The sequence below is a fragment of the Panthera onca genome, chromosome B1, assembly GCF_046562875.1.
Source record: "Panthera onca isolate mPanOnc1 chromosome B1, mPanOnc1 haplotype 2, whole genome shotgun sequence".
NCBI classification, from domain to species: domain Eukaryota; kingdom Metazoa; phylum Chordata; class Mammalia; order Carnivora; family Felidae; genus Panthera; species Panthera onca.
Genome location: NC_138342.1, coordinates 54102589 through 54174677, shown reverse-complemented (window position 1 = coordinate 54174677; position 72089 = coordinate 54102589). Strand labels below are relative to the sequence as shown.

Below are 72089 nucleotides of genomic sequence, written 5' to 3'. Positions count from 1 at the left end.
TCAAGTGTGAAGTGCTGTATACTTTATTTTATAGAACATGCTATTGTCAGGAGGTTTGTGTCCCTCCACAACTCATATGTTCAAAGCTTAACACCAAGGTGATGGTATTGGTAGAAAGGGCCTTGTAGAAGTGCTTAAATCATGAAGATGCAACACTCATTAATGGGTTTAGTGCCTTTAAAAGAGAGATCCCTAGACCTTTGTACTGTGTGAGGACACAGTGAAAAAGCTCTGCCTGTAAACCAGCAAGAAGGCCTCACCAAAATGTGACCATCCTAGCACCCTGATCCTGGGCTTCTTAGCCTCCAGAAATGTGATAAATAAATTAGTTGTTGTTTGTAAGCTACCTCTTCTGTAGCATTTTGTTGTAGTGTCCCAGACAGACTGACAAAACAGCAATAAACATTATATTCAAGTCTTGTGGAAAATCTATGAAAGATCAGAACTTTATTATTTCATACAATAACATGAAATTAAGCAATTTTGTTTTGTTATCAATGATAAAGTGGTGACATAAATTGTTAAGTGTCTTCAATTCAATGCCTGATGGCATTTGTCATTCATTTATACCAGGACTCCCTTTTTCACATGACAGATAGCTCACTCATTATTCTAGACCTCATTAAAAGGGAATGTTTGATTAACATAGCTGTTGCTGCTTTCACAACAATTAAATGTTGACAGTGATTTTTTTACTTATAGATATTTGACAATTGGCATGATCCTTAAAAGTTCTCAGAATTTGCTGTCTTGGAAAGGTATGAAAAAGGTAAAAACCTATTTCAGGATATCATGCTCATCATAGTAGACTGAATTTATGCAAGCTTCAAAAAGAGGACTTTTTGAAAGCATTTCCCTCCATCCCTCAGTGTATCATTTTTTTTAATAAAAAAGACTATTGATGCTAGTAATAACACTCCTTTAAACAATGTACTTCTTGAGTTGACAATGCTGGTATAGAAAATTCATTGTAAAGCAGATTGCATGTCAGACTTTTCTAGCAGGGGCCTTAAGACTAAAGCAGGAAACAAAATCTTTTTTTTTTTTAAATGTTTAATTTTGAGACAGAGACAGAGATGGAGACAGTTTGTTTATTTTTGAGACAGAGAGAGACAGAGACAGAGACAGTGTGAGCTGGGGAGGGGTGGAGAGAAGAGGTAGACACAGAATTCAAAGCAGGCTTCAGGCTCTGAGCTGTTAGCACAGAACCTTACACGGGGCTCAAAGTCATGAACTGTGAAATCATGACCTGAACCGAATCGACGTTTAACCTACTGAGCCGCTCAGGCCCCCCAAGAAACAAAATCTTAAAAACAGGTGATTCCATGCACATTTCCTTCTTAGAGTTCTCTTAATTCCTTCTAGGGTCTCTGCTTTGCACTTGTCATTTCCTCCTGGTAAACCTACTGGAGTTGGGAATTGAGGGAATTGTTCTATAAACCAATAAACACAGAAACTGATTCAAAATTATTTAGAAGCTAAATGTTTCAGCCTTTTTTCTTAGCAAAGTCTTCTCTAGCAACCAATTCTGAAAATTGAATATACCTCACTTTATAGATTTTCACATATTCATTTTCAAATAAGCTGGAGATCCTTTTATAAATACCCATATTGGGCTATAGGTTTTCTTCCTCAGCTAGCAAACATAGGGCTTTGTATTTATCCTTTCATTTCCCCAATCATGTAGACTGAATGTTATCCTACCTCAGACTATTATTGGTACATTTATATTTGCACTGTAAAGTCAAAGTCAAAACAGTTAATTTAAAAGGTCAGTTCATGAAGAATTATCTAAGGCATATAGTGAATAAGAGTCAGAGACCACGCAACGTCCCTGCTGGACCCTCCATCAAACCATACTTACTGTCACCATGAGGTTGTGCTCAAAGCAATGGCATTAAGAGACTGGGCTTGAGTCAGGAGAATTGCCAGCACGGATCTGACGTACCTGTTGTGTACACACAGTAAACCAACAAGCCTATTTAATGCCACAATTTAACTATAACGCTGGCTTTTACTGTGCATAGAGTTTAAAAGTCTCTGTTTTTAGCAAAGTGCTTTTCCACTAAATAAGCATATTTTTTGGATATTCTTTAACTTATGGTATCCTTATGAGGAAGGCAAATGAGAAAACTCATAATGTTTACCTTATAAATGGGGGAGGTGTCAAAAGGTGAGAAAGGACTCCTTCTATTTCATCCACTGTCAAACTAAAAATAGGATTCATGTGAATATTTACTTATGATCAATGTTTTTTTCTCTACAATTGTCTTTCAATTTGGAAGGACATAAAGATCATAATCTATACATGATGTTCGATGTTTGTATTTGCTTGTATCCATTTTTTTTGTCTTCAGAATTATCTCTATATCTGATCTTATTAATGCAATGAACACATACTAGTTTTTCACATAAAAGCTGTTAAAGGTCAGCTAATGAACAAATGCTTTGTCAAGAATTTCAAGAACAATGTGTATGGAATATTTACAATTATTTATAGAGATGGGACTACTTAAACACTAGTTTTTAAATTACATATTATGAAGCATAAAACCAAAGCCTTCTAGAGCTGGCTGATTTTGGTTCACAGAGCAGGTTATTAAATTTTCAGGAATTCTATAAATACAAACTGGTAGTTAGTAATAATACATGTAAGAGATCATGCATATTAAAATACATTTTATTAAAGTTAAGGGTAGTAAGTACTCAAAATTTGTTTCCTAATTAAGTTACTATACTTTTCTCCATACCTTTTGCATCTGCATGTTTGAAATACTAGAAGACCTTCTACTGAGTATCTCTTCGCAACTCCTCTTCCAGTGGTCACTTTGATAGCTTAAATCAGCCGTGGTGGGAATCTGCCACTAGAATCAGCAAACTCTACAAATCAGGACTTGATTTGTTGTTTCATTCATTTTCTAAGCCAGGGGTCAGTAAACTACCACCTGTGGGTCAGCAGCCTGCTTTTATAGCTAAAGTGTTTTTGGAACCTAGTCACGGCTGGCTGCTTTTGTACTTTAATGGTAGAGTTGGGTAGTTGAAACAAATACTGTCTGGCCAGCAAGCTTGCATTGTATACCATCTGCCCTTTGAGAAGAAGTTTGCAAAACCCTGGACTTCAGAAAGCAAAGGAAAAAAAAATGTTAATTATGCAGTTGGAATTTAAAAGTGTGTTGTGACTTTGGTTATCACATTGTGAACAATACAAAAAAAAAAATAAACTATTCTATTATTCAAAAAATTATTCAATTCAGCAAAAAAGTCCCTAATGTTAAGAGTGAAGTTCCAATGCATGCCATCTTTTACTTCATCTGGCTTATTAAAGTAAATAAAAATATCCACCAACATTGGTCAGAATGATATTAAACACTGGCAATCATAGTGCCTATGAAGTTAGCAAAAATCAACAAAAAACATACTAGGAGAATCAGTTGGCTATATGAAATTTAGAATACAGAGTACTGTAAATTTTATTATTTGTATATTGTATGCTGTACAACATTTTATCTGAAAAATTTATAATAAACAAATGCATTTGCATATATGTATATATTTTGGGGAGGATCAGGGCTATCATTTACCAGAACACCACTGCTTAAAGTTATGTGCCTTTACCTCTGTTAAAACTACTTCAGAGATACCTAATTGTATTCATTATTATGCACGAATACAATAATATACATACAGGGGAGCTTGGGTGGCTTAGGCTGTTGAGTCTCTGACTCTCGATTTCGGCTCAGGTCATGATACTAGGGTCTTGGGATTGAGCCTTGTGTCGGGGTTGGTGCTTAATATAGAGCCTGCTTGAGATATACATTTATTTATTCATTCATTCATTCATTCTCTCTCTCTCTTTCTCTCTCTCTCTCCCCCTCCCTGCCTCCCTCCATCCCTCTCCCTGTCTCTCTCTCTGTCCCTCTCCCTGTCCCTCTCCCCCACCTGTGCTTTTTCTCTCTAAAAAAAAAAAATAATAATAAAATAAGTACTATACAAATACCTAATATGTAGTTGTATTATGTATCATTTTTGTGCTACTCACAAAATAATTTACAAAATTGGCTTTATAGGAGTTTAATTCCTTTTCAATTGAAGTTACTTGAAGAAGTAAAGAATTTGGAACTAAAATATTAGCAAAATTTATACACAGAAAGAACTTGATCATTACACTGTTAATAAGCTATTACACCCATTGTAATTTATGGAAAAATCATATTATTAATTTTGATATAACTTTCAATATATTTGTCAATTGTGTATAGAAAGGGAGCCCTTTTAGTTAGACTTCTTCTTTTTTAGAATTATCAAATACCATTTGTCCTTTTCCATGTTACTCATTAATGATTAAATAAAGATATAAATAGCCTATAAGTCAACTTTTTAGTATATGATCCTCTGTAAAAACAGAAATGGAAAAACCCAACTTTTTTACAATCAAGAAACAAGGTTTTAGTCTTCATTTTTCACAAAACAGCAGAAATCACCTCAGTAATAGTTTTTCACTATAAAAACTGAATTACTTCCTCAATTTGTTAGAATTCTAGGTGGAGTCAATTTTACATTCATTGAAAGAAATTGAAGGAGACAGACTATAATCTAGAGCTGTATAATTTAGCATTTTGAAGAATTTAATATTCAGCATGAACTTACAAAGCTTGTGTGATGAGTATTTCAGTTTTTGAACAATGCCTTTGCAGTTGGATTGTGAATATGCTATTCCATAGTATATTTCGGAAATTAGGTTTCAAAGGTTTAATGAAAGTAAATTTCAGTATTGTCAACCACAGCAACAGAATGTAACAGGAGAAAAAGTCAAAAACAAAAACTAAAACAATGTAGTAATAAGTACAATTCAAAACACGTTATTCTAAACAGTTGGTGAAATGTATATCTGTGCATAGAAGTAACAGAATGTCAACTATAAGTTCTGGGATGATCAGAGAAAATCAAGGAAGAGTAGAAGGAAACACCTGGAGAGATTGGACAACACAAGAGCAAATTAAAAGTAAATTTTTTTCCAAGGGGCAGTGGAGGCTATAGAACTTGGAAGTGAAGGATTGCATCTACAGGGATGTATGGGTATATAATTCAAATTTTGCTGAAGAATTAATGGAAGACATCGGTTCAGGAGTTCATATCACTTGAGGGATTCTTGGGGAACTGAGTTGACACAGGAGTTCTCCAGCCCATTCCACGACTGTCACACGGAGTTTTCAGGACTGAGAACCAGACTTTATTTTGTCCTTTTGTGTTTGGTGGGAACCGGTAGAATCTGATTGGAGTACTCTATGTAGCCATCGGGGAGGCAAGGATGACATGAATGGGTGCCTCATATTAAGTGAGAAGGACAGGATATTTCCTAAGATTTCAAGTGGAAAACATGAATCACATTTGAGAGATGCCAAAATGAAAATGTGAAGAGAACGCAGAGAGCATGAGGTGATGTCCAAAAGGGATTGAGTATCAAGGTTCAGATGCAGTAGCAACAGTGGATTGAAAACATTGGCTCACAACTGGACCAAGAAGAACATAAAGACTGCTAGAATTTTCTGGTGACTCATGCAAGTAATCGTTTCAGTCAATGGAATCATTTAGGGAAATTAAAAAACCATGACACTCTGGCCATGGCTCAGAACAATTAAATTAGAATGGCTGGACATAGGACCCAAACATCCTTATTTTTTTTTTTTTAAGTCTCCAGATCCTTGCAAAGGGCAACAAGGCTGAGGACCTTGCTTTAAAGGAATTTAAAGAACTATATGCTCATTAGAATCACCTGGGAGCTTCTGCATACCAATGTGATTCTCTCCCCAAACTCATCTATTCAGAATCTGTGGGGATACAGCCCCAGAATGGGGATTAGTTGAGATCCAGGATTTTGTAATTTAAACAGCAAATTACCATGTCTCATTCTTTTTCACTGGAGTGGTTCCATGCTGGGACAATATGAAAATTAGCCTCAGTAAATTGAGCAAACTATGAGGACTCAAGAAAACAAAAAACAAAAAACAAACAAAATAAACCACTGTGTACTTTATAAAAACTATCATACTCTTCTTCATATTTTAACTTTACAGTTAAGTTTTAAAAGTTTTAATTTGATTGCTCTGTGTGTAAAAATGTGTTACATACAGATTTTTGTTATTTTGTATTATAATTCTCATGCAAAAAACACATTTGATTAAAAATTTTTAATGCTGAAAGCATGACTATTTTTTAGTACCATGTAGTTAAAAGAGCTAAAATAGAAACTCCTTAAAACCAATTCAACCAAGTGGATTCAATCCCTTCATTCCCCATTTTGTAAATATTCATCATCATGAAAGTCAAAGCATGTGAGTAATACTGTACTTGAATACTCAGAAAGGAAATTGTTGCGTAAATAATTAATGTTCCAAAAGGTTAAATTTAATTTGAAAGTAGGTGATTTTCTCTTGCCAGGGTTACTGACACTGAAGGGGAATAGTTCCTGACAGACTTCCTTATCAAAGGAAAATTAATGCTATTACGACCTTTTTTGTGTCATGTAGATTTACCAATATAATTTCTAATAATTAATCAACTGTGAAGAAAGAAACCCTTTTTTTCACCTTAACGTTGGACGAGAGAATTTAGAGTATTTAGAGAATTTAGAATGGATTTTTTGAATTGACAAAAGACACTGTAACAGTACAGGCATCCTGAATGTTTTACTTGAAATTTTAGGAATAAATAAATAATAGAAATCAATATAGTAAGATTTTCCTTTCTGGGATAAATGTACTCCTGACGTCATTTTAAGATTTTTTTAAATCGTTGTTTTAATTCACAAAGTTTATTTACAGATAAATGATTTACATCACTAAATTCAAAGAAAAATGCCACGAAATTGTAAGATAAGCCTCTAGTTAAAAAAAATTACCGGGAGAAAAGGAATGCAAATGAATATTTAGCTCACTAATAATATCTGATTTACTGGTCCAATTATATAGCAACACTGATTGTATCAAAGTGTATCAAAACTTAATAGTGAAAACCACTTCATCCAAATGTTAAAAATACATTTTATGTATACACTGAACTTCTGGCACATTTTATTACGTTAATAGAATTTTGACAGAAAATAATCAAAAACATTTGTCAGGTGTTAGGAATTTGATTAATGTAACATTAAAGAGTATGTCTTTTACCTTTCTCACTTAAAAATGACAGTTTCCTTATCCTTGGTAATTTTAAGTGTAAACAATGGTACACACAAAAATAATCATTAACCACTAGGGCTCATACCCATGGCCAGTCATTCTGGAGTGAGTTTCAGGGTGTAAAGGAAATGTATCAATTCCTTCATAATAAAAAATATTTCAAACAGAAGCTTATCTTCAAACAGGAGCGGTTGGTCTATAATTTTTTTGTTGACCTTAATTAAGTCCCTTCCTAATGAAAATAGTCAATCAAAATTGATTTAACCACCAATGAAAGTCTTTTCTGATTTTACAAAGTAACCCCTGAATATTTCTCATTTTAGTTGCACATTAGGATAAAGATGTACCAGGCTGAGCAGAAAGCTTTCATGATTTATTTTATATAAACCAATATTTTAAGTCTAGGACATTTTATGCCATGGAGGTGTATTAGGAATTTTGACCTGTACATGAGAATAGGAAATTAAGAGCACCATGTGAATGTGTCACAATACTCACTTGCAGAGATGAGAAGGTGCTATTTTGGACCTAGCACCCTTTCTTTGCCAAAACTAACTTCATGACGCATCTCACACTAAAAGAAATACGTGTGTGATCTGTCCTATCCTGTGTTAGTGGAATACTATCAATTTCACCTGGTAACTCTTTGCTGAAAGAAATAATAAATGAGTCTTGTCATTAAGACTGTTTCAATTTCCATATAAACAATATTTTTAAAAAAATTCCCTTGTTCTATTTCACTCACATTTGAACCAGTGAAACTACAGAAGTTTTCAGTAGCTTCCAATTTCTAAAACCTCTCTAAGGTCATTTTCAAATGGATGAGTTAGCAAACATCTCTGATATGTTATGTCCCCTTAGACTATCTATTCACTAGTAACAGCTTGAGAGCTATGAAAATTGAGCAATTACCTGAGGAAATGCTTTGTGGAGCCATGACCTTTGTCCCTTGTTGTCTCCATGGAGACTAACAAAAATGAATCATGTGTACTAGCTAAATAAACATTGATAAATATTGTGGACAGAAAAGGGCAACCATGATAAAATATATCAAAAAAATTTTTTTCTAACCTTTTACTTATACGATTGGTAATTATCTACTTTATAGTTAGAAAAATTGAGGCCCGCATCAGGTCTTTTGGATATATGTAGAATCAGATAGCAAACTAAGAAAATAAATATTTTGAATCTCCTATAGTGACCTGTCTATTGGTTTTACAACTCTGAGTACTAGGAATAAATGTATCAATTATGTTTGTAAAGTGTTTTAACAAAATTATTTTCCACCAGATGTGTTTTTTTCTACTGTAATAATCTCCATCACATATGTGTATATAGCATCCCTTCTTTGATCGCAAAAGTTTATCACCATTACAATGTGAAGACCCCAGCTTTATCAGGAATCCATTTGAAGGGAGAAAGAAGTCCACCTACTCACTAAAGCAGGTGGCAATCCATAAATGTCAGATACTCAGCCTGATTTTTCTGTTATTCCTGTTCTCAGGATTACTAAAGCAGGAAAATATGAGCAGGTGCCCTCAAAAAAATAAGGAGTTTCTACTAGAGGGAATAGAAACGAAAGGTGGTTTATTAAATTTTTATTAAATCCACTCTCTCATTGTCATTTGACCAATTAGCTTTCAAAAGCTGAGAAACAGAAAACACTTTGCAAGTGTTTAAAGTGTTTGTCACTTAACACTTCTTCAGCTAAGCCACCTCAATTTGTATATGTATATGCATCAGGATTAAGGATTTCTGCAGTTTTCTAATTTTACGTGCTATTTTGTTTTCTCAGACCCTGCAAAGATGAACAATAACTATATAATTAGGCAAACTATAGAATACATTTGTTCTCTCTTTTCTTAAAAGGATCATGTAACAAGTGTCAAATATTGACTGTGTCCATTCATTTTTCTTCTTCACTCAGCTCGTCTTCCTCATCCCACACTGAGCTGAGCAAAGCAATGCAACTTACTTTCTCTTCTTTTAGCAGGAGTTGTGAATGTATAAATTAAGGAGTCAGTCTTCCATTATCCTGGCAGTCATGGTATTCAACATTCAGAGATGCAATCCAGGTCAAAAAATAAGAAAAGTAAACTATCATGAACATTTTCTCTAAAAAATCTGCTTAGTATAGCAAGATATAAATGATAAAACTTTCAAGGACCATTACTGCAATTGTGTTCTAAAAAATTACAGTAAAAACAATCAAAAGATGAATTATTAGGTCAAATTTGTCTCCTGTCATACATCTCTATTTCATTAGAAAATCCTCTTTAAAATAAGTGGTTCATTCTGAATAGGGAAAAAATAACACTTGGAATAATTACACTTCAATGTAATTATTACTAGTTTTAAGATATTCTAAAAGGCACTTTGAGCACAGAGATTAAGGACAAAAATCATTCTAACCACCTACTCGATGATTCTGTACTAAAGTTCTTTGAGTGTTCCTAAGTCTGTGAAAGAGAGCCCTATCAGGAGTATAAGCCAAAATTTCCATTTCAATATTTTGCTTAAGACATTAGAATTAAAATTTACATCGTTAAATAAAACCCACCACCTTTAACAGTTATCAAAATGCTGTTGAAGCATATTCCTCTGGTCAGTTTTGGTTTTTTTTGTGAAGAAACATTGTTTTTGTTTGTTTTGCTTTTGTATTTGGAAGAGAGAGCGTAAGTGGGGGAGGGACTGCACCCACAGCAGCAAGCCCAGTGCAGGGCTCAAACTCAGGAACCGAACCACAAGATCATGACCTGAGCAGAAGTCAGACAGATGCTCAACCAACTGAGCTACCTAGGCACACCCACATTGTTTTTATTTACATACACAATTAGCATTCTTACATGTTTTATACTAGTGACTTCACAAAGTGCATTAAAAGCCATGTATGTGGAAAACACATTCTTTCACTAAAATAACATTTACTGGGAAGTAGTGAATTTTTGTTATGGTTACAAACATTTTTTAACATCAGCATTACATAGTATATTTCCTTGTCCCACAGTGAGGTATAAATATTTTTTTTCCATTGGAGTTGACACACAATGTTACATTAGCTTCAAGTGTACAACATAGTTGTTCAATAAGCTTATACATTTATAACATAGTGATTGAACAAATTTATATTTTATGCTATGCTTACTTGTAACAATACCATTGACTACATTCCCTTTGCTGTACTTTTCTATCCTCATGACTTACTCATTCCATAACTGGAAGCTTGTATCTCCCAATCCCCATCACCCATTCATTATGTCCATCCCCCCATTCCTCTCTCCTCTGGCATCCATAACATTCTCTGTGTTTATGGGTTTCTGCTTTTATGGATTCCATGTATAAATGAAATCATATGATATTTGTTTTTCCCTCTCTGATTTCACTTAATGTAATACCTTCTAGGTCCATCCATGTTGTCTCAAATGGCAAGATCTCATTCTTCCTTATGGCTGAGTAATATTTCATTGTACACATGCACACACACCTTCTTTATCCATTCATCTATAGATGGACATTTGGGTTGCTTCCATATCTTGGTTATTATAAATAGTGCTGCAATAAACATAGGGGTGCATATATCTTTTAGAATTAATTTTCATTTTGTTTTTTGGCTAAATATCCAGTAGTGGAATTATTGGATCTTATGGTATTTCTATTTTTATTTTTTCAGGAATCTCCATACTGTTTTCTATAGCAGCTGTACCAAATTACATTCCCATCAATAGTGTGTAGGGTTCCTTTAGTTCTCTACATCCTCACTGACACTTGTTATTTCTTGTGTTTTATTTATTTATTTTTTTTATTTTTGCTATTCTTAGAGGTCTAAGGTATGTCTTTGGGGGTTTGATTTACATTGCCCTGATGATTAATGATGTTGAGCATCTTTTCATGTATGTTGGCCATTTGTATGTCTTCTTTGGAAAAATAACTATTCATGTGCTCTGCCCATTTAAAGTTATATAAGTTCTTTATATATTTTGGATGTTAACCCATTATCAGATACACAATAGGCAAATATATATTTCCATTCAGTACGTTGCCTTTCCATTTTGTTGTTGGTTTGCTTTGCTGTGCAAAACTTTTTATTTTGGTGTAGTCCTGATAGTTTATTTTTGTTTTTGTTGTCTTTTCCAAGGAGACATATCAAGAAAACTATTGTTATGGTTGATGTCAATGAGATTACTGCCTGTATTCTAGGAGTTTAATGGTTTCAGGTTTCACTTTTAGGTCTTTAATCTGTTTTGAGTTTATTTTTGTGTATGGTATAAGAAAATGGTTCGGTTTCATTCTTTTGCATATAACTGTCCAGTTTTCTTAACACCATTTATTAAAGAGACCATCTTTTTTTACTATTGTATATTCTTACCTTTTTTGGCTTATATTAATTGACTATCTAAGTGTGGGTCTATTTCTGGACTCTCTATTCTGTTCATTGATCTATGTATCTATTTTGTGCTAATACCATACTGTTTTGATTACTATAGCTTTGCAGTATATCTTGAAATCTGGTATTGTGATACCTCTAGCTTTATTCCTCTTTCTCAAGATTGCTTTGGCTATTCAGGGTCTTTGGTAGTTCCACAGGAATTTTAGTATTATTTGTTCTAGTTCTGTGGAGAATGCTTTGTGATTGCTTTAATCTATAGATTGCTTCGGGTAGTATGGACTTTTTAACAGTATACTTCTTTTTTTTTTTTTTTTTTTTTTCAACGTTTTTTTATTTTTTTTTATTTTTGGGACAGAGAGAGACAGAGCATGAACAGGGGAGGGGCAGAGAGAGAGGGAGACACAGAATCTGAAACAGGCTCCAGGCTCCGAGCCATCAGCCCAGAGCCTGACGCGGGGCTCGAACTCACGGACCGCGAGATCGTGACCTGGCTGAAGTCGGACGCTTAACCGACTGCGCCATCCAGGCGCCCCAACAGTATACTTCTTTCAACCCATTAGCATGAAATATCTTTCCATTCATGACATCTTCAATTTCTTTCATTAATAGTTTATAGTTTTCAGAGTTAGTTCTTTTACCCCTGGGTTAAGTTTATTCCTAGATATTTTATTCTTTCTGGTGCAATTGTAAATAGGACTGCTTTCTTAATTTCTCTTTCTGCTAACTGTTATTAGTGTATAGAAATACAATCAATTTCCATGTATTAATTTTTTACCCTGAAACTTTATTCATTTATTACTTCTAATAGATTTTTGGTAGAGTCTTTAGGGTTTTCTATGTATAGTAGGTCATCTGCAAATAGTGACAGTTTTATGTCTTCCTTACCAGTATTTGGTTACTTTTATATCTTTTCCTTCCTTGTTTGATAACTGTGGTTAGGACATGCAGTACCATGCTGAATAAAGTGGCAAGAATAGACATCTTTGTCTTATCCCTGATCTCAGAGGAAACATTTTCACTATTTCACCATTGACTATAATGTTAGCTGTGGGTTTTTCATTTATGGTCTTTATTATGTTATGTTCCCTTTAAACCCACTTTGTTGAGAATTTTTGTGGTGAATGGATGTTCAATTATGTCATGTGTTTTCTTCAACTATTTAAATTGTCATATGATTTTTTAAGTATTATTTATTTATTTTGAGAGAGAGAGTGTGTGAGTGGGGGGTGGGACAGAGACAGAAAAGGAAATGGACAGAATTTCAAGTAGGCTCTATGCTGTCAGTGCAGAGCCCAACACGGGGCTCAAACTCACAAACTATGAGATCATGACCTGAGCTGAAATCAAGACTTGGATGCTTAACCAACTGAGCCTCCCAGGCACCCTGATCATATGATTTTTATTTTTTATTTTGTTGATGTGGTCTATCATATTGATTGATTTACAAATATTAAGCCATCCTTCCATCTTGGGAATTAATCCTGAATGATAGTGGTAATGTTATTTTTAGTGTATTGTTAAATATAGTGTACTAATATTTTGTTGTGGATTTGCATCTACATTCATCAGGAATCTTGGCCTGTAGTTTTCCTTTTTTATATGTCTTTATCTGGTTTTGGTATCAGGGTAATGATAAGTGGTAGAATTCACATATGAATCCATCTGGTTCTGGACTTTTGTTTGTTGGGAGGTTTTTGATTACCAATTCACTTTTGTTACTAATAATTGGTCTGTTGAGATTTTCTATTTCTTTCTAATTCAGTTTGGGAAGGTTGTATGTTTCTAGACATTTATCCATTTATTCTAGGTTGTTCAGTTTGCTGGCATATGGTTTTTTATAGTATACTCTTAACAATCCTTTGTATTTCTGTGGTGTCAGTTGTTACTTCTCTTTGGGGTCCTTTCTGTTTTTATCTCATAGGTCTAGCTAAAGTTGTATCAATTTTATTTATCTTTGCAAAGAACAAGATTTTGGGGTGCTTGGCTGGCTCAGTTAGTAGAGCATGCAATTCTTGATCTTGAGGTTTTGAGTTTGAGCCCCACATTGGATGTAGAATTTAGTTTAAAAAATCCCTTGGTTTCATTGATCAAATTATACATGAACAGTTTAATACATTTCCCATTCTTTGAAACTAAAAAAAAAAACCAAAATGTCAGGATGAGGAGCTATACAAACATTTGGAGCTGTGGACTCGGGGAGCTGAGTACCTCTAAGCCTTGTACATGCAGTGGTCTCTCCCAAACCAGATAAAAACTTCACTGTTGAAAAGTGACAGTGGCTTGGTAGGTACATTAGGAAGAGTGGTGAGGTCGTGCAATATGTGGGGAATAGACTTTAGGATTCCAGAGGTAGGACAACTCTGGAAGATTGGGCTCAGGGTAGTACGGTGACATGGTTTGCTCAAATAAATATATATAAATAGTAATGATATGAAGGAAGTAAAATAATATTTAAGTTGGTGGAACTAAACTGCATAAAGTAGTTATCAAAGTTGTCTTCGCTAATGAAAGAATAGCTTATAAAAAGGTCTTTGCATAACTTGTAGGTAGAGTCCCTATAAGCCATTAATATTTTTATTTTGTTTTGTGGCTACATAATTTAAGAAAAAAATTTTTTTCAAATAATTATAGTTTAAACCTGGGAAATAATTATTCATTTAAAAAGTATAATAGCATATATTTTCTTATTTGCATATAGCACCATGTTTCTGTCCCTAAATCTAACAGAACCCTTTAATATTTTAATAGGCACAATATCACTTATTTAGCAATTACTAAGTACCAAACACTGCATTAAACATCTGGCAAATAATTCTCACGTAATATATCAATAAATCCTCATGTAAAACTTACGATGTTAATAATTATTATCCTCATTGAAAATTAAATATTTGAATTTGGAGAGCTTAAGAAATTTACCCATTTCATTTAGATGCTGATTGTTGGAGGCATGACCCAAACTCAGACCTATCGCTCCAGAATGTAAATGCTATACCATTTGATATTCTGGTTAGAAAAGTTTTGCTAAGAATAGATCCTCAGGATGCTTCTTTAGAAAGAATTTCATGGGAAGAGCAAGATGCATATTCTTTAGAGAATATTGCCAAGATTAATTACCTCAAGAAATTTGTAGACCTTTTTTACGCACTTGAGTTCTGCAAAGGAATTTGACGATAGAACTTTTTATTTTTAAAAAGTTTAAATGAATATTTAGTAGAAAACTTTATCATTTTGAAATGATATAAAGTAATGATAGAAAGGAAAATGTAGAATGCAGTAAGTAGTCTCATGTAATATTCACAGTATAACATTGCCTGCAGTCAGAATCTTCTATGATGGATACTATTCCAGTTCACTAATTCCTGGAGAAAAACAGAATATCTTGGAAGCTGTAAAAGAAAGGAGGAAAAGGGGACTATCTGAGGCTGTCATATTGACAGTGATTATAAAAGTTAAATGTAATTTGAGTACTGCCGAAGACATGATGGTGTTTTTTTAATAATTTTTCCATTAATTTTACATTTGATGATATTATTGCCTTAACTGTTTGATTTCATCATTTTGAGATATTATAATCTTGAAGAAAAAACTAAATACTTTGTTTAAATTTCAGGAATTTATGTCAGCATAACTATATGGTATATTATTCTGTTACAGTAGGTATACCAAACCTTGGCCCAACAGATCTTAAAATATTTTTCCTCCATTTTAAACCTTTTTACATCCAAAGTGTGGAGGATATAGCAGAGGAATATGTACAAATCCCCATTCCACCTATTGTGGGTGTTTACAGTGACAGACTCTGTCAGTCACAAGACATAAATAACAGAATCCAGAAATGCTCTTGAACTCCCTTTGCGAGGAGTAAAACTTGCTATTAAATGAAATTAGATTCTCTCTAAATCTTAGCCAAGTCTTTATTTCACCTCTGAGAAATAAACTAGCTAAAAAAGAAACATTTATGTTCACAAAACTGGGTTACAGTGTCAGCCCATTGACATTCAGTCTTCCTCATAGTCATGGTTGTTGCCATATAGTCGTGCCCTGGTAATTAATTTTCTTGTTAGGTCATAAGGGAGCACTTAAGGAAGAGCTGTAGTAGTTTGCTCCCTTGTACACTGGACAGATAAATCAGTGATCATGGATTATTTTTAAGCCTTTTAATGTTCATTTTAGAAGTAATGCCACACTCAAGAAAGATTTTACGTTTCTCTCTTTGTTTGAATTTTTCATCAGTAATAAGCCAAAACTCAAAATTACATTTAACACACTCTTGCAAAAACAACAAAACAAAAACTTGCCATACTTTGGTTTTGTCTTGGTCTGGTCTTTGGCCTAAAAAGGATTCTAAAGAAACTACAATTCTCTTCTTGCCTAGAGATGAAGGCAGATGGTATTGAGTACATTTAGTTCTTCAACAACAGTTTTCTATAGCATTAGCAGTAAATCTACCATTTGCAATCTATTGTCTATTTAAATCTATTTAATTTACATTTAACAAGACACCTCTTATTCTTGTGAGTTAATTAAAGAGTTAGTAACTATTAAAAGGATACTAATTGAAATGCAATAAATAACTGAGTTGGTGTGTAATTAACCAAATTTACATAAGTAATAAACACAGTATTGCAGGCTTCCAGAATCAAGTTGAACTAATGCTGATAGTCTAATCTCATACAAGAGCAAATATCTAGGCTTTAATTAGCATAAAACAAAGTAGCTGTGGCAAATTAATTGTATATAATTTTTTTTAAGTAACTGCCAAAGAATAATGCAACTATGCCTTATGTGGTCTTTTAACATCATGGTGATCCCTATTAAACTTTCAATGTCTCTTTTCAGGAAGAGAACATGTTCAGATAGGGGGCAAAGGATTACTCCCACCTTCATAGGATTTGTCATTCTCTCTAGCCACAACAATTGGTTACTTTTTGCATCCCTAGTTTACCCTTCATATGCCCTTCAGTACTCCATCTCCTACATATCATCATCCTCAATTTAAGAAATGTTTCTGTAGGACTTTCACAGCACATTCTAACTTAGGAGATCTATGCCCCTTGCAACTCCCTAACTTATTATGGTCTTGTGCATTTATGATATGATTTCATAGAAAATATATAGCTAATAGGTCTTAACAGACTTTTGAAAATAATCTCTTTTTTCTCCAGTGTGTGTGAATCTGCCTATAAAACACATTAATGCATCATAAAATGAATCCTAAAACTCCATCTGTGTGTTATTTTGGTGATGTAGCATGTCTTATTCAAGTAAATGGCCATGATATATTCTAAAATGAGGATAAGTGGAAGAAAGATAGAAGCCAATAGTAAACCAAAGTACTTTAGTATTTAGTGTGTGGTTATAGAAGAATATTTGCTGCTGTGAGACTTGTTAAGTATATTCATGGTTTCCTTCTTTTTGCTAAATTATAAGTCTCCAATATGCAGGCTAAACAGAGTCTCTGTTTATCTCTGAAAATGTGGTATTTAGAGTGATTTTTTAGTAGTTTGTGACTCATGTGCAAATATTCTCCACTTAAATTCTTCTTGAATGTTTTCAGTTGCTTGGAAGAAAAATTAAGAATTTTTCTTTTAAGAAAAGTTTGTGTTATAATCCTTATACTGATATAAGACCATGTTATAATTAATAGATCATAATGTTAAAATTCACAAAGATTTCTCTGATTTAATTTTAAGGTTATTGCTTTTGTGGTCTAGGTAATCAGTCTTCACTCTCATTGATATTAAAAACAAAAACATTGGGTTAAAAAAATAAGATAAAAAATAACCTCTAAGAGTAACATGGATTTGGATAAAAATAAAATAGAAATAAATATGATTATATTCTTATTAAGAAGTAAATAATAGTAGCACATCCACCAAATATATTGGTGGTTTCAATAGTAAAAATAATTCATTAGAAGGGGCCAACTAACATGTTTATTTCCAAAGAATCTGTAGTCTTTAAAAGAAATATTTAAGGAATAACAGCATTATATACTGAAAACACTTTTTTTAACTTTGAGAGTGAGAGAGAGGGAGAGCGTGCATGCAAGTGTAAGTGGGGGAGGGGCAGAGAGAGAGAGAAAGACAGAGAGAGAGAGAGAGAGAGTGAGAGAGAGAGAGAATATCCTAAGCAGGCTCACAGAGTCCCACGAGGGACTGGGCTCCATCTCATGAACCATGAGATCATGACCTAAGATCATGAATGACCTGAGAAGAAACCAAGAGTTAGCCACTTAACCAACTGAGCCACCCAAGAGCCCTTGAAAACCCTTTTTTAAAAGTCTGGTTTAAGCCTTGCAAAAGGTTTCTGCTACTACCATTAAAATTACAAACTTTAAATTGCCATTGTATTCACCTGATATGTAATAATGTAATGCAGGGAAGCATTATCTTCATTCTAAATATATTTAAGTCTTTATAAAATAATAAAGACAAAACATATTTAATGGCAACAATAGGTTTTAGGGCTCTGTTAAACGTGAGAATAATTTGATCATTTTTCTGAATTATGTTCCCTTCTTGTTTGGTTTCTCAACAGCATTTTATATGGAGACATTTCTTGCTATGGCTAATAACTCGTTTTGCAAATAGCCCTTTTTTCAAATTATAAAGATTGATTATACAATTGAACAGTACAAATATTCATATATTTAGGTGTCTGTGAAATTGTTTTTCACAATGTTGAGTAATCAAGTTGACAGATTTGAGTGTGTGTGTGTGTGTGTGTGTGTGTGTGTGTGTGTGTGGCAAGCGCGTGTGTGTGTATGGGTATATAGCTGTGTCATGCACCCTGTCAGTTACTGGTATGGACTCCATGAAGGTGAAGGCTCTTTGCTCACAATCCATAAACCATATATCCAAGCTATTCTAATTCTTCTCATTTCTTTCCGTTGTCTGGAAGCTTGCATACACTAAGCTAGGGACTCTAAAGCTATACTTCTGCTGCATATAGATGTTCTGTTATTAAAATTTACACAAGGAGTATTTTCCAAATTCATGGAGAAGAAAATAAGAAATACCATTTTCTAAATTAAGTGTTATTTCTTAACCCTTTGTCATCTGCTATAAGAGCTTGAAGCTACATAGTGAAGGTTAGGGTAATGAATGCTAACAGAAAAACTGAAGGCATGTTTAGAACTGTAAAGCATTTTGTTAGACCAAGTGTGATTTCCATTTGCCTTTATGTAATATTGGCCCTTTCTGCTGGTAAAAAACGATTTATATTTTGAATCCTAAAATCCAATGTCAATATTTCCTAGTGTTCACCAAAGAATGCTTTGACTTCCAGACGCTCAGCCACATGAACACTGAGAATATCTGCACTGAGCTTTTAATTTGACACTTCCTCAGTCTCTTCATTTTCTCCTGTTTTCCTCTCTCCAGAATGCTGGCTTACATTCTTGCTGTTGGGGATTGAAGTGAAGTAATTCTACCTATTGTCTCTATGGCCAGCTCTAACTTAACTGTTCTGCCCAAGGACAAAATGTAAGCATTCGCCCTCATACCCAATTCTCCAGTAAGGAAAACTGTCTGAAAATCACTGCCTGCCCCTCCCCCAATGTCTGCTGCTATTTTCCTCTTCCAACACAGAAGGTATCTTAGATTTTCTGGGAACAGACTCTGAACAGAGATTTGCATGCACAAAGCTTATGAGGAATACTCTCAGGAATAACATCTGTTGGGAAGGAAGCAGGAATGTAGGGAAAGAAGAAAATTACAGTGTGGTTGGAATAATGCTATTGGAATAATGGCCTTAGCATTATTCCTGCATGGAACTCTGGAGTTAGGGTGACCATCAGAAATGTCTCAAATTGAGGCATGAGCCTGGGGTGATTTACTGTCCCTTCTGATGGCTCATTGGATGACTGCCAGTCCAAGGGAAGCATATAACCTTGGGTGAGGTCACTTTCACCTTCCAAGGTATTCTAGCAGTGCAGGCAAGAATGCCTTCTTCCCAAAGGCAGGTTGTATGGGTGATGAACCAAAGCATTCAACTGACTACTGACTAGAGTCAGTCACGAAAATTTGCTGGCCTTTCATTTTCCTAATTGCTATGACATAGCTTTCTGTGTAAAGAAGTGCCATTTTGTTTTTAACCATTAAAGTCTTTTAAGACAAATAGTTTAAGGTATTCAAATAATTAGTTTCAATCATTTGTATGTAAGTATACAGATAAGGATAGATAAATATGTGGAGATAATCTTATGAAATAAATACTGGCATTTTGAAAGTGATTCCCAAATTCAGGTTATAGCCAATAACCAAATAATGCTGCATCGTGTGCAGAATAGGTGAATTTTTTTTTAATTATAAATGTTTTATCCTCACAGATTATCTAGATCAACTAAGTGTTATAAATGCATTTTCTTATTCTTCTCTGGCCTGAAACAAAGGAATATAAGAAAATATCAAATATTACTTATATCTCAATACTAATTATATTGAGCTATAATATGTGTAGGTAACAGGAATCATTGTTTTCTATCTGAGAAATGTTTACTTGGAATCAAAATTGGGGAAAACTACTTAGTATTATAACAGGATACATGGGGTGCCTGCATGTCTTAGTGCTTGAGCATCTGACTCTTGATTTTGGCTCAGGTCATGATCCCAGGGTCTTGGGATTCAGCTCCATGTTGGGCTCTGCACTGAGTGGGAAGCCTGCTTGAGATTCTCTCTCTCTCTCCTCCTGCTCCTCTCCCCTGCCCGCATGCTCTCTAATATGTTTTGTTAAAAAAAAAACCACAGAAAAACAAAATCAGGATAAGTAAACCATAAATTTATTCTTAGAACTTTTATAAACCTTATTGTGAGAATTAAAATTTCGTTATAGCTTTCAATCAAAATTGTTGTTTTGATTGCACTCTGTTTAGATAAAATCTATCGCCACTTGTGTCTATTTTGAGATCTATTGTTATTGAGGAAATCTTATTATATGACCACATTTTGAGGCATAACTTTGATTTGTACCATATTACTTTCTCTTCCTGTACTCCTATAGCCAATTGAGAATTCTATCTCAATATAATAAAGCAGATTCCATCATTTGTAATGAAATAAACCTGCTATGGGTTTTATTGAAGTGAGGATAAATCCTGAATATCCACTTATGATTCTTACATTTATTCACTCAAAAATATTTATTATTCACCTATTATGCATGTCACATTTGGCCTTAATCTGTTGGAATATTTGGAAGTCTACTGAAAAATTATATATCTCAGAAAGGTCAGTGGAACTGATGATTAATAGATTCACTTTATAGAATATCCAAATTAGCTATTTCTAATGTCCAGAAAATATAGAAATTTAATAAATTGAATTACATATACTTAAGTATTTAGTGTCAAATAATTTCTATTGTTTAGCCACCTATTGTATCATGTATTTGGTTTGTAAAAATTATCTACACTGGAAACACTGGTGAGCAAAGCATTGGATTAATTTGTGGTGGCATCTCATTCATACTGTTTTAGGCAAAAGGTATTCTAAAAAGGTGAACAATTCCAGAAAAACGGTAGTACATTTGCAGTTTAAAGTTTTGCCACAAGTCAAAACTATTGAAGCCTCAGACTGTTCACTCTAGTGTTAAGGTGAAGTTCGAACAGTTACATAGTTTTTCAGGCATTTTGGAGCAATATTCTAGTAGTTCACTGCTTGAATATTGAAGTGTCACTTCTGGGAGTAACAGTCCTACTGAGTCACATCTTATAATTGGAAAAGCCCGACTCCTAAGTCAGAAACACATTTATGTTACATTTTCAATGTGTTTGCACTGGCAGCTATAGAACTTAGGAAATTTTATGTTCTTGTACAATTTATACAGGTAATGGATTTATTCATCCTCTTTTTTTTTCTTTTTATATGTAATGTTGACTTAGGTGATAACATACATTTAGGCGTATTTTTAATTCTATAGCAGTCATTACTCTAGCTTTAAGAAAGAAAGAGCAGACAATTTATGTTCAAAAACTCAGATCATAATAGGTTATCTTTTACATTTTGAAAGACTTTGTGAGTTTTCACCTGCCACAAATATCTACAAATGCTCTGTTTAACACAAGTGTATTCTGCAGTGGGCAAATTTGCACATTCATGGGTTATGCACAAATCTCCTATGAAATACGGAGACTACCTGTCTCTTTCTGAAAAGGCTGCAACCAGTTTTCTCTCCTTGTCATCCCTGGGTCTGAAATAGCAAATGGAAATTAATTATTTTCAATGGATTATTACCTTAGAATAATTGATAGAAATTTCAATGTGTGGAAAGAACCCTTGGCTGAGAAACTATCGTGGCTAGGGGCACCTGAGTGGCTCAGTGTGTTAAGCATCCGACTTTGGTTCATATCATGATCTCACAGTTGGTGAGTTTGGGTCCCATGTCAGGCTCTGTGCTGACAGTTCAGAGCCTAGAGCCTGGTTTGGATTCTGTGTCTCCCTCTCTCTCTGCCCCTCCCCTGCTCATGCTCTGTCTCTCTGTCTCCCTCTGTCAAAAATAAATAAACATTAAAAAATTAAAAAGAAAATATTGTGGCTAGGGAAATATTAATTATTCTAAATATTATGCTTTATCAAAAGCACATCCATAAACAAGTAGACAAATTTAGAGAGGTTAATAAAAATTACTAAAGATATGCTTTGCAAATTTACTTTAGTTAAAAGGGTCCTATCTGAGTTAAGTACCACATCACGTAGAGGACCCTGAATCCGACCTTAATTTAGGATCCTATACTCATGAGCAACTCCTGAAATAGACTACTTATTTTAACTGGTAATTATACACACACACACACACACACACACACACACACACACATACACACACACACACACACACACACACACAATAGTGATATTCTAGTGAAATAGAATTCTTGTGTACAGGACCTACCTTGCGTTATATAATTAAAGTATGCTGTGTCATCATTCTGACTGTTGTGTTGTAGTTGGGGCTCATTAACGCAAAACATTGCTCAAGGTATTTAACTTCTGAGTTTTGAAACTAACTGAAAAGAATAATTACAAATGCAATGTGTAAATGAGGTAGAATCACGTTCTTCTGAGTTTGCTTTGCTTAATCTATTTAAAATTTCTGTGAGTTGGACTTGCCCAAACGTTAACCATAAAAAGGACAAAACACTCTCACAAGCCGAAAAACATTGTAATTTATAAAAAATAGTACGATGCCCATAGGGGACTAACCTTAAATCAATGCCAGGTTGGGTTTCGAAATATTTTTAGCGTGTTTAAGTTGTACAAGATTTAGATGCTTTGCAGAGACATAATAAAAGATGACAGGTTAATTAAATATTGGAGATGCGCCAAAACACAGATCCCTCCTCATCACAGGGTTCAGCAGGTGCTTCCTTCTCAAGTGTTATATCTCAGTTGTAGGGAAGTTCACAAACTAATTAGGATCATGATGGATGACTGGTTATTACTTGAATAACTTGGTATTCAGGGTTTAGGAATATTAACATGATATAACACTGGAGGAGCATGCAAACATTTACTAATAAAGTTTGTATTAACCCACACAAGTGCTATGCTTGTTTCTTTGTGTGTTTTTTGTTTTTTGTGCTTTTTTAGAAATTTCACTTAAAATGAGCAGAAATAGCACATGGGGAAACAAAGATACAAAAATCTGTCTCACAAAAAGCAACCAAAAGTAAATCTAAGAGATCATTATTTCCTAAACTTGTGATGACGTGGTTAAGGGGTTGTTATATTGCAGGGTTAGCTTTGTCTGAATATTATCAGTTCCTTGATGATTTTTTTTTGATAGACCAAATAATCTAAATTATAATCTTGCTTACACTAGAGTATCAGAATTCCAGGAACTTCTTAGAATTTTCTAATCAGATTATCTCCGTTTATATTTTCTTTTTTATCTGTTTATACACTCCCACCTTCCACAGATGAAGATCTCTTTGAGGAACTTCATCTTTCATGTTTGCCAAGAAAATCTAGTATCAGAATAATTATAAGAGAAACTCATTAAGTATTTAAGGTAAATTAATAACAGATTACAATGTTAATTATAGATCACTTACTTCAATGTATAATTTTTATATTATTGCAATTTATAATTAGTAACAGATTATATAAATTGAATTTTTAGTAGGTTAACTTTCTATGTTTTGAACTCAATTGCCTGAGGGTATCCAAACACATCTTTATTCCTCATACAGAATCTCTTGTAAATCCTGTATCTGTGGATTTTCAGTGAATCACACATACAAACACATACTATAAACACTGATTACATTTTTATAACCTTTTTCTTTTCATTCTGAAGTGCAATCAAGTCTCATTTCTGTGCACCCAACCCATGCCATATAAATAAATCTATATTAATGGGACACTTTAAAATAGAGTCATAACAAGAAAGAGTAAATCACACAAAAAGTCAGTCATTTATATTTACCATTTAGAATCTCTTCACTCAAAGGCATGCATATTTTATAAGGAAACCATAACTGTACCAGATATTGGAGAGAAAATTATGACTCTGCTTGACCATGTGGTACCAGACAAATGTACCAGTTTTGGGTCCCAAAATGGTGAAATGCCTTCAAGCCAATCTGAAAGAAATAATAACAATTTGAAATAATGTGTGCTTAGTTTTAATTTGTACACCTCTGAGTACACTATTAATTTTGTGGTTAAAGGCTATTACAGAAAAGAACAGAATGAAGTAATATTCAGCAGGTGCTAGACAATATGTGCACACGATAAGCATCAGGGAGCCACCTGGGTTTGTCTAACTCCAGCCAAATCAATCTTTTATCCAATAATGAAAGATGATTCAGACATAGAGGGAAAGAGAGCACAGCATTGTATATTATTCCTAATGCAGTGATATACTTTTAGTGCAGATTAACTATTTGAAATCTCTCTTCCTCTCGCTCTCCATATACATATATTTATATACACAGATACATACATATGAAAATATCAATCTGTATAAATATAGATAACTGTATTTCTACAGGCCTTCTTTGAAAGTTGAAATGTCCTAAAAGGAACTGGCTAGGCTGGATACAGCCTTTCTTTTCTCTAGTATTGAATTAAGAAGGAAAATATGTGTCATTCCCCAAGCAATAGCAATCAATAAGCATTTATAGCATGCTTATTAATATTTTTGAGCATTATTAATGGTGGCTAGATCTGTGTAATTAGTGTCAGGTTTTAGAATTAATTTATTTGTTCACCAAAGATTTAGGGAGTTTAAGCTGTGTCTAAGAGAGTTGCTACTGTGTGGTACATGGGATTCAGTTAATTGTGTCTTAGTTTCTTTCCTTTCATTTACAAAATAGAGACAATAATAGCTCTATTTATTGAGGTTGTTTAGGAAGATGTAATAAGCTGATACAAAGAAAATTCTTGGAAGAATGTCTATTAGCACTTAGTAAGCACTGAATATATGGTAGAATACAGATAACATGTTATTTTTTTGTTTTGATTAAAGAGATAAGCTCTAATTTTTTTTATGTTTATTCATTTTTGAAAGACAGAGACAGAGCACAAGCAGGGGTGGGGCAGAGAGAGAGGGGGACACAGAATCTGAAGCAGGCTCCAGACTCTGAGCTGTCAGCACAGAGCCCGACGTGGGGCTCGAACTCACAAACCGCAAGATCATGACCTGAACTGAAGTCAGATGCTCAACCGACTGAGCCACCCAGGCACTCCAAGAGATAAGCCCTAATTAAATCTTATACCAAATGCTGAGGGTCTGTCCAGACTTCTTCGTTTATTAGATACTATTTAAGTGGGAAAGACAGGTATTTACCAGGGGTTAGAATATTTTTTCCCTGAAATAATATTACTTTGATAAACATGGACTTTTAACTCTGTGAAGGCATTCTTTGCAGTGGGAAAGAAGAGCATGATGATTTTTAAGATTATGGCTTTGCCAATTTTTTTTTTTTTTTTTGGTCTTTTCTATGGTCAGCAGCTTTTTTATCCCTCAGGTTATAGAAGAGGTAGCACACATCTCTGATACTACTTCACAGGTGATAATGCTGTTTATAAACCATCGGTGAGAAATGGTTGAATACCAATGTATAGTTTGCCTTACTTGTAGGAGGTATGAGAAAAGGTTAATACAGGGGATAAAAATGCTGTTTCCAGTATCCCAGTGGGTATTAGAGCCGAGCAGCTGAATGCTCTCATCCTTGGTAAGAAGCATGAGACTTGAGATGTAATAAAGTTTTATGATTTTGGTAAAATCATTAAATTCTCTGGGCCATTGTGTTATTATCTTAATGATGAAGACGCTAGTTTAGTAAGGTACCATTGAGTACTAAAATGTTAGTATCTGTTCTGGTACACTTTTTGTAAGCTAAAAGAATGTCTCCTTTTACAGTTTACTGAAGTAGACGTGGAGTGACAATCATTCCTATCATTTTCAGTCTTTGAGTAGACAACCCTTATATAGAATTTTAAAAGAAAACGTGAAATATTCTCCATATTTCCTAGTCATGTCAACTATAAAATACTTTAAACTACTTCAAGGAAGTGGCAGGTGCAAAAGTTTCTGTTACTGTTCAGCTGTAGGACAGAAATGTTTAACTCTTTGGAATATCAGTCTAGTTTTCTGAGTTCATCATAAACAAACTAAATATTTTTATGAAAAGTGTCAATAAAAATCCCAGAAATGGTTGTGTTACCAAACAGTATGGAGCAGATGATATATCAGTATTTAATTTCCTACTGCATTAGATCTCTGCCTCCAAAGAAAATTATAAATTACTATAGATATTTTCTGAATATGTGCAGCTCCATTCTTCATTGAACAAACTAAGTTGAAGAATGTAGCTTGAAGTGTATTGAAAAATTAAAAAAAAATTATTAGGGGAAGAAGAGAATATTTTTTCCTGGTCTAAAAAATGTATTTAGAGAATATGCATCAATTTAATCTTTAAACCAAATTTATTACAAAATGTGCTAAGGCAGTGAACATGTTTTAAACGGTGTTCGTCTTTTTAAGGCGGGAAATAAGTTGCCTTTACAATTTAATTCTAATCCATTTGGTTAGACAAGTTAAATGTGAGAATGTAAATAGAGAACCTGAAGAGAAGAGGAAAAAATCTCTTTGGAAACAGGCTATTTTTTTGTACCACTCTTAATTTGTCAAGACAAGGGTGTGAGCAAATTCAGGGTCAGAATGATTTATGGTGATTCATTCATTTTAATTATCTTTCTAAAGTTTTGAATAAACACTACTCAAACTCTTTTGGTCTTCTCTTTTTGGTTAATGGGCCTTTTATAAGAACATTGCATTGTAATTAAGTGATCAAATTCAGGCTGCTACAATAGAAAAAGCCATAAACTGCTTTCAGATTTCAGGAAGTGCAAAATCATCTCATTTCCTCTGACACCATAACTTTTATTGTTTGATTCATGCTTCTTCAACCTTTCTACCTCGTTTCTAAAACAGACCTTAGGTAACACTGAAAAAAAAAAAAACTAGAATATATAGAAAACTAGAAACAAAGAGAAGATTATTTCTGGGAGCATAATGAGAATCAACTGAGATTCCAAAAGAAAGACACTTGGTCATGGAGAAGAGGACAATAAAGAAAAGCTCAAAAATATTGCTCATTTATTTCAACACTATAGAAGTTTTCAAATCCAGTTTTATTGCTTAGGAATGAGCACTTGAACCATAAATAATGGTCCTTTATTTTTAGAAGGTATCCAGGATTAGATATAACAATGCCTTCATGTGCTTCAAAGTAACTTATTCCCCCAAGCAATCATGATAAATAGAAAAGTCCACTGTCATCTGAAACATTTAACTCTTCTATTGAGTTTCCCAAGTGTGTGCTCATTTTCCCCAAAGTAAGATTAAAAACAATTGTATGCAAACATTTCTGTGTCTTACACTATTCTAGTTTCTCTGAGGTATAAACAATAAATTTCCCCAGTGCCTCACTCATTTCCACATCTTATTCCAAAAGAGTGCACAAACTAATTAAGAAAAATGCATTTATTAAAAAATCCTGGGAATTTTTTGTTATCTCAGATGAGCACAGTACTTTGCAACAATTAAAAGCCTGCTTCGACCTGCATTAAAAGCTTTGCTAAGGGGCGCCTGGATGGCTCAGTCTGCTAAGAGTCCAACTTTGGCTCAGATCATGATCTCACAGTTCATGAATTTGAGCCCCGGGTCAGGTTCTGTGCTGACAGCTCAGAGCCTGGATCCTGGAGCCTGCTTTCGATTCTGTGTCTCCCTGTCTCTCTGCCCCTCCCCTGCTTGTGCAAGCTTTCTATCTCTTTCTCTCTCTCTCTCTCTCAATAATAGATAAACATTTAAAAAAAATTAAAAAAAAACTTTGCCTATAGTAGCATCATATACTTTGTTACTTCCAACTGCTTTGATTTGAGCATATATATTTTAAAAATTGATTCCTGCAAAGTTTGAAAGTCTAGAAGAGGGGAAAACCCATTATTAGCCTTAGAAATTCTATTTCTATCATTTTAAGGGTTAAATGTAAGACCTTTTGCAAAGATAGACTCAAAGTCTAGGAAGTTAACACTGATTCAACTACCAGTAATCCAAAGTGGGGAAGAGCAGAGAAATGCCTTCAAAGACACAGACTAAAATCCCTTAGGGAAAAATAAAACCATTGAGATTTAGCAGTTTAGAAGAACTGCATACCATGACAACTGAAGATACTTGTGGTTCTTCGAAATGAAAAACATTTCTTAGTTTTCTTACTAGACCAATAAGCAGTAGTCTAAACAGAAGTAGCTGAAGCTAACTCATTTGCATTTCCTTACGGACATGTGTGTGTAAGTCTGTTCTTAAGAAAAAAAATCAGAAGATGAAAGAAAAATTAAAATCTCATCTTAACCATGTATCTTCAGATATTGTGCACCGAAAGGTACAAACCTCATGAAATGTTTCTGCGGGATATGTTATGACAAAGAGGTTTTAAACTCCTCAATGTAACTGACAACGAGGCAGGTGATTAAAAGGAAGGAAAGACTATAAGTTACAAGCATGATGAGAGAGATACTCAGATTTCATTAATTTACACATCTTTCTTTCCATGTTTCTCCTTGCCCATGCTGGCTCTAACATGCTGTGCCCAGACAAGGACTAATTTTCTCACCACTCCTTACATATAGGTGAGACCATTTGAATATTTCTCTCTTAATGACATTTGAAGCGAAGGAATATATGACACTTTGAAGCCAATGATTTTATTTTCAAGCCTCTTCTTCTCATTTTAAACTCACCTATGTTGGTGTTGGGAATCCCAGGTGGATACCCTACACTAAAATTATGACGAGTTGCTTATATTGTACATGAGCATTATGTCACTGGGAAAATTATTTCTTGAGTCACTTCAATGAAGTGGCTACTGATGATGACTTCCATGTAGCAAAGCTACAGCCTGAAGATCTGCTGCTTGATCTGACATAAGTTCTGAATTTGGGGGCTTGTGACAACTTTATTTCTCACTGTAATTAATAAAATTGCAATCTGTTTTTTTTTTCCTTCAGTCTCCACTCTTTAGTTAGCATAAGACAGTCCCTGAGGGACTGATTATCCCTGAAAATAGAAAGAAGGGCATCCCTGAGCTTCTAAGGCAGAGAGCCAGATGCAGCCAGCCTTCTCTTTGATCATTTTATTATAATTTACATCTTCATTCATCCTAATCATTTTTAAGATGGGATATAAATGTGCTTGTTTCCAAGTAATCCATCTTTAGAACCCTAGTTTAACAATCTCTGCCTTTCTTATAAAATGTTAATGTTTTATTTTAAATCAAATACTAAGTTATATTGAGTACATTTGACCAGAAAGAAATTTGTCATACTGGTACATAGAAATTTTTGAGGTTATTAATAAATACATAAGTTGAATGTGATTCACTTTTTCTTGGAGGTATGTGTGGAATTCTGCATCTGCTTTTTTTTTTTAATTTTTTTTTTTAACGTTTATTTATTTTTGAGACAGAGACAGAGCATGAACGGGAGAGGGTCAGAGAGAGAGGGAGACACAGAATCTGAAACAGGCTCCAGGCTCTGAGCTGTCAGCACAGAGCCCGACGCAGGGCTTGAACTCACGAACCCGCAAGATCATGACCTGAGCTGAAGTCGGAGGCTTAACTGACTGAGCCACCCAGGCACCCCTGCATCTGCTTTTATATTGAAATCTTACACAGTACATCCCCATATTTGGAAGATGTCATGGTGAAAGTGGTGGGCAGAATAATAAACCCTTAAAAATATGCTAAACACAATCCCTGGAATGTGTATATTGTTACTTTACATGGCAAAGAGTCAAAGGGCCTTTGCAGAAGTGAATAGGGATATGTATTCTGAGATGGGAAATTATCCTGGATTATCCAATTGACCAAATCTAATCACATGAGTCCTTAAAAGCACGAAACTTTCTTGGCAGAGCTTAGAGACAGATGTGATCATGAAGAAGGGTCCAAGAACTGAAATAGTGTTGCCTTTGCAGATTAGGGAAGGAGAGCCCAAGCTAAGGGATGTATAGATCTCTGGAAGCTAGAAAAGGCATGGAAACAGGTTTCCCCTAGAGCATTCTTGGGAGGGGGGAAACACAGCCATCTTGACATCCTGAAATCTGTGGGGGACTTTTGACCTTCAGAAATGTAAAATAACAAATTTGTGTTGTTTTAGCTGCTAAATTTCTGGTAATGTGTTAGTATGGCAGTAGAAAACCAACATAGTAAATAATTTACATAGATTATAAGGAGATACTTGTGAAGGCACCATGTCATCTTGAAGATGAAGGACAAGAATAAAACAGAAGAAGAACTCTCAGAGAACCAACTTCACAAACAGCATATCATGGAGTCTCTTAGGGGAGTCTACATCTCACTAATGACTTTTAAAGGAGCAGTATCATTTGTACACAAAGGACACTCTTAACGGGACAAAGATGGTATGATCTCAAATTTGGGAAAAGCATGAAGTTGAAAGATTTTGGGTGATAATAGAAGATGCACCAAGTATGAAAATATTTAAAATAGGATGCCAGCCTGTTTTTTTTTTTTTTTTTCCTCACTGATATTCTTACCAACAGGACAGTAGACTAAGTATCCATGATCCAATTAAAAGAAACCTGGAAGTCTCACTCACTGTAGCCAGCCTGGATTCTGCCTTCTCCCACTGCCTGGTCTCTGCATCCACTGCCGCCACCTCCACCTCCACTAACGGCAATAGTAGAGGAGATTGCTGGGCTCGTCATTGACAATGGCTCTGACAAGCTCAAGGCAGGCTTTGCTGGGGATGATATCCCCTGGCCATTTTCCCGCCCATGGTTGAGTGCCCCGGCAACAGGGCATTATCATGAGCAGGGACCAGAAGGACTCCTACATAGGTGATGAGGCCCAAATCAAACCAGGCATCCTGACCCTCAAGTACCCCACTGAACATGGCATTGTTACCAACTGGGATGACATGGAGAAGATGGCACCATACCTTGTACAATGAGCTGTGTGTGGCTCCTGAGGAGCACCTCGTGCTGCTGACCAAGGCCCCATTGAACCCAAAGGCTAGCCATGAAAAGATGACTCAGATCATGTTCCAGACCTTCAATACCCTAGCCATGTACATGCCCATCCAGGCTGTTCCCTCTTCGTATGCTTCTGGCCATGCCACTGGTATTGTCATGGGCTCTGGGGATGGGGTCACCCACACCATGCCCATCTATGATGGGTACACCCTGCCCCAAGCCATCCTGCATCTGGACCTGGATGGCTGCTACCTGATGGAACCACCTCATGAAGACTCTTGGGTAGCTTGACTACAGCTTCACCACCACCACCGCAGAATGGGAAATTGTGAGTGACATCAGGGAGAAGCTCTGTTATGTTGCCCTGGATTTCGAGCAGGAGATGGCCACTGCCACCCCTTCATCCTTCCTGGAGAAGATCTATGAGCTGCCTATGTGCAGGTGATTACCATTGGCAGTGAGTGGTTCTGCTGTCCTGAGTGCTCCTCCAGCTCTTCTTTCTGTGTATGGAGTCCTGTGGTATCCACAAGACCACCTTCAACTCTATCTTGAAGTGTGATGTTGATATCTGAAAGGACTGCTATGCTAACATGGTGCTGTCTGGTGGGACCATCATATACCCGGGCATTGCCAACAGGATGCAGAAGGAGATGACAGCCCAGCCTGATGAAAATCAAGATAATGTCTGGTGCTGTCTGGTGGGACCATCATATACCCGGGCATTGCCAACAGGATGCAGAAGGAGATCACAGCCCAGCCTGATGAAAATCAAGATAATCTCTTCTCCTGTACTTAAGTACTCTGTGTGGATTGGGGGCTACATTCTGCTGTCTATCTTCCAGCAGATGCAGATCAGCAAGCAGGATTGTGATGGGTCTGGCCTCTCCATCATCCATCACAAATGCTTCTAAACGGAGGACATGTGTAACATTTGCTACATGAGTGAATTCTGAGGTATACATTTGCCCAAATGTATACACCTCATGCTAGCCCCATGAAACTGGAATAAGCCTTTGAAAATAAACTTGTCTTTGAAGCTTGTATCTGATATCTGCACTGGATTGTAGGACTTACTTACTTATTTATTTATTTATTTATTTATTTATTTATTTATTTATTTTGCATGTGAAATTCCAGTTTTCCTAATACCATTTAATGAAGATACTATCCTTTCCCCACTGAGTATTCTTGGCTCCCCTGTCCACTATTAATTGCCCATAATTACTCTTGGGCTTTTCATTCTGTTCCATAAAGTCTATGTCTGTTTTTATTCCTATACCATACTGTTTTGATTACTATAGTAATTATTGTAGAAAATTTGAAACCAAGAAGTGTGATGTCTACAACTTTATTCTTAATATTGCTTAACATTTCAAGATCTTTGCTGGTACCATTTGAATTTCTGTGAAAAATTCATTGGGATTTTGATAGAGATTGCATTAAATCTATAGACTGGGGTAGTATTTTTTTAAAAAATAATATTAACACTTCTGATCCATGAACACAAAATATCTATTTGTGTTTTCTTCTATTTCTTTCATCATCTTATATTTTTCAGAGTTGAGATCTTTCTCCTCATAGGGTAAATGTATTCCTAAATATTTCATTATTTTTTGATGCTCTGGTAAATGGAATTTGATAGATAACAGATAGATAGCAGATATTTTTTTCAGACGTTGTTGTATAGATACGTAAGTGTTTTTTGTCTGTTGATTTTGTATCCTAAACCTATACTGAGTTTATTATTCTATCAGTTTTTCTGGTGACATTTTTAGTATTATCTACATTAAAGATCATGTCATCAACAAACATACAAGGTAACTTTTTTCTTTCTAATTTGGATGTCTTTTATTTCTTTTTCTTGCCTAATCATTCTGGTTAGGACTTATGATACTATGTTGAATAAAAGTGGCAAGAGTGGGCATCCTTGTCTTGTTCCTAATCTCAGACGGAAAGCCTACAACCTACCGTCATTGAGTATATTAGTTGTGGACTTGTCATGTGTGGTTTTCAATATGTTGAGATATGTTTATTCTATACCCAATTTTTTTGAGAGTTTTTATCAAGACAGGATATTGAATGTTATCTTTTAGCGTATCTACCTAGATGATCTTATGATTTTTGTCTTTCATTCTATTAATGTGGTATATCATACTTATTGATTTGCGTATGTGAAACTGTTCTTGCATCACAGGGATAAGTCCCCTTTGATCATGACATGACCTTTTTCATGTGCTGTTGAATTTGGTTTGCTACTATTTTGTTGAGAATTTTACATCTATATTTATCAGGGATATTGGTCCATAGCTTTATTTTCTTGTAGTGCCCTTACCTGGCTTTGGTATTAGGGTAATGCTAACCTCATAAATGATTTTGAAAGTGTTCCCTCTTTAAATTTTTGGAAGATTTTGAGAAGGATTAGCGTTAATTCCTTAAATGTTTAGAATTGACCAGTGAAGCCACTTGGTTCTGAGCTTTTCTTTGTTGGGAAATTTTTGATTGCTGATTCAATTTCTTTACTTGTTTATTGATATGTTCAAATTTATATTTTTTTTCATTATGCAGATGTGGTAAGTTGCATGATTCAAATGTGGAAAGTTGTTTCTAGAAATTTATCAATTTATTCTAATACCATTTGTTGTCATAATTATTCATAGTAGGTTGTTAGGATTTTTTGCATTTCTTTTATCAGTTGTAGCATCTTTCATTTCTGATTTTACATATGAAAGTACTCCTTTTATTTTTTCTTGGCAAGTCCAACTGAAGGTTTGTCAATTTTTGTTTATCTTTTCAAAAAAACACCTCTTATCATCTTTTATATATTTTTTCTCTAATTATTCTCTGATCTTCTTCCTTTTGCTAACTTTGGGTTTATTTATTTATTTATTTTTTTAGTTGCTTGAGGTTTAAACCTAGGTTATTTGAGATCTTTCTCTTTTTTTAATGTAGTCATTTATTGGTGTGAAAGTCCCTGTTAACACTGTGTCTGGTGCATCTCATAACTTTTGTTATGTTTTGCTTTCATTTTTTTGTTGCAAGCTATTTTTTGGTTTCCCTTTTGATTTCTTCTTTGACCCATTGGTTGTTTAGGAGTGTGTGTAATTTTCACATATTGTAGATTTTCCAGAGCTCTTTTTGTTATTAATTTCCAGTTTCACACCATTTTGGTCAGAAAAGAGAACTTTGTATGATTTGTTAAATTTGTTAAGATTTGTTTTGTTACCTAACATATAATCTCTCTTTGAAAATGTTTTATGTGCACTTAAGAAGAGTATATATTCTGCTTCTGTTAGATGCAAACTTTTGTATATATCTGTTAGGTCTATTTGGTCTAAAATATGGTTCAATTAAAACATTTCCTTTGTTGATTTACCCATTGTCGGGAGTGGGGAATTGAAGTGTCTTACTGTTATTGTATTGCTATCTACTACTCCCTTCACATCTGTTAGTACTTGCTTACTCTATTTAGGTGCTTCTGTGTTGGGTGTGTGTGTGTGTGTGTGTGTGTGTGTGTGTCCTCACAGCTGAAGTGAGTCTTTTATAGTTAGGTCTTGTGTTTTTGTTGTTGTTGTTATTTGTTGGTTGGTTTGTTTGTGTTTTTTGTTTGTTTTAATCCATTCAGCATACTATGCCTTTTGTAAGAACTTTCTCTCTCTTGCCATCTTGTTCATTGTTTTCTAGCTCATATGTGGTTCCTTTGTTTCTTGCCTCTTGCTGTCTTCCTTTGTAAATTGATGATTTTCTTTAGTGTGGTATACTTTGATTCCTATGTCTTCTTTTGGTTATCCCAGGGCTTACTTGAAACCTGATAGAGATATAAAGGTTTACTTTCAGCTGATGACAACTTAAGTTTGATCACACATAAAAACTCTACCCTTTTACTCCCCCCTACATTTGTTGTCAAAAATTACATCTTTTATATCGTGTATTTATTAATATTTTGTAGTTATTGCTCTTTTAATTTTTAATGTTTATTTTTTGAAAGAGGGAGCATGATCGTGGGTGGGGCAGAGAGAGAGGGGGGGACAGAAGATCTGAAGCAGACTCGATGCTGATAGCAGAGTGCCTGACGTAGGGCTTGAACTCACAAATCTTGAGATCATTACCTGAGCTGAAATCAGATGCTTAACCAACTGGGCCACCCAGGTGTCCTTATAGTTATTGTTCTTTTAAATACCTTTGTTTTTTAATTTTTATACTCGAGGTATGTGGCTAACACACCACCATATTTCACAATTAAAGTATTCTGAATCTAACTATATACTTGGCTTTACCAGTGTGTTGTATATTTTACACGTTTTTATGGTACTAATTACTGTCCTTTCGTTTCAGCTTGAAGAACTCTCTTCAGCATTTCTTGTAAGGAAAGTCTAGTGGTGTGAAATCCTTTAACTGTTGTGTGTTTAGGGATGTCTTTATATTGCCTTCATTTCTGAAAAACAACTTTGCTGAATATTCTTGGTTGGCAATTTTTTTTCTTTCTTTCTTTTTTTTTTTTTTTTTTTGTCTTTTAGCACTTTGAATATATCATTGTACTCACCTGGCCTGCAAAGTCTTTGCTGAGAAACTGATAGCTTTATAAAGGTTCATGCAGGTGTAAAGATGGAATGGCTAACATGTGTGAATCCAGTGGTGCAGGCCACTAACTGGAGATAGGGCCGAATTCAGGCCCACAAACAGTTGTGAGGGTTTTTCTGTCTATGTCCACTTCTAAGGCTGCAGGATGTAACCATGAATGTGTATACAAGTGGTGGAGGCCAGTGACAGAATTCAGGCCAGTGGTATACTGAACTATGGCTGGAGGACTAGTGCAAAAAGTGTGCACATGATGGTAGGGGTCCACCCTTGGGGTCTAGACTGGCGTTTAGCACTTGTGCAGTGGCAGAAGCCTGGGCTATCTGCCTGCCTGTTTGGATCCCAGGTTTTGGGAGGGGTTGGGGGAGGGACTGGGAAAGATTTAGATGGTAGTGTCTGCAAACATGTATACCTGTGAGCCTAAAACTGGTGGAATCTGTAGGGGCTCTGTAGAGGCTGTGCTGGCTATTGGTTTCTTCAGTGGCAAAAGACCCTGGGGTCCTCTGAAGAGCAAGTCACTGGAAATTGTGGTTACTTCCACTGCATGGTTGTTACTTGTAGCCCCTGTTCTTCCTTATTTCCAGCTATCTCTGTATATCTGATAGTTGCTGGTCTCTGGGTGGGGTGAAAACTAAATGGGTTTTTCCTATAGTGCCCTGAATGGCTACAGAAGCTAGTCATTCACCCTGCATTCACTTTTCCAGTGGTGGGAGGGAAATCTTTCTAGCTGGCTTGTTCCTTCTTGGTGCTAAGCAGTGTGAGTCTGGGTGATGTGATGATGCAAGCAAAATGAATCTGTTCTGCCTTTTTTTGTGTAATTATTATCAGGTTTTTTGTTCTATCATTCCTTTTTTTAAAATTTTTTTAATGTTTATTTTTGAGAGAGAAGCAGAATGTGAGTGGGGGAAGGGGAGAGAGAGAGAGAGAGAGAGAGAGAGAGAGAGAGAGAGAAAGACACAATCCAAAGCAGGCTCTAGGCTCCAAGCTGTCAGTATAAGGCCCCAAATTCCAACATGGGACTCGTACCCACAAACCATGAGATCATGACCTGATCTGGAGTTGGATGCTTAACCAACTGAGCCACCCAGGTGCCCCTGTTTTTTATTCTTAAGTGGACACCTTTGCTCTCCCAGAGCTGTTTTTTTTTTATAGAAAGCTATCTTAAATTTTTATCTTTGGGTGGGAGTAACAGAGGCTGGGGTTTCCTAATTCACCATCTGGTGATGTCATACTTCTTGATTATGTTTTTTTTCTTTCATGCAGTTTTTACCTACCCATGTGCCAGTGCAAGTTGCTCAAATATAGTAGCTTTATCACGTACTTTAATATTTACTAACAGAAATGACCCTGATCATCATTCCAAAAGATTACTACCTGTCTTTTCTTTTAGGAGGTTTATGGCTTCAGGTCTTTAATCCATTTTGAGTTTATTTTTGTGTATGGTATAGGAAAGTGGTCCAGTTTCATCCTTTTGCATGTAGATGTCCAGTTTTTCCCAACACCATTTATTAAAAATACTATATTTTCCCTGTTGGATATTTTTGCCTCCTTCATTATAGATGAATTGACCATATAGGTGTGGGTTTATTTCTGGGCTCTCTATCCTGTTTTATTGATCTGTGTGTCTATTTTTATGGCAGTACCATACCATTTTTGTGGTTAATTGGAGCCTTTTGTGATTCCACAGAAATTTTAGTATTATTTGTTCTAATTCTGTGAAGAATGCTGTTTGTTTTTTTTGAGAATGATTGCATTGAATCTGTAGATTGTTTTGGGAAGCATAGATTTTTTAATATTACTTGTTCCAATCCATGAACATGGAATATCCATTTGTTTGTGTTGGCTTCAGTTTCTCTCATCAGGGTTTTACAGTTTTCAGAGTTAGTTCTTTTACTTCTTTAAGTTTATTTCCTAGATATTTTATACTTTTTGGTGCAATTATAAATGGATTATTCTCTTAATATCTTTCTGCTAATTGTTGTTAGTGTATAGAAACACAACCAATTTCCATGTGTTAATTTTGTATCCTGAAACTTTATCTAATTTATTTATTGTAGTAGATTTTTGGTAGAGTCTTTAGGGTTTCCTATGTATAGTAAGTCATCTGCAAATAGTGACAGTTTTACATCTTCTTTACCAATTTAGATGCCTTTTATATCTTTTCCTTTTCTGATTACTATGGCTAGGACATGCAGTACCATGTTGAATAAAAATGGCAAGAATAGGCATCTTTGTCTTGTTTCTGATCTTAGAGGAAAATACTTTCTGTATTTCACCACAGGGTATGATGTTGGCCCTAGGTTTACATGTATGGCCTTTATTATGTTGAAGTATGTTCCCTTTAAAACCATTTTGTTGAAAGTTTTTATCATGAAGGGATGTTTTATTTTGTCGGGGCTTTTTCTGTATCTATGAGATGAACATATGGTTTTTATCCTTTCTCTTGTTAACATGATGTATCATATTGATTTGCAAATGTTGAACCACCCTTGCATCCTTGGAATGAATCCCATTAGATCATGGTGAATTATTTTTTTTAATGCATTATTGAAGTGGTCTACTAAGATTTTGTTGAGGATTTTTGCATCTATGTTCATCAGAGATATCAGCCTATAGTTTTGGGTTTTTTTTTCTGTTTTTTCCTTTCTTGTCTTTCTTTTTAGTGTCTTTGATTTTGGAATCTGGCTAATTCTGGCCTTGTAGAATGAATTTGAAAGTTTTCCTCCCTCTTCTGTTTTCTGGAATAGTTTAAGAAGAATAAGTATGATCTCTTCAAATGTTTGGAATAATTCACCTTCAAAGCTATCTATTCCTGGACTTTTGTTTGTTGGGAGTTTTTGATTACCAATTCGATTTCATTACTTGTAATTGCTCTGCTCAAATTTTCTATTTATGATTCAGTTATGGAAGATTACATGTTTCCAGGAATTTATCAATTTCTTCTAGGTTGTCTAATCTGTTAGCATATAATTCTTGTTAATATTCTTTTATAGTTCCTTGTATTTCTGTGGTGTCAGTTGTTATTTCTCCTTGATTTCTGATTTTGTGTCCTCTCCTTTTTTTCTCTTTTCTTCTTGATGAGGCAGCTAAAGATTTATCAAGTTTATCTCTTCAAAGAACCAGCTCTTTGCTTCATTGATTTTTTTTTGTTGTCTTTTTGAGTCTTTGTTTCATTTATTTCTGCTCTAATCTTTACCATTTCCTTCCCTCTACTTCCTTTGGGCTTTGTTGTTTTTCTAGCTCCTTTAGGTGTAGGGTTAGGTTGTTTATTTGGAGATCTTTCTTGTTTTTTGACACTGGTGTGTATTACTATAAACTTCCCTCTTAGAACTGCTTTGGCTATTTCTCACAGATTTTAGACCATTGTGTTTTCATTTTCCTTCATGTATTTTTATATTTCCTTTTTATTTCTTCAAATGTGTTTAGTAGTATGTTGTTTAGCTTTTACATGTTTGTGGGATTTTTTCAGTTTTTTTTCCTTGTATCTAGCTATTCTTATGTGTTATTCTGCATAAGACATTTTAGAATAATTTTGACATCTTCAAATAATTTTGAAAATTATAATTACTCTTGGGGTTTTGATATTCTTCAAAATACAAATGTGCATCCTATGTGTATGAAGGAGGATTAATTCTAATTGTATACTGTGACATTAGAATTAGCTATCATACATTCATTTATTCATTTAACTATTGTTAAGTGCCTACCACATACCATTTCCTGTGTTATGCATTGGGAATACAAAATAATGTAAACCTGTGTTTATGGAAGAAACAGAGAGGAAGAGAGATAGGAAATAAAACAGATAAATATATTCCACATATATTTGTCAGCTATTCCCACAATAAATAATTTATGAGTTGCCATAAGACCTGGTGGCTTATAACAATAAATAATTGTTTTTCTTGATGTTTGGTCTGTCAGTGGATTCAGATGATTTTTCTTCAGGGTTCATGTAGCCTGGGCTTGACTTGAGGCTGCAGATTGGTTTCTGTCCCACAGGTTTCCTCATTCTCTTTTGACCAGCAACTGCTCAGACATGTCCTCCTCCCAGAATTTGGGAGTCCTAGGGACAAATCGAACCTCAGACTTGTGCAAAGCTTCTGTTTACATCACATCTATTTACATCCCACTGGCCATGTTAGGTCAGATGGTCAGAGAAGGATATTTTGCCTTAAGATACTTGACAAGAAAGTAATCCATTGAAATGTGTTAGAAGATGATAAACTGTATGGTTAAAAAAAACTGAGCAGGGGAAATGATATTGAAGGCTTTGAGGGATTAAGTTGCAATTTAAATCATGCTGTCTGAATAGTCCTCACTAAGATGGCATTTAAACATAGATCTGAGGAAGGTGAGGGAGTTCTCTATGTGGATACCTCAAAGAATAGCAATCTAGACACAGGGATCACCCTACGCATAGTCCTAAGGTGTGTATTTGTATACTATTTCAAAAAACAAAAAGTACATAGAATGATTGGAGTAAAGAAAGGGAGGTAGAATGAAGTAGGATAGGAATTAGAGATTTAAGTGGAAGCCACATCTTTAGAGCTATGTAGGTTGTTGTGAGGGCTTTGGCTTCTACTGAGTTGAGGAACCATGGCAGGATTTGATCAGAGGAGTTACATGATCTGATTCATTCTGACTTAAGTGCCAAGATGAGACTGTAGGGGAGTACGGGTAGAAGTAGGAAGACCAATTAGGACACTATTGCTGGAGTCTAAGTGAGAGATGATGGTGGCTTGGACCAAGGTTGTAGCAGTGGAGATGAAACTATATTTTGACAATTTTTATGTTTAAAGGTATGCTCAAAAGTTGCAATGATTGAAATATGTAAGAAAATGGTTTGGAAACACTAAAGAGTATTACTGAAACTACCTACAGTATGATAGACTGTATGGAATACATTTTGGCTTTCTCTGCAATTGATCTCTTATTGGGTTCTCACCAATTCACAACTGCCAACCCTCTATATTTTAGTATCAAACTACTTACAGCTAATTGAAAATCTTTTATGCAACACATTTCCTTATGCCAATCCCTATGATATTACATGCCTCAGTGAATGTAATACACATGGTTTCCACATTCTGTAAATTTATCCTCTAATCTGGGAAAGAAACAATACACAAATATACAAACTTTTATGTAAACGTGAGTTTAGAGGAATTCTCTGAAAGAAATTAATGGAGTGATAGTCAAATGTGTGCAAAGTATGTGCAAAGGGACATCAAGAGAGCCAATATCTATGCCAGGGCCTAAAATTTGAAAAAAACGGCCAACTTTGCAAGGAACAGGAGGAATAGATTCACCATTTACACAGAGCCAACAGCTCTGGCCCTGATAAATGTGCTAAAGTATATGCCTGATTTTTTATAAATGATAATGCATAAGTGTATTTTATTACTGGTTTAAACTTGTACTTCATACACTAACCAATTTGGTACCTATTAAGAGAAGAATAAAGAATCACTAGACCATTTTTTTGCACATTAAAAATAATCACTATAGTCACATTTGTCTCAGAATTTAACAAAGCTATGTTCTCTTCATGAAATATTATATCCAGGATATATCTTTAAAATTGGGAAAAATTAACTATTGAAACTCACAATTACTTCATATGATATTGCCATAAATAAAGCCAGTTTTATATGGTATTTATGAGCATAGGCTTGGAAGCTAACCAGACTGAGTGGAAAGCAGGCTCTGCTCCTTATTAGTGGGGTGACCTGGAACATGTTACTTAATCTCTAGGTGTCTCAGTTTCCTCATCAACAAAATGAGGGTTGTTGTGAGCATTATATTTATACATCTCAAATCTGTCATCATGCCTGGCATATGGAAAATAATTCATGAGTTATTTTTATAGCTCGTATTATTATTACGTAGCCCCATATCTAATTAATTTTAATAATGTAAACTTTATAGCATGTGAGAGAACCCAATGGGAAATTATTTTAGAATATTAACACATTGTGAATGATAGCATAAAAAGTATTCTCTAGAGAGTTATCTAGGGAGTGCTATAGCAATAACCATAGTTTGCTTGAACTATTCAAGTTTCTCTTCGATTTTGGGGTAATCCTAGATATTTAATAGTAATTATTTTTTTATTTTTTATTTTTTATTATTTTTTTATTTATCATAGTAATTATTGAAGTTAACTAATAGAAAATAATTCTTGCATATAACCCATTAAATATTAAATGAATGTATCAAATATTTCTGGGTCAATTAACACATAAGTCTCTATTTCAACTATAGGCAGAGGTAAAGTTACTTCTAAAAAAAATACGATGCAATCATAAAATGTCTCATCCAGGGTGAAAGAGAATTTTAAAAATGTCATTCTATATCTTACTCCACTTTCAAATTATGAGCTGTATTTGGCAAGTCAAAGAGAGTCTTTTTTTAAGTTTATTGATTTATTTTGAGAGAGAGCATGCACACACCTGTGAACAGGTAGGGACAGAGAGAGAGGGAAAGAGAGAATCCCAAGCAGGCTCCTTACTCTCAGTATGGAGCCCGATGTGATACTCAAACTCACAAACCGTGAGATCATAACCTTAGCCAAAATCAGGTCAGGCACTTAACTCACCAAGCCACCCAGGTGCCCCAAATCAAGAAGAATCTTGAGCAAAAGTCCTAGTGGACAAAACTACAGTAAAGAAGGTCTATATATAACACTGCTTTATTAATTGTATTTAAAGAAAGGAGAGATATAATTATTAACTCCAGTAGCGGGCAAACTCATCTAGATGCTAGAACTTTTTTGGATAGTAATCCTTCAATGTACCTTGCCATTTAAATGTGGTATTTCTTAAAATAAATAAATAAATAAATAAATAAATAAATAAATAAATAAATAAATGTGGTATTTCTTAACTAGTTTCATTTTCACACATTAGTTCTAATAAAAAAATTGTTAAAGTTATTTAACAGTGTTAAACCAAGTGTTTTAGGGGCTACAAAATAGAAGTATGGCATGAGGCTTGTCTTCAAAGATCCCTGAGTCTGTTAAGAGGGAAGAGGCATATCCATGGTGAAGTACAACGTAGGTTTCATGAGAAATGCTTTAGAGGTTCACAGGAAAGAGATTAACATTCTAACAAGGATTTAAAAGCATTGAAATATGAATGCCTTGTGGGACAGAGAGGTGAAAGAGTAGTCTATGTGGAAGATAGAGGTGCATATATTATATTACACTTAGATGCATTCTTTTTTTTTTTTAGACGCATTCTTCATATGCACAAGGAAGTATGCTCTGCTATGCTTTTGAACTGGAAGACTCTTATACACATTTTCCAATGTTTGATACAGATAAGGATATAGAGTAAAACAATTTAAGAACAAAAAAACAACCAGAAAAAAATAATTTTAAAAAATAGGGCAAGAATGACAATAGATGGCAAAGAGGTTTTGTCTCATTGTAAGTAAGACCACAGGGAAGATGGAGAAGTACTGGGTTGGAAAAGGCTGGCCATAGGGCTCAGTCTTGGCAGTGTTCCACCTGATCACAATTGATATGGTGGGTAGTAGTAGCTGGTAGAAGCTGATCTTCTGACTTCCAAGGGAAGCTGGAATTCAGACTTGGAATATAAAACATCTCAATTTTTACACTTTTTATAGTGTATTTATCTTGAGAGAGAATGAGAGAGAGAGACAGAGAGAGAACAAGCGGAGGAGTTCCAGGGAGAGAAAGAGAATCCCAAGCAGGCTCCTCACTGACAGAACGGAGCCCGATGCAGGGCTCGAATTCACGATCCGTGAGATCATGACCTGAACAGAAACCAAGAGTCAGATGCTTCACCAACTAGCCACCCAGGCTCTCCAAAGCATCTCCATTTTTAACAGTTGGATCAAGCTATTAAAAATTGGAGAAAAAAAAAGTCTGAGCCACACAAAATGCCTATGCTGGTTGAATTCAGCTAGAGGGGGAAGCGATTTGCAGTGCTCCCCGAAGTAATGTTTTATTCGGTTTTGAAAGAACAGTAAGAATTTTTACCTCAGTGATCATTTCTAAAAATCTGAATTTGGCTCAGGTTCACAATAAATACAGTATAAGACAAGAACTGTCAAGGTAGTGCACATTTATATAATTTATTCTTTCCTTAAAACCCTTCTTTGCTATGGAACTAAGAAAGTGCAGACAATGACATGGATACGTTTGCAAATGTGAGAATATATGATTCTAAATTTGTGCTCTAATACCTTTACCAAAACCATCAGCGCCCTATGTAACAAATTTATGAATCCATTAGTGGGTGCCATTGCCTCCCAGAAAGAATTTCTGGGAGTTATTAGATATAAAACTTTGCTGTTGCACAAAAGGTGATAAAACATTTACTTTCTAAACCATGAGGATAGTCTACTCACGACAAATTGAAGCATACGGAGACTCAGAAGTATTAACTCTGTAAGTTGCACTATTTTCTTTATAGACTTCTTTCCATAAGCCCTAGTTTGAAATCTCCTAAGTAGCTGGAGATGAGATCAACAAGAAATCCCAAGGTTCTCCAATAATCAATCATTTTATATGTTTCCTCTTCCATATTTCCATTTTTAAACACTGTTTGGTTGAGAATATAATTTAAAGAAATCCTATTTTCTCATTCTCAAGGAACGAACATGGAAATAAGTGAAAACATAATTTTGAAATCTTTGCCTGGAATATCTAATTGACAGAAGGCAAAATTTTCTTTCACAAAATGTCTTTTCTCTGGTGGCATTGTATCATGATTTCTTATTTAAAACTGTTTTCCAAGGAACATTTTTCATATGAGCCATCACCATAATTCTGTTTCAATGCCTCAGCATCATTTTCAAACACTGACTGATACATAATTTAAGGATGGTTTTACTTAATTTACTGGGTCTTTTTTTCATTTCCTAAAAAATATATATTTTATTTTTTCTTCTTAACTTCCCCTTTTACTCGTATGCCTTTTCTGTCTCCTCCTTTCATTGTATGGGAGCATGTTCCCTTAACCTCACCAAACCCTTGAATTTAATAGATCCCCCAGAAACCTTCCCCTTTTACTTCTCACTCTCCCGGGACCATATTTCATGGCAAAACCCTATTAGCTTATTTTGATGTTTTTATCTTTCTGTGATTAGGAACCAGTCCATGTGGCCAAAACAGACAATTTTCTGAGGGCACTAAGTGGGTTTTCAGATCTCCTGTGAGGAGGAATGAGCTTCAATAAAACATTAGGCCACTACCAAAGTTGACTGGCTTGAACAATGTAACATCTTATGTGGTTCCTGCCTTTTACTGTAAGTTTACACTCCTATGAACATTAACTCTGCCCAGCTGTAGTGCTTTAAGTGAAGGTTTGCACGCAAATATGGCCTCCACGAAAGTTACCTCAGGCTAAAGTACTTCCATCATCGACAAAATTAAGCGTCACACTAGGTCTCTGGTGGTTTAGTTGGCCTCAGATTCAGTTGTGGCTCATGTTTTATTAATGTGGTGAGATTGTCCTTTATTTTCAGCCTCCCACAGCAGGTGAGCTTGTCATATTCACTAAGAGAGAACGAGAGAAGATTGCCAACCACTTGCGTGAATTGTTTCCACAGCTCTTAATTTCTGTTGAGAGGCACGCAATATAAACAAAGTTTTACTTAACTGCTGGAACATTTGTCAAGGATTTGATACACGCAAACCTCCATTTCTATACTATACTATGAAAACACTGCAGAGTCGCTCCTCTGAGTAACCCTGTGCATGCCAAGAGGAATCCCAGAACTAAGGTCTTTGAACACATCCTCTGACAGTAGCTAGTGGAAAGAAATCTGACTACCCAGAAAACTAGACAGGTGGCCTGGAAATAAGTTAAAAATCACAGTCGGTAGTGTAGAGAGGTTCTGGTCCCTACAGAGATTTAACTTGTCTCCAGCTGAGTTTTTTGTGGTGGATGTGTGTACGTGCGCGTGTGTGTATATATGTGTGCATGTGTATTGGGTATAGAAAATAGAAAATCCTTAAAGTTATAAAGGTGTTAAAAGCTAAGATTTTTAAGTTTCCAATGTGCTAGACAAATCCTCAAATTTTATTTTATTCTCTGTAACCAACATATCAGTGAATGCAAAGATTATCTTTCCTGTCTACTAATAGAAATTTAAAAAATTTGCGGGGAGCCTGGGTGGCTCAGTTGGTTAAGTGTCTGACTTTGGTTCAGGTCATGATCTCATGGCTGGTGAGTTAGAGCCCCGTCTGCTAACAGCTCAGAGCCTGGAGCCTGCTTCAGATTCTGTGTCTTCCTCTCTCTCTGCTCCTCCCCCCCTCATGCACTCGCTCTCTCTCTCTCTCTCTCTCTCTCTGTCAAAAATAAACATTAAAAAAATTTTTAAAAAGAAAAAAATTTTTTAAATTTTCAATAATTATGAGGAGAATCCTTACTGTGTTTAATCCCTATTGGTATAAGCATTCATCTTTTAAAAATATTTACTGTGATTGCAATTTTTTTCTTAAATTTGAGAAGACCTATAGTTTAAAAGAGCAAGGTTACAGATTCTATATTACAAGTAATGACAATTTGCTGATCAATGGATTCTGTATATTAATCTAATTAGCTAGGTAATATGAGTTGAGAAAATGACCCAAGTGCATCATTTCTTTTTTCTTGAAATTACAATACAATAAAAGACTTTTGTGAAAAACATAGCATTGAATTTAAAATTTAAACAGTATGTTTACTTTGTTCACTTTATTTTCTCTGAAAAATGTTGCAGTCTTGGAACTCAAACTATTCTAAAGGTTGTATGGATACAACTGTAATCCATAATGTAAGTCAGGGAATGCTTTCTTCAGTATCTAGTATATTAATCTATTCATTGAATAATGGAAAAATAGTTACTATTAGTGCTTTTAAAATATTCTGCCCTCAAATTATCTAGTTTGGCTGCAAATGCAAGTATGTTTACAACTTTTTTAGTCTGACTATAAATTAAATGAGTATTGCCAAACTCGCCTCCTTTTTTTTTTTTTTAATTTGCACTTGGAAATCCTTATCTATGATTTCTAATTGTGTTTTGATTTACTTACATTTAGTCAAAATTTCTAGAATAAACAAATGATATGTAGAAGCTGAAGTTCATGTCTGAAACTTATAAATATGAAACGCTGCTGTATATATATATATACACATATATATGTATATATATATACATATATACACATATATATGTATATATATATACATATATATGTGTATATATATATTAGTGATCTAGAACTGATGTTAAAAATCTCATTACTATTTTCACTACATTAAAGTGGTTATCTTTTTAATTGTCACTTGATTATTAAAATAACATATGCCTTTTAAAGAATCATGACATAATTCTAGTATTGGGATATACATATTTTGTATTCTTCTAATTAATGCTTTAATCTATTTCCTTTATATTTAAATATAAAATTATTCTTTTAAATGGAGAGGTGATTGTTTTAACTCATGAGTTAAAATAATGTGAACAAAATTATCTAAAGAAACAAACAAACAAAAAGAATACTGTACTTTTAAAAGGACCATCAGTAGTTTCAAATGCAATGCATTTCCAGGTAGAAGATTACTATTTACTGTGCTACAGAGAAGTCTTTCAGGTACCTAATCCATAATCTGACCTCAAAGTAGTTGCTTAATCAAGCTTAATTTAGAACCATTGTGTCGATTCCTGCTCATCAAGGTGTATCTGACATCGCCATTCATTGTTTGAAGAAGAGCATGTCATTCTTTGAGGAAGAACATGTGCTCTGGAATCATACAGACATAGATTTAATTCCTGTTCCAGGTCTCACTGGGTAAAGAACATTGGGTAAGTTACTTAAATTGCATTCATTTTCTCCATCTATAGCGTAAAGATATTAATAGTTACCAGCTTTAACAGCTGCTCTTTTTATGACAACACATACTAACATGAGGTGCTAGCACTTTACGGTAGATTAAATTCTGAAGGTGTTCCCCCAAGATTTCCATTCTTAAACACTAATTTAGTTTCTGTTGTGAAGGGACTTTGCAGATGGAATCAAAATTGCTAATCAACTGGGGCACCTGGGTGGCTCAGGCAGTTAAACATATGACTCTTGATATCGACTCAGGTCCTGATCTCCTAGTTGTTAGATTGAGCCCTGCGTTGGGCTCTGAGCTGAGCTTGGAGCCTGCTTAGGGTTCTCTCTATCCCTATTTCTCTCCCTGCCCCTGCCCTGCACTCTCTCTCTTTCTCTCAAAATCAGTAAGTGGACATTAAAAAAAAATATTAATTGACCTTAAAATAGGGAGATTATACTTGATTATCCAGGTAGACCCAATATAAACACCTAGGTCCTTTAAAGTAGAGAAGTTTCTCTGGCTGGACTCAGAGAAAGACTACATTTTTGGGTGGGGTGGCAGAAGAGAGATAATAGTGCCGAAGAGGTTAGCGATTCCGAATGTGTGGACCAGCCTTACTGTTGCAGGAAGGGCCACATGTAAAACATAACAAGGAATGTGGGCAGCCTCTAACAGGAAAGTCAGGCCCTGCGGCTGACAGGGATGAAACAGGGACCTCTCTCCCCTAGCTGCAAAGAAGTGAATTTAGCCAACAACTTAAATGAGCTTGGAAGCAAATTCATCCCTACAGTCTTGGGATAAGAAGGCAGCCTTACTGATATGTTGACTTCAGCCTTGTGAGACTCTGTGCACAGCTGAGCTGTGCTTCTCCTGGACTTCTGACATACACAGAATGTGAGATAATAAATAGCTGTTGTTGTAAGCCACCAAGTTTATAGTAATTTGTTACAATTGCAGTAGAAAACTAACATGTACTTATTTGCTAAGAAGAAGTAATGGCAATGTGCAGTTGTTGGGAAGCAAGGATGTCTTTATTGATTGATTTGAATACACACGTAGTGAAGAAACAAAGGCATTAACAGATGACATACAAATATCGAGGAAGCTAATGCATGATAAGGTGGAAAACATTAAAACCAACTTTCAGAGAAAGTAGGTGAATTTCTTCTCTCTTTCAAGCCTACCATGGTTACACAGACAAAATCAGGCAGGAATAAGGATGCAGTTGTTGAAGCTATTTGATGTGTCCTGACAGTAGTTAAGCAGATTGCGCACAGGGCCTCGTGTGAGGAAAGCCACGGTGAGAGTTGAAGCTGGCTCAGAAAGAAAAGGGAAGGGAATGAAGATAGATGTGGTGCTGTGTTGAATAAAGCTTTCAACGAATTGATGACTCAAGAAACAATTCTAGTGCACATTGCTGTTTATGGAGTCATAGCTGATTTTGGCTTAATACAGAACTAGACTACCGATGTTGATAGTTTTTCTCCCTGGTGATCCATGTGGTTAACTCCCTCACTTGCCCTTGGTTTCTGTTCAAATATCACATCATGAGTGAGACCTGCTCTGATACTCTAAAGAAGCGTACCGTCTGTACCCCACTTCTGACCTCTCTTTATAACTTTATTTTTCTCCATGGAACTCATGAAGAAAACATTTACTTGTTTATCTCTTTCTTCCATTTGAATGTCTGCTTCAGACACACAGGAAGCATATTGGTGCACTGCTCTATATCTAGCATGTAGACAATTATATAATTTGCTCAATGATTGAGTGGATGAAAGAGAAATCTAAACTCTCGATTTCGGTTTGAAATACTCTCCTCCATGTTGTCAAAGTACTTCCCTGCATCATTCTGCTTGAAGCTTTCCAAAATGAAAATAAGTGAATCTGGATCAAAATCAATTAAAATTAAAACTCATTAAAATATTTCTAGAGAAATTTTGTCCAACAGTCTAATTAGTGAGAATGTTTTCATTATTTTTTTTTTGGTATTAGTAATTTTAGCCATCTGTTTAGAGAATGCTTTTCTTTATTTTGTCCACTGTAAATTTAATTATAAGGACAAATGGTTCTATCCTAATACACTAGTGTGTTTCATGCCTCGTGTTATCATCAGCACCATTTGCAAATTATGTGTTTTTTAAATGCAAATTCTAATCCAATTGAGCTAGGTGGTAATGGTGGATCCACACTTTTATTTAAGAGAAGAGTTTATTTAGAAACAATGGAGTTTAAAGAGCTACTCCGTGTCAAGCAGTGGGATTAGCATTTAGTGCACCAAACTAAGGAAAATAGCAAGGGACTAATGTTTACTGAGTAATGAGAAGGCAGGTAAGTTCTCAACTTTCTACTAAAAGAGCTAGTCTACATATTTCATTTTTTGTCCTATAGCATTGTTTATTAGCACTGTCTAATTTTTCTTATTGTTATGTGGCTAAACAATTTTAGCCACATCAAAACAGAGAGAAGAATTCAGATGTTGACATATCTGGGAAGTTTATCATGTCACATTTTTGAACCTTAACATTGTGGTCTTTTTTACTACATAGTTTCACATTTTCTTTGAAATATAAGGCTAAATAGCAACAAGGATTATTTGTATGAAATGAGTCCCCTCTGCACAGTACCATCCATAAACAATGCATATGGTTCAATAATGCAAGTTGAAAATCAGGGTCCCATTTTTTTTAAATTTTTTTTTTAACATTTATTTATTTTTGAGACAGAGAGAGAGCATGAACGGGGGAGGGTCAGAGAGAGGGAGACACAGAATCCGAAACAGGCTCCAGGCTCTGAGCTGTCAGCACAGAGCCCGACGCGGGGCTCGAACTCACGGACTGCAAGATCATGACCTGAGCTGAAGTCAGCCGCCTAACCGACTGAGCCACCCAGGCGCCCCCAGGGTCCCATTTTAAGATGATGGCACGGTAACATAGGCTAAAATCAGTTCCTGCCATTTAATTAGATTTATTTTTATGAAAAGATGCTCAAGATTATTTCACTGGAGATATTATTTTAAGTTTTCTTCTCGAGTGCCATAATTATTGACACTATTTTCAGCTAACCACAGCATTTTGACTGAGAAGTAATTCTACCATCACATTTCTGTCACGTGGTATAACTAATAGGCTCAATTTTTCCAGCAAAGCGAGTTAGATGTGTAAAAACAATTCAAAGCCAGTAAATGCAATTCCTTGGAAACATTATAAGGAAATGTCACACAATAACATTTACCTGCTATGTTTTATTCTTTAACCCTCAAGCACTTTTGTTGTTTCCTGAGCTGAGATTAGTAACTTAAAAAGCTTTTATTAAACATGTACAATCTAAATGAAACACTCAACCAACTGTAAATTCTCTCAATTAGACTTCCTGCAAATGACAAGCGAGTGTGAATGTGCAATAAACCTTTGAATACCGGTGATTTAGGGCCAAGCAGCACTAGAGGATTTCTAGCAACAGATTGAATGCAATTGATTGTGTGGTAAGAGGCAAGAAAAGTGTGTGGTGGTTCCTTGTTTGCCCTTTCATTCCTTAAATCAAGAGAGGATACTTGAAATGCAAAATTTATATTAATGTGCTTTGAGCAACAACTTAGGGCACAGAAAAGACACAACCACTCCTAGGTTAACAGTTGCATTATTTCAAGTCACCAGACCTCAACTCCTTTTGAGCAATATAAGAATTACTTGTAGATAAGAAAAATTCTTCCAACGTGTCATTTATTTGCTTTTTGTTTGTATGGAAGAACAATTTATGGTATTTCTTTATGGACCATAATAGACTTGCTTTAGACTTTCTGATGATAGAAGCTTACTGTATGTAAAGGAACTGCTTTGGTCCACATTAGCAGTTTTAAAATTTGATGGTGACAGCCAAACATATCTGCCTAAATATCCTATTTGACATTTATATTTATTTTCTGGAGTTCTGTATTTAATCTCCCGTGGAGAAAATTTTGGGACCTGTAAAATTTGTAGCTCAGTGATATGGTCTTGAAAAGTAAACAATATTTGCCTTTTAAATAGGAAGACCACAACAACAACTTTTAAAAGTATTCTATTTTATTTTGCAATATGTATATTTATCTTTAAAATACAGCACTTAAAATACAGCACTAAATTTTACTATTTATGTATGCACACATCATACCAGGTTACATGGTGACAGCAAACAGTCCCAAATCTATGCGACTAAACAGTTTTCATTCTGTTTAATTCCTGTACTAAAAAACTATGAGTTTATCTGAGCAAAAATCATGATCTGGCAGTGCTGAACTAGAAATGGTTAGGAGCTCACTACTGGCAGGAGCTCTGAGAGACCTTTATAGAAAAGTGATGGAAGCAGAACCAGGAAATTATGATTGGCTGTAGTTTAAGCATTTGCCTTATATGGAAAAACTTAGCTGGCTATTTGAGATTGGTTGTCCTTAGGTTTTGATTTCTTAACCTTGCAGGATATACTGGCTTAGATTTTGGTTTGCTTATGTAGGCTACAGAGGCATTAAAGCCACCTCAGTCTAATGGCCTCTTTGTTTAATTAAGTTAACAATTCTCAATCATGCTGGATGTCCATTAGCAGACAGAAATGGGGCATCTCAAACATGGTCACTTAAGGACCCAGGCTGATTGATCTTAAAAGCTGGTCATTACAGTTTCAGAAGGAAAGGAGGAAAGTGAGCTCTGGCAATTCTCAGTCCAAAGGTAATAAATAGATGCTGTGTTCACTTTCAACCAACAAAATAGCTGGTTTGCTTGTTTTCAATTTCCAGAAGACAGGTGAAATATTTCAAAATACTACCTGACTTTATGTTTCTTTCTTAGCACAGTTTTCAAATCAACCACAACTGACATTGTGCTACTACATGCAAAGGTGATAAGTTGCCAAAATCGTGTACACATATTGATAAGAATGTTTATACACTGACAATCTTCGGCTATTCTGTACTGAAGTTGTATCAATTCGCTGTTAGTAAAATAACTCTAAATTACAAAAATTTACCAACTTCAGTGACATGTAAAAGTAAACAATAAGCTCAAGTATATTTATTTCAATAGTAAATGAATAAACAAAGTAACACAGGGGTTGGCAAGCTACTGCCTAATGGCCAAATAAGGCTTGAAAACTATTTTTGTATATCTCATTAAAACTAAGAATGGGTTTTACATTTTTAAATGGTTGAAAAAAACAAGGGAAAATACTGTGCAACCCATGAAAATAATAAAAAATTCAAATTTCAGTCTCTAGGAGTAAAATTTTATTAGAATTTAGCTATGGCTGTTGGTTTATGTTATCTAAGACTATGTTGTACAACAGCAGAGTTGATAGTTGGTATTGAGACCATATGGCCCCGAAGCTGAAGATATTTACTGCCTTTTCCTTTATGGAAGAAAGTTCCTTGGCCCCTGAACTAAAAAAATATATATATATCAGCTGACTTAGCTTGAGCTTGCCTGAGATGGCTCTCCTCCACATGTCTCTCTCCTTGTAGAACGGGCACATTCCTCTCATGGCAGTGATGACAGGCACGACTATATTTCGTAAAGATATCCTGGAATATCTTCACGAACATATAGAGAAAATTTGGCAATAGAAAAATTTGAAATATCTTATGTCTGACAGAATTTAGATCAAAGATGCCAAAAGAAAAAATAGATCTCCTGGAATAACTACCATATTTTGAATGATTAATGTGTCACAGACACCTGGTGCATATTTTCGGGTTTAATTCTATGCATTGAGATACAAGATGTATTATAAAATTTCCACAAATTTTTATACCTAGTTAGGTAAAAAAAAAAAAATAGGGTTAGAACTTCAGGTCTGTGTGCAATAGGCATGACCCTATGTCGTGGAAAGCACAGGAGAGTTCGAGATTTTGTGTATTGTCCAGCCTAATGATCAGTAGTTCCTCTTTTGTTCACAAAATTGCCTGGTTTGGATGATAAATTAGATGGTCACTCTAGTCTGAGTTCAATGCTTTCAATTGTGTCTCCTTGTATTAAAACAGAATAGGAGTCTAAATGTAAAAGCCCTGCACAATCTACCAACCTTCCTTTTGTCCTTAGCCAAAATGAATTTATAAAAAAACTTATTTTAGAAATAAAATCCCTCATGCTCAGGATTTAGGCCCTTTATTTCCATTTTTAGAAGGGAGGGACTTTTCACCACAGTGATCTCAGCATTGTGGGATTCCTTTGAGTTCCTGCACATGTTGAAGCATTATTTTCTTATTCCTTTGGCTTCTGGATATGATCAATCTTGTGTTTTGGAACATTTTTTATATACTTCTTTGTGTTTGTGTTTTGACATTATTAGAGTTGGTCGTATGTGGTTTATAGAACATACATTCAGTAATAGGAAATAATTTGGGGAGACTTTCATACTAAATCTGATTTTGACTATTACCTCGTTAGAACAACTGATCTCTCATTTTTCTATATAAATCAAAGTGGGATATACGTAACGCAACAAATGTATAGTCATAACCAAATATTGTTAAATGTAAGACAATGGAGAAATATGGGGTTTGTTTACCTGATTTTCAGTAATAGAAGTTAGAGCTTGAATTACTTACTAATTTAAAGTGTTAATTAAGTCCTTAAGCTTAAGAGTTTACAATTACAGTAAGTGTAGAAATTTCACTACTTTACTGCCTTCTTTGAATGTGTGTTAGTGTTAGTTTTTCTGGCCCCAAACCTAATCATATGCAGAGACTGGTTCTCAATTAACATTTATTGACTAACTGACTGACTGATTGATTGACTTAATGCACAAACTCAGTGAACTTGGAAGGTAAATTTGAGTTCTTTTATTAGAATTCAGTGATTAATCTGTTTATATATAACATTTTGTTCCAACTTTTTGAGAAGGAAGTTTTACCAATAAAACCATAGTGATAGATCATATAAATTAACATAAGCAAACAGAAAATATAGTCAATAAAATTGAAAGATTTCTTTTAAAAAGTCATGGGAATATAAACAAGAAAGCTTCTCAAGTGGATGCTGTACAGAGAAATAACAGGTTCTATGTTTTAAATTTTTTAAATGTTTATTTACTTTTGAGAGAGATGGAACACAAGTAGGGGAGGGACAGAGAGAGAGAGAGGGAGACACAGAATCAAAAGCAGGCTCCAGGCTCTGAGCTGTCAGTACTGTGAGATCATGACCTGACCCTAAGTTGGACACTTAACCCACGGAGCCACCCAGGAGCCCCTCAGGTTCTATTTTTTTAAATAAAATATTTGTGTCTCATATTTAAGAAAGGATATAATGTTTTCCCCTTAGCAATTATGGCTAATAATGAACTCAAATTTGGAAAAATAGCCAAACATAAATTTGAAAAAAACTTATATTTCCCATTTGAATTATGTATAAGCGTAGCCACTCTGCTCTTACAGGGTTATAATCTTGAAAACACCAGTGGTTGGAAATCTTCAGGTGAAGAACAGATCTTATGTTAACTAGGAGTGGGAGGGGCTACAAGGTAAAACTATGTAGGTGTATGCACTTAAAGCATATACTGGAAGAACTGAAAGACTATTTCTGTGTATTTACTAGATTAATGTGTTTTTTTCAATCACGGACAATGCATTCTCCAATGCATTCTCCATTGTCTCTTTCTTGATTGCACAATCATAATGGGAAACAATATATTAGGTTCTCTTTGATGAAAGGAATCTGAGGTGAAAATAGATTCCCTTGGATAAAACGTGCATGTGAGAGTGTACGCATATAACCATGTGTAGCATCCCTCAGTCACATTCATCTTGAGGCAGTTCAGGGAGTTGTCGCTGCTTAAATTTGTAATTTTCAATATCACATAGAGAGTGATTGCAAACACTTTTTTTTAAATGTTTATTTATTTTGAGAGAGACAAAGTGCAAGTGGTGGAAGGGTGGAGAAAGAGGGAAAGAGAGAATCCCAAGCAGGTTCTACACGTAGTGTGGGTGTGATATGGGGCTCGATTCCATGAACCATGAGATTATGACCAGAGCCAAAATCAAGAGCCATTTGACTGAGTCACGCAGGCATCCCCATTATAAAACCTTTTTAATGGGTCATTAAGAAAATATAAATCATATCCATAATTCTCAAATAAGGCAAGGCTGGAGATAATGAGCTTTAGTTATGTTTCTTTTTGTTATCTTCAGATCATTTTGTCATTTTTTGAGCAGGTGATCCAGGTAGCTCCCAAGTCACTGATTGTCAAATTGACTGTATGTGAGAATTCTGATGTCCCTTCCCACATCAACTTTATTAGGTTTTTTTCTGTGGCGGCTTGGTCATGATGTTTGAAGTTTTCTAGGGGATTCCCATGTAAACCAGGGTGGAGAACCACTGAAGTAGAGTTCTGTTAGAGAACATTATTTTTCTTAATCTTTAGTTATCCTCCCCAGAAGGATGATAGAACTAAAATTTAAATTCAAGCCCTTGAGAGAGAAGTACAATAAAGAGAAGGGTGATGGCATGCATGCTGGCACATATCTTCTACATTTGATAAAGCAGTCTGGTTGGTCTCCTTACGATATAAACCACTGGGGAAGAACACACCAGTGAGGACTCCTGAACCTTGGCTTCCTTGCTCTATAAATCTGGGGCCTTGGCAAGACCAGAGTTAGTGCCATATAGAGAGGAGACTGAGAAGGAGCCAGAATGGAGACCAACACTGAGAGTGAGGGTATATTTTTGTTTGCTTGGTTTTCCTAATTCAGAAAGAATTAAACTTCAGGAAATAAAAAAAGAGTTTAAAGATATATGAGATTCTTTTCTCTTTTTTCTTATCCTTGAAACTGACCCTGGGACACCTGGGGGGCTCAGTTGGTTGAGTGTCTGACTTTGGTTCAGGTCATGATATCACAGTTGGTGGGTTTGAGCCTCACGACGGGCTTTGTGCTGACAGCGTGGAGCCTGCTTCGGATTCTCTGTCTTCTTCTCTCTCTGCCCCTCTCCCACTCATGCTCTTTCAAAAGTAAACATTACAAAATAAAAAATAAAAAAAAAAACTTACCCTGCAAGAGAAGCAAGCAATAGAAATTAATTACATCATTTATTAAGCATACATTCATGCATGTCATGAGTGAGATATGAATCAGATATACTGCCTTTTTCTTAGAGTATATAAAAAATGCACATAAATAACTTTAATACTAGAAAGAAAATACTGTTACAAAAGTATTATATTTTTCTATTTTCTCTGTAAATACTATTAATATTTTAATATTTCCCTAATGATCAGCAATTCTAGATCTGTCCTATCCATATTCTCCAACACTACTTTCAGACAAAAATGAGGGCAGTAATAACTAATATTCTAAAAAGAAACAGCCAAAAAAAACCCCAAAACTATCCCAATATTTTGATACCTAAGTCAAAAAAACAGAAGCATTTGGTTTCAAGTCCTTTGTGGAGTAACCACTACAAAAGTCTGAAAAACCATCAATAAGTAGGGATAGAGGGAACATATCTCAACATTATAAAGGTCATATACAAAAAACCCACAGCTAATATCATCATCATCAATGGAGAAAAACTGAACTTTTCATCTACAGTCTGGAACAAAACAGGGATGTCAAGTCTTACCATTTTTATTTTTAAAAACTTGTTTTAATATTTATTTTTTTTTTTTGAGAGACAGAGACAGAGTGTGAGTGGGGAGGGACAGAGAGAGAGGGAGACACAGAATCCGAAGCAAACTGCAGGCTCTGAGTTGTCAGCACAGAGCCCCACGTGGGGCTCAAACTCATAAGCTGTGAGATCATGACCTGAGCTGAAGTCAGAAGCTTAACTGAGCCACTCGGGAGCCCCAAGTCTCACCATTTTTATTTAACATAGGCCTGGAAATCCTAATCTCAGCAATCAGAAAACAAAAAGAAACAAAGGGCATCCAAATTGGCAAGGAAGAAATCAAACTTTCACTATTTGCCAATGACATGATAATATATGTAGATATGTACTTCTATACACCAACAATGAAGAAGGATAAAGAGAAATCAAGGGATCAATCTCATTTACAATTGTACCAAAATCCATAAGATACCTAGGAATAAACCTAACCAAAGTAAAAGATCTGTACTCTGAAAACTATAAAACAATTTCGAAAGAAATTGAAGATGACACAAATAAATGGAAAAACATTCCATGCTCATGGATTGGAAAAGCAAATATTGTTAAAATGTCTATATTACCCAAAGCAATCTCCACATTTAATGCAATCACTATCAAAATACCAACATCGATTTTTCGTAACTAGAACAAAAAATCCCAGAATTTGTATGGAACCATAAAAGACCCCAAATAGCCAAAGCAATCTTGAAAAAGAAAAACAAAGCTGGACGCATCACAAACAGACTTCAAATTATATTACAAATATAGATGAGTTTGTATTCTTAGAATCTTATGTGTAGAATCACTCAGTGTTCTCTCTCTCTCTCTCTCCCCGTAATCTGGCTTATTTTCAAGTAGAATAATGATTTTTAGATTGTTCCATATGGTTGCTTATTTATCCATTCACTGTTGATAGATATTTTGACTGCTTCCATTTATGGCTCTTACTAATAAACCTGCTATGACATTTGTGAAAGAAAAAACAACAAATAAGTAGTGATCAAGACAATAGGGCACTGGCACAAAAACAGACACATAGATCAATGGAACAGAAGAGAAACCCCAGAAATGGATCCACAACTATATGGTTAACTAATCTTTGACAAAAAAGGAAAGAATACACAATGGAAAAGTCTTTTTAACAAATGGTGTTGGAAAAACTGTACAGCAGCCTGCAAAAGAATAAAACTGGACCAATTTCTTACATACAAAAGAAACTCAAAATGGATGAAAAACCTTAATGTGAGATAGGAAATCATCAAAATCCTAGAGGAGAACATAGGCAGTAACTTCCTTGACATCAGCCATAGCAACTTCTTATTAGAAATGTCTCCTTTAGTAAGGGAAACAAAAGAAAAAATAAACTATTGGGGCTTCATCAAGATAAAAAGCTTCTGTAAAGGGAAAGAAATAATCAACAAAACTGAAAGTCAACTTATGGAATGGGAGAAAATACTTGCAAATGACATATCTGGTAAAAGGCTAGTATTCAAAATATATAAAGAACTTATAAAATTATGTCAACACCTCAAAAAACAAGCCATCCAATTAAAAAATAAACAGAAGACACGAATAAACAATTTTTCAAAAACATGAAGTTAGATGACAGACACATGAAAAGATGCTCAACATCACTATCAGGGAAATACAACTGAAGGCTACAATGCACTATCACTTCCCACCTGTCAGAATGGCTAAAATTAACAGCACAGGAAACAGGTGTTGGGGAGAATGCAGAGAAAGGGGAACCCTCTTACACTGTTGGTGGGAATGCAAACTGGTACAGCCACTCTGAAAAACAGTATGAAAGTCCCTCAAAAAGTTAAAAATAGAACTACCCTGATTCAGCAATTGCACCTCTAGGTATTTACCCAAATGTTACAAAAATTCTGATTTGAAGGGTCACATGCACCCTGATGTTTATAGCAGTATTATTAATAATAGCCAAATCATGGAAAGAGCCCAAATGTCCACTGACTGATGAATGGATAAAGAAGATATGGTATTTATATAGAATGGAATATTACTCAACCATCAAAAAGAATCAAATCTTGCCATTTGCAATGACATGTGTGGGGCTAGAGAGTGTACAGCTAAGTGAAATAAATCTGTCAGAGAAAGGCAAATACCATATGATTTCACTCATGTAGAATTTAAGAAACAAAACAGACATAAGGGAAAAAGAGTAAAAAGGTGGGGGGCAAACCAGAAAACAGACACTGAACTACAGAGAGCACGGGGATTATTATCAGAGAGGAGGTGGATGGGGGCATGGATTAAATGGGAGATGGGGATTAAGGAATTCACCTGTCATGATGAGCACAGGGTGATGTATGGAATTGTTGAATTGCTATATTGCACACCTGAAATTAATATTACACTGTAGGTTAACTGGAATTTACGTAAAAACTTGAAGCTAAAAAAAAATTAAAATGTCCAATTTTAATATTCACTCAGCATTATATATATAATGTATACATAAAATAATATAAATATATATAATTATATATATAGGTCATATCAACAAAATTGTAACTTTCTAGAATTTTTAAACTCCAAAGAACTTAGAAATTATTTAGGAAATCTTTTTATTATTTATTTGTTTTATTCCACTCACGTTGGAAAAGTATGACTTTTGTGATATTAATTCCTGGCACAGAGTTAAAAACTCAGGGTCTTAGCATTCAGTTTTGTCTTATTTTAATTATCTCATGATTGTTTTCTTTGAACTGTAAGAGAAAGATCAACTAGATTATTGTTTATTATCTCAACATAAATGTCAGAAACCTATCTGTTTCAGACCTCAACATACAAATTGACGTATTCACAAAAGTAAACATTGTTAAGGGAAAATTCTAGAATATGAAAAATTTGTCAAGTAAATATTTAAGAAAAGTTTACCCTTTATAAACATTGAGATTCATGGATTTATTAGAAATTAGAGCTATATGAATACAAACGGTTTAAAATATTTTAACGAAAAGAACACAGCTGCATCAATAGACTAAAAATACAGCATCACAGCTTATAAAAAATTTAATAGTAATAAATACAGCTAAGATAACTATTTTTCAAATAATTTAACATTTTCGTTAAATACTCTGGGAGGTTTTACAAGCAATTTTTAGAAAACAAGAAAAATAGTAGGTAGTATTGCCACATGGTACATTCAAGGAAATGATACAGGGAGACAAAATAGAAATCCCAAAAGATCATACACAGACAAAATCAAACTCATTTAACAATATTGAGAATAAAACTATTTTGTTATGTAAAATTGATTAGTTTGAAATGTATATATTAAGTATATTTTTATAGTTTGAAATTGCCTGGTTTCTGGAAGGCAGAAGTTGGAAAATTTTGGGAAGGAGGTTCGAGAGAAAGCATGAGACGAAGTAAAATTATCATTGTTTTCCAAGTCTAGCAGATGATACATTAAAAATTATGTCCAAATTAACCTTTCCAGATTTATAGTAATTATAATATGCAGATTTTCATGTTTACCTGACTAAAAGTCTAGACGAATTTGAGATTAACACAGACTCTAATATACATTATTTTTGTCAGCTGGGAAAGATATATGGACAAAGGGAAACTAATTCATAAAACAAAAAGACTTCTCTTTTTATATTTGTAAGTGAAATAAAGTAAATTTATGTTGTGTCAAGTCATTTTAGACAAAGTGAATTGGGAAAGAAGTGAAAGTAAATGATCACTTCACAGATGCCTGAAGTTCACATGAAGTACTAAGATTGTGTGAGAGCATACTGAAAATCACCCTGAGTTCTGTTAAATGTTTTTGCTAGCATATTAAAAATAAATAAAAACCTGTCAAGAATGTTTGTTAAGTGGAACTCTGATATTCATGATCTTCCCACTGGGTTTAAATATCACTCTCTATTTCTGAGGTGCTCAGTTATTATATAAGCAGCACATTAATAGAAAGACATTTCTTTAACCATTCAATTTTTGTGCCTGAAATCTTACATTTAAAAAAAAATCTTAAAGATAATGTTTTAGTAGTAAACACCACAGGTTTTTTCTAAATTAAGATAAATAAATCTAATCTAAATAAACCATGGCCATGGTGTTCTGTGTATAATAACAACATACAAAATAATGCCATGCAAATATATAGGTTTTTGAAAGCCCAGAAAAGAAATATTGCTTCCCAGAAAAGAAATATTAACATAATGTATTTCTTTAAAAAACTAAAAACAACAACCAACTAAACTGGAACTTAAAAAGAAATCCTGAATAAATCATAAATAATTACATCCATTGCTTACGGATTACATTTATGAATTACCTTTTGCTCATCCAAATCTGAAAATGTTGAGTAACACTTGCCTAAGAATTTTATTTTTGTAAATGTTTATTTTTGAGAGCGAGAGAGAGACAGAGAGAGAGAGAGAGAGAGAGAGAGAGGCGCGCAGGCACAGAATCCAAAGCAGGCTCCGGGCTCCGAGCTATCAGCATAGACACAGAAGTGGGGCTCAATCTCACGAACTGTGAGATCATGACCTGAGGCAGTCAGACACCTAACCGACTGAGTCACCCAGGCGCCCCTTCCCTGAGAATTTTAAAAGAAGTAGTTTCTTTAGTTTTTATTTTCATTCTATTTAGTTAACTTACAGTGTTATGTTAGTTTCAGGTGTACAATATAGTGATCCAATGATTCCATACATTACTCAGTGTTCATCACAATAAGTGCCCTCCTTAATCCCTATTACGCTTTATCCCATCTGCCCACCTAACTTCCCTCTAGTAACCACCAAAGTGTTCTTTAGAGGTTACGACTCTGTTTTTGATTTGTTTCTTTCTCTTTTTTCCCTTTGCTCATTTGTTTTGTTTCTTAAATTCCACATATGAGTGAAAGCCCATGGTATTTGTCTTTCTCTAACTTATTTTGCTTAGCATTATACTTTCTAGCTCCATCCATGTCATTGCAGATGGCAAGGCTTCATTCTTTTATATGGCCGAATAATATTCTGTGTGTGTGTGTGTGTGTATGTATATACACCTAATTATACACATACACACACACACACACACACACACACACACACACACACACACACACACACTCCTTCCTTATCCATTCAGCAGCTGATGTATACTGGGGCTGCTTCCATATCTTGGCTATTGTATACAATCTGCTATAAATGTAGGGGTGAATGTATCCCTTTGAATTAGTGTTTTTGCATTCTTTAGGAAAATACCCAGTAGTGTGATTACTAGATCATAGGTAGTTCTATTTTTAACTTTTTGAGAAACCTCCATACTGTTTTCCAGAGTGGCTGCATCAATTTGTATTTCCACTAACAGTGCAAGAGGGTTTCCCTTTCTCCACATCTTCGCCAATACTTGTTGCTTGTGTTGTTGATTTTACCCATTTTGACAGGTATGAGGTGATATCTCATTGTAGTTTTGATTTACATTTTCCTGATGGCTAGTGATGACGAACATCTTTTCATGTGTCTTTTGGTCATCTGTATATTTTCTTCGGAGAAATGTCTGTTCATATCCTCTGCCCATTTTTAATTGGATTATTTGGTTTTGGGGTGTTGAGTTGTATAAATTTTTTATATATTTTGGATACTAACTCTTTATTGGATATGTCATTTGCAAATATCTTCCCCCATTCCATAGATTGCCCTTTAGTTTTGTTGGTTGTTTCCTTTGCTATGCAAAAGGTGTTTTTGTTTGTTTGTTTGTTTGTTTGTTTTCCTTTTTTTTCCTGATATAGTCCCAAGAGCTTATATTTGCTTTTGTTTCCCTGGCCTCAGGAAACAGATCTACAAAAAAGTTACTTTGGCTGATGTCAAAGAAATTACTGCCTGTGTTCTCTTCTAAGATTTTATGGTTTATTTATTCATGGTTTCAGGTCTCACATTTAGGTCTTTCATCCATTTTGATTGTACTTTTGCATATGGTATAAGAAAGTGTCCCAGTTTCTTTCTTTTTTTAGGCTGCTGTCCAGTTTTCCCACCACCATTTATTGAAGAGATTGTCTTTTTCCGGTTAGATATTCTTTCCTGCTGTGCCAAAGAATAATTGACCATATAGATTTGGGTTCATTTCTGAGTCTTCTCTTCTGTTCCATCGTTTTTGTGCAAGTTCCATACTCTCTTCATGACTAGAGCTTTGCAATATAACTTGAAGTCTGGAATTGTGATGTCTCCAGCTTTGCTTTTCATTTTCAAGATTGCTTTGGCTATTCGGGGTCTTTTGTGGTCCCATACAAATTTTAGGATTCTTTGTTCTAGTTCTGTGAAAAAGGATGTTCATATTTTGTTAGGGATTGCAGTACATGTGTAGGTTGCTTTGGGTAGTATAAACGTTTTGACAATATTTGTTCTCCCAGTCCATGAGCATGGAATGTTTTTCTACTTTTTTGTGTCTTTAATTTCTTTCATCAATGTTTTCTAGTTTTCAGAGTATACCTCTTTCACCTCTTTGGTTAGGTTTATTCTGTGTATCTTATGTTTGGTACAATTGTAAATGGGATTTTTTCTTAATTTAACAGAACTAACTTTGAAGCTAGTCACAGGAATCTTTGTTTACAAAAATCTAATTTGACCTAAAAGCGTTCAGTCAATGATTTCAGCAATATTTTACTGGTTTATGTTGCAGAAAAATTATTTTATGACAGTGTTTTTGAAATTTTTACATTAAACTTTAAAGTCGCTTCAGTATTTATAAGTATTGAATATTGAATACTCTGAATTTCAAAGAATTCTTTTGTTATTTCTCTTGATTGTTCATCTGGAGTTTCTTACTCTTTCTTGTCATTCACGACATGGCTGTTTTTGAAGATACAAACCTTTCTTTAGATAGAAAAATGTAGTTTTCCTAAGAAAAATTATAGGTTTATCATATTTCAGACTCAATTTTAACATTATAAAATTTAAACTGGTTGGATCTTGATCTCATTCTTTTTTACTGAAATATTTGGTTTATAACATTAAGGTAAAACACAGTTGTGTTATTCTACACAATAAGTTTAAATTCGTAATATTGATTACACCCCAGATTTAAACTGCTAAATAATATTTACTATTTCTTTGTGCTTCTAATTTATTTCAAAGTCATTTAAAGTAATTTACTTCTGTATGTGGCTATGTCTCCACCTTGATATAAAGTTGAGTTTCTTTACTTACTTTTTTCAATTTTTTTTTTTGGTGAAGGGGGCTTTTGTAAATTAAAATTTTCTTTGTGAATATGTAAAATATTTATATATTTTCTAAAGCAAAACTACAGTAACAGGGTGTGTTTCAAAAAGGCACCCTTCCATCATTGCCTCTTCACCCTGTTCCTTTTCTTATCCATAGATAACAATTTTTATTAAATTACAAGTTCAGTGAAAGGTTTTTCTTTATCTCTTAGTTTGAATTTACTTATGTTTTTCTTGGGATTTTACAGAGGAATAAATTTAATATTAGCCTGAGTTGGTGAAGAAATTGTTAGGACTAAACAAACCCCTTTTACTGAAGTTGAAAGTTTTCAGATGAAATGGTTTCCATATAGGCCAGTGTTTTTCTTTTTTTCTCCTCTCCCTGCTTGTCCATCAGGCCTTTCTAGATTAGATGAGTGGTTTTTTTGCTTCTCTTCTTCTTCATATATATTAGCTGTTGCTACTGGAAGGTGTTCACTTCATTTATATTAGGGACAGAAATCCTTTCAACAGGAAACATGACTGAGAATAGCTGTGTGATTCCATTTACCATGTGAGTATAACCCCACAAACTAGACTTCACCTTGCTATTCTTCTCACCATTGGTCATGATGGTACCTTGATCAACAAATTTCTCTTAGTTTGTGTTTTAGAGTCCTCCAGAGAAATAAAGCCATAGTGGATTTATATAAAGAGATTTTAATAATTTAGCTCATGCTTTTATGGAGCCTGAGAAGTCCCATGATCTGTTATCTGCAAGATGGAAACCCCACAAAGCCATTGGTGTAATCCCAGTCCTATTCTCAAGGCCTAAAAACCAGGGGAGCTGATGGTGCAAATCTCAGTTCAAGGGCAGGAGACTGATATCCTGGCTCAGGAAGGCATGAAGGAAGCAAAAACGGTTGAATTCCTCCTTCATAAACCTTTTTGTTCTATTGGAGCCCTCACAGATTGGATGATACTCACCCACATTAGGGAAGACTATCTATTTTAATGAGTCTACTCATTCAAATGGTAATCTTACTCAGAAATACTCAAAGTCACAACCAAGAATATTGTTTAATCTGGACATCCATTTCCCTTGTCAGAGTTGACACATAAAATTAACCATCACAATTTATCTGCTTCCTCACTCTAGACTCAGCTTTATAAATGCAGGGGCCATGTTTAATGTCTTCCTCATTCTGTTCCTTTTGTCATACAACAATCTCCTTCACACTGAAATTCAAATACTTTCTTGGGAGTAAGCAGCTAATATTAAATATACAAACTCCTTATGAAGAAGTATGAAGATATAGGAGATGAACAATATAGCAAAAATATGATTTTTATGTTACTCTTATATGCATCATTTTACCTTAAGTATATATATACCTGAGGCATACCCATATCCCTATACTTTTGGCAACAATCACACTTTCATAAAACTTACTCATTTCTTTTCTAAAAATCTATTTCTTTCCCAGTTTTTGAAATTTTGCTTATTAGAATCATGAGTTTCTCAAGTTACAGAGTTTCCCACATCCAGTTATTTAGCAAGTGATACTGATTCTATTTTCAGATTATCTCTTCAATCATTTTTTTTATGTATGCCTGTTTCCCCTGACTTAGTTTGGATATCAATTCTCTTTCCAAATCTTTTGTCCAATCTCCCTGTAGTGGCCTGTTTTGTTCTTCCATACACCATAATGAAGCTTGGATTTCTTTGTATAAAATATATCTTTCATATCACTCTTCGGTTAAGAAAAAGTATGCTTTTTAACACATAGGATTATGTCTAATATCTTTAAATTGGAAGTTAAATCTTTCAGATTTTGTCCCTATCTACTTGTTCAGTTATTTTCTATTTTGTAACCTATGTTCCAAGCTTTGTTAATCTCTATTAATTTCCTCTATATATGATGATCTTACCTGATTCTTTGCCTTTAAGTCTATACTTTCTTCTGTTTGAAAAACCCTATGTTGCTCTCTGCCTAAAAGATATCTACTTATTTTTCAATTTCAAAGTAAATTATTATATTCTACTTTGATGATGTCAGATCCTACAGAGAATTAGTTGCCTCATTTTCTCTAACAATGATATAAACAAGAATGATTAGACTTTTATGTGCCATTTTCTTTCCATCGTGTTTTTATCAAATTCTTAAAACCACTCTTTTTCAGGTGATAAAGCTGAGGTTCAGAACCATTACTTAATTCAGCCAAGAGAATATAAGCTCAGTCCCTACTACTTAATGAACCCTTTAAAAAGCACCTCAATGAGTGTATTTGTAAATAATTCTTCATATTTAGATACACATTAATTCTCACCATACTGTTCATTTAACTCTCTTGCTTCTCATCTATTTGCTTATCTCCCTGAGAAGACCTTCATCCTCATTACTTTTTTTACTTTATTTCCACTCTAATTTCTCTGAGATAACCTGAAAAGGAACAGACCTTCTCCTTTTATCTATTTATTACTCTTAAGCATATCCAGCATGAGTTCTTTGTGTCCATAAGCAGTATATGTTTCCCAGTCTGTAGTTGTCATTAATTACCCTGTCCAATTCTTGGTCTTCTATTTTCCACCTACTCTTGGCTTCCAGGATCTGAGTTCTGATCTCTTGCTTGAGTTAGAGTTACATCCCTTCTGTCTCTCTTGATTTCTTATTTACTTTATATTAGTAAGTGTATAGGCTACATACATATGGCTAAGGATGTAGTAAGAATGAGACCTAGACATCCTGGGTGACTCGGTTAAGCTTCTGACTTTGGCTCAGGTTATGATCTCACAGTTCATGAGTTCAAGCCCTACTTTAGGCTCTCTGATGTTAGCACAGAGCCAAATGAACCCACTTCGGATCCTTTTCCCCCTCTCTCACTGTCCCTTCCCCGCTTGCATGCATGTGTGCTCGCTCGCTCTCTCTCTCTCTCTCTCTCTCTCAAAAATAAATAAACATTTTTAAAAATATCATTCAGTACCCAAGATCCTTTATAAATCTGCCCATACTCCAAGGTATTGTCCTGATCTGCACGGTCCAAGACAAAGTACTACCAGGTCTGTGTTCTAACATTTTTTTCCAGGGGAAATAGTGCAATGCAATGATACATCAAAAGTTGCACATACCGCCTCTGTTCATATACCATTAGTGTGGACACAGTCATATGACCATATCAAACTGAAAGAGAGGTTGTAAAATACAGTCAACAGGTAGAGCGTCTGAAGGAGGAAAAGGGAATAGAAACTTAAAATTGGTTACTAGTGTGCACTACATTTATCTATTATTTATTCTGAAACCGTGCTAATTTAACATATATATACGTTTATTTCATAGAAAATTCTACACTTGAACTAGAAAGTCCTCAGTTTGAATCCTAGCACAACCATGAAACTTTTTGTACTTTGGAAATGACATTTTCTGCGCTATATTTTTTATGACTGAAACTAGTTTGTAGAAATGTTATCCATATACAGTAAGTTAATCTTAATGTATTATCCACTGCATACTTCAGAAACATCATGCATGGTGACCAGAGAAACTACCCTTAACGTTATGTTCATTCATTTTCCCAACAACTCATTTTTTTTTTTTTTAATTTTTTTTTTCAACGTTTTTTATTTATTTTTGGGACAGAGAGAGACAGAGCATGAACGGGGGAGGGGCAGAGAGAGAGGGAGACACAGAATCGGAAACAGGCTCCAGGCTCCGAGCCATCAGCCCAGAGCCCGACGCGGGGCTCGAACTCACGGACCGCGAGATCGTGACCTGGCTGAAGTCGGACGCTTAACCGACTGCGCCACCCAGGCGCCCCCAACTCATTTTTATTAAAGAGACTATCCTTTATCGTTAAAAGGGAAAGTGATTGAAAATAATAATGAGAAATATTTTCTTACTAAAAAGAAGAAAGAATGGATATTGCAATAACGTTTAAAGAAAAAAACCCAAAATTACCGCTATTCGCATGACCATATAATCTCTCCCATAGACTTGTTCTGTGATCTTGAGCTTTTTTGTCTGTCCTCTCTTGGCCTCAGTTTTCTTATTTACAAAAACTTGATCTCCAAGTTTCTTTCCTTTACTAATGTTGCTGATTCTCTTTAGTTAAAAATAAGTATTTATTAAACATTTTATATGTGTAACAGACTATATGGCATTTTTATTGCAAGGCAGTTTGAGGATGATGATGAACTGTTGAACAAAACAAGCCTATATTCCTCTCCTGAGAAGCTTACATTCTAATAAGATTGGTAATAAAAATTAAGGGAAAATAATGATGGGGTAATTAATATCAGAAGACATGAAAGCCAGGCTTAGAAGAAAGAAAATGGATATATTTTTACAAATCTATGGTTTTCAGTAACATAAACTGTTATATACATAGTTTCTCATATAGTTATATATATTTATGTATATAGTTTATTAGGTATATATTATCTTGGGATAATGTATAATTAAAACACAGCTTACATGTATCCCTAATGAATTTACTCAGCCTACTTTATCCCACTTCTACTCCTTCACCTACCTAAAAAACACATTACATAATTTATGTGGAGTAGTATAGAACTCAAACATAATCTTGCATCTTCTTACTCTAGATGACTTTCTATAAAAGTGCTCAATGACACCCAGACAGATATTACATTTAAGTTTATTTTTTTAAATTTTTTCTTTTTTTTTACATTTAAGTTTATTAATGATGATATTAAGCAGTCTTTTGATACTGAATGATACTAGAAATAAAATAATTATTCTCTATTGAGGCTACATTCTGCCTATAAAAGTATTTCATCTATGAAAACACTTTGCCTCTATAGCATCATTGGAGGATATTAGTCATGTGTGCCAGTAAAAAGGTCATAGCACAATAAATTTTAAGTACACGTTAAGTATAATTTGACACGGTTCAATATCTTAAAATATGCATTTTGTTATATCTTTATTCCAAGGCACATCTCCAGCTTTGAATTACTAACTGAATAAGTGAAAAATTATTAACTGCCAAGTAGTCCTTTTCAATTAATCCACATTAACTTTCTAACCTTAACGTCCATTGAGAGGTACCCAGGTATACGTTTTCTGTTTGTCACTTAATCTTAGTATCTCATCTCTAAATTTGTTTATCATAATCACAAAAACTAATCTTTATGGAACTCCATGTGTGCGTGCTAGCTACAGTGATAAATTATTTTTTAATCCTCATCTAACTCGATGAGCTAGGTTGTTGTATTATAGTCACTTAATTATGACCAGAAAGTTAACCCAAATTAATGGTTATCATTATACAGAATAACTATTTCTAAGTCTATTTGACAATGCTTAAAATGCAAGATTTCTCTAAGAAGCATAGTGCTAACATTATTCTGTTTTTTTTTTTTTTTCTAAGTATAGAGGACCTTCTGCTAATTCAACAAGGCTGTTATATATTACCTTTCCCCCAATTCTGTTATATTCATGTATATATGAATATACACACAAAAGCATTCATTTAAAGTCAGTATACTACATCTATTACTTACATATAGAATATTTTCTAGTGATAAGTCCTAAGAAATTCTTAAGCACCCAAATAGCTTAGAGTTAAGACCACCAGCTTTTAGCAGTAAAACACCAGTTGAGTGAATTCTGTCCAGTTTTATTTTTGGTTACTTTCTTCTTTTAAATGTTGACTTGTGTTATCTGTGTAGATATTCATTGTAGATTATTGGGAAAGTACAGAAAACTATTAGTTAAGACGTGGTCAATGCTCTTTGAGAACTGATAGTGGTGTCTTAAACAATGTAATAATCATACTCGTCTTTTCTAAAAATTCTGAAATGCCAGATGAGTCGGAGGGAAAGAGGTATCTTCTATACTGTTAGGCTACCATCCCCTAAGTTGTTGCTGTCACCATGTCTCATCTAAATAAGACTGAATGTCAGAAAACATACTTGAATGGGTAGCATTTTCTTTTCAGGAATTATTAGACAGTGACTTTCACCATCTGCTGCTATCTTACTGGACAAAATATGGCAATTTTGAACTTACCAGAGACTTGCTAATGTGGTGTTTAAGTAGATGGTCATGCATCCAGCTAAAATTATCAATGTTCTAGTATTAAAAAAAAGAAAAAGAGAGTGGGTATTGGGATCAGTAACCACTAAAGAAAAGTAGCTCTCTGAGATTTTTAATGTTAATTTTGGATTAGTGTGATTAATGACGAAATAAATGTATGGAACATTAATTATTCCACAGTGTGGAGGTTTTAAGCTAGATCCCCAAAAATGCAAATTCTGGGTCAAAATATGGCAAACAAACCAAAAAAAGTTAAAATCATTCCTAAATATGTCTCATAAAGATAGTACTAGTTTATGCTTAAACATAATTTATGCCTGAAAACTATGATATATTCCAGGATTTATTTATAACTTTGCAAGTGTGATAGACAAAATACTTTAAAACTGCACATTAGTTTCACTTTTAAGCATGATATATTTCTAAGTGAATTGGCCAATTTCGTTTGCTCTACACATTGTCTCCTTATGCATCTTCTTATTTTATGTAGAATCTAATGTTTCTTATGGAAACTTCATATATATCGCGAATAGTAACACTTCACTAATAATGTTATTTTTAAATATTTTCCTAGTTTGATCTTTACTTCTTGTTTATTAACTTACTGCTTTTCTATGTTTTAGAACTTTAAAAGCTATATGTTTTCAGTACTCAAATCCATCAATAATATTTTTCAAGTGTCTTATCCTCAGTTATATTGAGATGTAATTGACATATCACCACATAAGTAAAGTGTACAGCATAATGATTTCACTTACCATTTCACATACCATGAAATGATTACTACAGTAAGTTAACTCTGATCACCTCATATAGATACAGGGAAAAAAAAAGAAAATACATTTATTTTTCCTGGTGATGAGAACATTGAGGATTTACTCTCAACAACTTTTATATATGCTGAATAACTTTTACATATGCCAAACAGCAGTGTTAACTATAGTCATCATGTTGTACATTACATCCCTAGTACTTGTAACTGAAAATTTGACCACCTTCCTCCATTTCCCCCTTCCCCACCCCTATTTCTGGTAATCACAGATCTGATGTTTTCTATGAATTTGTGTTATCTGTTTATTTATTTATTTTTAAATTTCTAACACAGAAGTGAGAGCATACAGTATTGGTCCCATCCTCCCTCTCTCTCTCTCTCTCTCTCTCTCTCTCTCTCTCTCTCTCTCTCTTTCTTTTCAAGAAGTTTGTACCTCTTAGTCCCCTTCACATATTTTGCTCACCTTCAGCATCTCCCAGCTGTGGTAACCAACCAACACTTTGTTCTCTATAAGTTTGCTTTATTTTGGTTGTTTGTCTTGTTTAGATTCCACATATAAGTATTTGTCTTTTTCAGATTTATTTCACTTAGCATAATACTCTGTAAGTCCATCCATGATGTCACAAATGGCAACATTTCTTTCTTCTTTAATGCTGAGTAATATTCTGAGGCACAGGAATCCCTTGAAGATGCTACAAGTTCAGTTCCAGACCACAGCAATAAAGTGATCTTTACAACAAATATTTTTTCTGGTTCCCAATACATATATGAAAGTTCTGTTTCTACTGTAGACTAGTAAGTGTGCAATATCATTATGTCAAAAAAAATGTACGTACCTTAATGAAAAAATACTTTATTGCTAAAAAATGGTAACCATCATCTGAACTTTCAGCAAATCATAATCATTGATCATAGATCACCATTACAAATATAACAATGAAAAAGTTTGAAATATTACAAGAATTATCAAAATATGACAGGCATGGAGTGAGCAAATGCTGAGAACAA

At 34.6% G+C, this 72089-nt stretch overlaps 1 pseudogene; it reads left to right on the top strand.

The window, feature by feature from the left end:
• Positions 1-31089: 31089 nt before the first annotated feature.
• Positions 31090-31985, top strand: LOC132693094 (actin, cytoplasmic 1-like; annotated as a pseudogene).
• The last annotated feature ends 40104 nt before the right edge of the window (positions 31986-72089 follow it).